Source organism: Enoplosus armatus, chromosome 8 (genome assembly GCF_043641665.1).
Source record: "Enoplosus armatus isolate fEnoArm2 chromosome 8, fEnoArm2.hap1, whole genome shotgun sequence".
In the NCBI taxonomy this organism is placed as follows: domain Eukaryota; kingdom Metazoa; phylum Chordata; class Actinopteri; order Centrarchiformes; family Enoplosidae; genus Enoplosus; species Enoplosus armatus.
The window spans coordinates 22,223,178-22,295,266 of NC_092187.1; the positions used below are offsets into that span (position 1 = coordinate 22,223,178).

The 72,089-nt window shown below is 40.8% G+C and overlaps 1 protein-coding gene across 1 annotated transcript; it reads right to left on the minus strand.

Annotated features, from left to right (window-relative positions):
• Positions 1 to 1,569: 1,569 nt before the first annotated feature.
• syt6a (synaptotagmin VIa) lies at positions 1,570 to 53,411 on the minus strand. Its single transcript, XM_070910050.1, has 7 exons — positions 53,255 to 53,411; positions 12,788 to 13,178; positions 11,090 to 11,651; positions 5,254 to 5,374; positions 4,095 to 4,266; positions 2,932 to 3,082; positions 1,570 to 1,641 (listed from the first exon to the last, which is right to left on the minus strand). Exons 1-7 carry the CDS (start codon positions 53,409 to 53,411, stop codon positions 1,570 to 1,572), a joined length of 1,626 nt encoding a protein of 541 aa, XP_070766151.1.
• Positions 53,412 to 72,089: the final 18,678 nt, after the last annotated feature.

A 72,089-nucleotide genomic window follows, 5' to 3' on the forward strand; every position in this document is an offset into this window, starting at 1 on the left:
TCTTCAAATGTCTTCAAAAATAATCCATTCACCACATGTTGCAGATCAAGCGTCTGGATGGCAAATTCAAACACACGTTCTCCCTGTACAACAGTATGATTAATGACAGGATAAACATCAAGAAAGTTGCATGTTTCTAAGTTCAAAAGACAAATATGTTCACCTTTTTCAGAGTTTTCTCAATCACCACCAACAAGGCTACATATATTCAAAATGCCAGTTATTATTTTTTATCTATACCTATCATTATATCTTTTCTGGTTTTCTGTTTAGAGAAACAAAACATACATACAGTAACCGGCAGACGGCTGTACATGAAACTATACACATCCACCAAAACCAAGAGGAGACAAAGAAGTGCTTTTGAAAAGTGTTTGTGTGACGGACAACATGAGTGAGTTTTCATTTGGAAGAAAGATTTGCAAACATCAAACAGAGAAGGAGGTAAGGGTGTGTAAAGTGTGCTCACAATTTCCCTGTTTACAGAAACCTCCAGAGCTCCCTTCACAAAAAGCTTGTTTCTGTGTTTTTATTGTCTATTTTAAAATATTTTCTTTTTGGGTCAGTTTTTAATTATTGTTGTGTTCAATAAGCTATTTGTGCTTTTGTCAGGTAATTTAATCTTCTACTTCTTGTATCGAAAATTGATCGAAAACATTGTTTTAGAAATGAAATCAATCACATGACACGTGTGAATGCCAATAATCCTGTTGTTCCGTCTTCTTCGCTAAATGAAACTTCTTGTCTTGGCTGCTTGTGAAAACACACTAAAGCAGCAAAGCTGAGAATATTTTTTTTTGTTTCAGCCTCTCCTCAATAAGCTGGGGATCAGCTAATTGCTTATGTTATTGATGAAACTGGAAGTACAGTGACCTCAGCTGGAGCTTCGTAATTAATTTTTGCTATTCACAAACAATAACGACTAATGGAGCGGTTTTACATCTAATAGTTCCAAAATGCTACCGTTCAGTATTGTTTTATGCTAATACAGCACTGTGAAATCCAATGAGAGAGAGCTGTAGAGTTTTGAAATTGCTTCAGATCCTGTTTAAGATTGTCTCTTTTTCTACCCCGACTGAGTCCTCAGCTTCCCTCTTTGAAGCTTTCGCTGCTCTCAGGGAGTGACATCTCGCTGAGTTTCTGTCTCTGCAGCGCGAAGCTGAGTCTTCAGCGTTCGGAAAGTCTCCTGTGAGGACGTCGGGATCCGTTCGCCTCAGCTCGGACAGCTCAATATTAAATGTCTGCAGACTGGATGTCCGGCCAATCTCTTCTTCTGAGGACAACAAGGGCAGCTCTGGGTCATCACAACACCCACGTTTCAAATCAGCGACCCTAAAACTTTAACCCGCTTCACACAACTAACTGATTGACTGTGGTCTTGGATCAGTTCTTGGGAGTGCTCTTGGACTAGACTTGAGGAAGGGAGGGACAGAGAGAGAGAGAGAGAGAGAGAGAGAGAGAGAGGGAGAGACAGTGGGGTTGTGTTTCTCCTCAATCAGACAGACAGGAAGTGGATCAGCAGGAGGGAGGAAACCCCCTTCTGGGCTGCTGGGTCACAGGTGGCTCTGCTCAGGGACTAGCAGGGGGCCTGGGTGAGGGGCAGGAGCCTTGGCTGTCAAAGCTGGCTGTCCTCGCCTTCCACTGCAGGACACACAGACACAAGGAAGTGATTCATAACGCATATGCTGCTTTTTTTCTTGTTTTGTGACCAATGTTTTTTAATTAAATTTTTCCATTTAGTTTGGTGAGGGTATAGGAAAATAACAAAGACTCAATAATTAGTATTTGACAAGATACCTGCATACAATCTCGTCAAAACACAGACAGGATGTTATCGCCATCTCTGTTTTGGGTCTTTGCAATACCGAAATAACAAAAAAAAAAAAAACCTGTAACCACCTACTCCTTATGCCCTATATTTATACCCCTTAGCTGCAGAAAATAAAGAATAAATGAGTCAACAAATAAAATGGATGAGAAAGAAAAAAGATTTAAAGCATTTTCAAACTATCATGTGTTAAAAAAAGACCAATATAAAAAAAAATTTAAAAAGTTAATATTAACGGACTTTGCCTCACTTCTATTTATGTTCTAAATTTTGGAAGCACAATTCCCATAATGCTTTAGGGGATGTAAACATGAAGTATATTGCCATGGATTCAGTCAGTTATCCTGTGGGCTAAAACGGTTCTTTTTAGCCTAGATATCTGTTTACATTTGGACAAATGGACCCCATTAAAAGTGTGCCGAATTAGCTATTAGCATTTCATGTTTGCAAATGTACTTGCAGATGTATAGACAACTATCACTGGATCATTTAATACTGGAGAAAAGTGTATCTTTTTTCTCTATGATTTCTAAACGGATTTACGGACGTTTATTGACCGATGGGAAAGCTACTTAAAGCTACAGTAGGCAATACTATATATTAATTTTGGTTGAAATTTTGCCCATTGCATGTCTATTTGTACAGAGTCGATGTGATTGGCCATTTACGTGCTAGCTAACCCTGATTGGTTGTTTGATTCAGACCTGGTCCAGTTTTTTAAAAGCCTAAATACAAAGGGGCGGGTGCTAACGGAAACTCATTTTTTTAAAGGAGCCCTATTAGACTAAATTAATAATCAATAATATCGCCTCCATGAACTTTTTGTTCTCTTGACAGTGTTGGTAAACTGGCCAAACTACAATAACCTGAGTTCACCTGTCCCTTTAACCTCATGCAGTACATTTGTTACCTCATGCCTCTCCCTCTGAGCCCCCCCCCCTCCCCCGACCTCGCAAACTCTCCACTAAGTTAAAAAGTTTGAAACCTCTGCCCTCAAGCAGCTGTGGGAACTGAGAATTACCAGCTAAGCCCCAGATTCCTAATCCTAAATGACAAACACGTACAGAATAACCCTTTAAAAAAGACTCCAGTCCCGAACTCACCTCCTTCTCAGATTTCTTGGACTCCAGCAGGGGGTGCCAATGTGCAATGGGCTTTCGTGGGTAAGCCAGCATTTCGTTCCAGTGGTCCCTGCCAAGCCCCTCGGCGTGGCATCCAACCCTCATCACACCAATGATCTCATTATGACCTACCCTGTGGGGACACACACGTGCTGCATGAACACATCTGACTTAACCTGACGCGACATCTCAAACTTCAAACTGTTGTTTGTAATTGCAAGAAGGGCATTTTGTAATGAAAGGAGACACACATTTGAATCCGGATGTCCTGCCGATTGATACGGTGAATCTGCAGCTGATTGTCTCTGCGACGCTTGAATTGACTCATCTCTGGAAGACCATCTAAGGAGATCTTTGCTCCCATTAATGTGTGAAGCAGTTTTTTTTACTTAGCAGACCGTGAAGAAAACACAACAGGCAAAGTTTCTAGCTAGAATCTGCTCTTTTTATACTACACGATATGAAAAACAAACACACAGTGTGACCTTTAACATGCATGTTCTCAGTCTGTCAGCTGCCTGCACTGCATCCACTTTGTCCCTTTCCCGTTATAGCTTCACACACTGTAAACATAAAGGTACCGTTGTGCACTACTCTTTTTCTGAAGAACTACAATTCAACTGACTCTAATTTGAAGATGAGGAATAATCTTTTTTCATTAAAGATCCCCTCCAGACATATCAGTAATACTCGGCTTTCGATAATAAAGGTCTGTGGTCTGATATGATATTCAAAAATGAACTAGTTAAAAAGTCTTAAAATTACATCTACTCCTTCTCCCTCATTGAAAAATCCAGAATCTATGAATATGTACTACTACTCCACACAAGATGTCTCCTACTTCAAAGCTACTTGGACCATGATTGGCTCCAAACTAAATCAAACAACACAATGCTCTTAATGTGCACATCTTAAACTCAGATTTCAGCTGAGTGCAGAGAACCCCCCCCCCTCCTCCAGCAGATGAATTTGAAAGCAGACTTCTCAAACTCTGCATGTGCATCATCATTCTGCACAGTGAAGGTCAAACATCCAAGTGACGTAACAACAAGCAAAACACAAGACATTTTATTTATCATCCTGATCTGTCGGTTTCTAACAGGCGTCAGACGTGACGCTAAGTTGGATGTTTGCTTTGTACGTACAAATCGTAGTCCATGACAGAGATGTGCAGGCTGACGTGGTCCATGCTGTCTGGTGGGATGTCAAAGATGATCGCCTCGTTGTAGGTGGGATTCAGCGTGTTCTTTTTTATGCTCGTCTTCTTCTTTTTCAAGCGCCTCCCGTCACATATGAGCGACACTTTGACGTAGGGATCTAATCGGTGAGAGGAAAAGAGAAAAAAAAAAAGTGACTTACACACTTAAAGGGGAACTGCTGATAATTTAATTCCATCTTATTTAGGAAACTGCCAGAGCAATAATTAGCATGAAGATCAGGCTTCTGGGATTATTAAAAGAGAGCAGAGCTTTTACAATGTTTGCCTTGACTGCCAAAACATCTTCAAAGACGTGAAGATAGAGCCATCGATGGCCTATTTCATCACCCAGTGTGTGTGCCTTTTATTTTATTTCTACTTAAGCATGAAAGCAACCCTGGAGGACCTGGCATCAGTAACGTGCATGAAAGCAGATGAGTCAACGCCTTGTGTAAACATGGAGGACAAGGGACCATAGATAGCTTAAACAGCATGACTGAGAAAGCTTCCTGATGAATGCTGATTTCAATCGTCCTCCGTCAGTGGCAAATCTCCTCGTATGGTCCATTATGCCACGTTTTAGTCAGATGTAAGCTGCCCTAAATCTATAAAAGACAAACAAGAGTTCTGCCTTCGCAGCCCAATATGCTTGAAGGCACAATTTGATAGCTACGGGTTTACGATGCACAGATTGAAATAATAGCAGAGAGCTAAACCCCTCAAAACTCCTGGGATTAAAATCGTGAAATGTCATTAAACATGGGAGGAAAAAATGCCACATTCACTCCAAATTACACCTGAACTCTGGCATTTAATGCACAATAAATGTCACATTTGACAAGTGATATCAGCATTGTAGGGAAACAGTGGAACAGCAGTTTATTAGAATAAACAGACCGTCTGCAACTATTTGCTGACAATGTCTTAATATTGCAAGTGTTGAATATTAATAACTGCTGAAATAAACAGAACGCAGCTGTAGAGATGGCTCTCCACTGTTTGTTCACTTAATCTGACACGCTTACAATTGAATATTCAAAGCGGGATCATTCATTTTGAGCCACTGCACCTGTAAGTGAATCACACGACCGCACGCAGCAACACACCTGAGTATCCAGTGATGTCCATGGCCTTGAGGTTCCTGCACTTGATGACAGTAAGTGTGAGTCTGCCTGCGGTGGGCAGGTAACATAGTGAAAACATGATCTCCCCGAGGTCAACACTTTCCTGTGGGAACACACACAAACACGCACAAGCAAAACATCTATTTCAGTTTCACAGTTAACACTGATACTTTGATCCAGACTGATGTAAAATACGTGCAACGTCTCATCTCATCCAAGGTTTGTTTCTGGGATCAATGCAATATTTTATTTATAGTCTGCACAGTCAGTGAAGCAGACAGTGAAGACGAACACACACAAAAAAATATTCAATGCACTACTGGGTCATTTGTTCATCCTTCTTAACCTCTATCATGAATAAAACATGGTTAAGTTCACGGTGGCCTCTTGTTCCCACAAGTAAGTAAGTAATAAGTAATAAAATCAGACTCTCACAATTGAGACAAGTAAACTAGCTAATTCAACCACATATTACACATAATGGTGTACAAAAGAGGTAATATGATGCAAAATAATGCGGCTGCTCTATTTGCATTTTTGGGCTTGAAAAAGAACCGCATTATGAGCTTGTTGTTCGGTAACTGCAGCATTGTTTTTAGATCAGGTGCAGGAGGGATGCAGGCGTATTGTGAGTTGTGTTGAAGGACAAATGGATAATATTTGTTGTGAAGCACAGCGTAGGTTAGAGTATGAGTTGTGTTGTTGTTATTTTGTACCACAGGACAATAAAAATCACAAGGTCGACCTTTTTAAAGAAATATAGTTTGACATTTTGGGAAAATATGCTTTCTTTTAGAGATTTCGAATGACACACTCTCATGTCCGTGCATTAACTGTGGCGGTAGAGCCAGGCGATGATTAGCTTAGCTTAGCAAAGAGAGTGAAAGCAGGGGGAAAACAACTAGCATGACTCTGTCCAATGTGCAATAACCCAGCACCTCTGAAGGCCTGGTAGTGTACATCATTTCATTTTGGTCGCTAACAGGCCAGTAAGTTGACACAGTTTATTAATATTATCATTAAGACGTACAGTATTTGTACCATTGACTCATGTGAAACACAGCTAATAAGCTACGATAGCTCCCTTCATTTTGGACGCTCCGTTCCCTCAAAGGTCAGCACTGTCAAGTCGGCTTGCTGTTGGTCAATGTATGCTGTAGTGGACAAATGTAATGTAATTTCTGTTGGACTTAAACTATGTAAGGAGCCATGCTAGTCTCTCCAGTGTTTATGCTAAGCTAAGCTAATCACCTCCCGGCTCCAGCTCCATAGTTAATGCACAGACATGAGTGTGATATTCTCATCTAACTTTTGGCAAGAAAGTGAATATGTGAAATAGTATAAAGTTGTTAGAAGAAATATGAATCAGAAATAATCCTAATTGAAACAGAAAATTAGTTCTGAGCTTTTTCTTTGTATGCTGACGTATCTGTGGACAGGAGGGAAACTTAACAACTGGGCTTCACTTCAAGTCCTTGAGGTTTATTTAGCTTCCAGTATCTCCTTGAAACAATTTGGTTTAATTCTGAAATCATGGCTGACCTCCCAATCAATCTACGACGTGTTTGCCAGTTGCAGTTTTCATTGCATTATCACAAAACATCAATTCTGAACATGTTTCCAGATGATCATCATCACTCAAGACGGTAAATTAAATTAAACTACAGCTCGGTAACTTCAACATAATGTAGCCCACACACTCAACTGGAGTGAATGAGTCTTAGAAAAAGTTTTTTTTTTAGAGACTTATATCACCAAGAATGTTTTCTATACTCTTAATTACTTTTGAGACAAAACTTTCCAAGCATAACCTGTCCACCCACTAAAATATTAGCTTTCACTTGTGCGGAGACGGTCCTGTGCGAGTCCATACTGAGCTAATGAGTGTCCTGTTATCTGTCTCATGTGAGTTCTTAGCCCCATCCTATAAACAGTATTAAGGTCGCGCAGACCTCTAATCTCTCTGAGCTTGGTGAGAACCCCGCTGATTGGCAAATCTCAACACGCGCTGCAGTCTTAACGTCTCTTCACACATACAGCTGCGATTTGGCTTTCTCTGCTGTGCAAGGGAGGGATTTCGTTTGAAGGGTGTGAAGGTTCAGCCATAATGTGTGAGCACAGCAGAAATGTCAAGTGTTGTAAAAGCATGAAGTGACACTTTGATTGTCCTTGTAGAAACACAGGCTGTTTTGGTGCCAGTCAGTATCATGTGTGCCACATTAATCATTTTGTTTTAGCCACGCTAGCGGCGAGGCTCCAGGGACGGCAATGTCAGTCTGTTGATTGGTCAGTCCACCACAAACTATTTGATGGATTGCCATGAAATTTTGTACAGACATTTACGGTCCTCAGAGGATGAAGCAACTAACTTATCAACAGTTACGCTGTTAGATTGCCTTGAAAACTGGTACATGGGCATTCACATCATCCTCAGCATAAACTGTAATATAGTTGACGATTCCTTGACTCTTCATCTAGAGCCATCATCAGGCCAAAATTACATTCCCATCAGCCTTGTTCTTTATGTTTAGTGCTAATTAACTAATGTTAGCATGCTAAACACGCTAAACTAAGATGTTGATTGTTTGTGGTTTTGAGTGAAATGTTGTCACAACTATTGCATGCATTGACATGAAATTTGGTACAGATATTCAGGTCCCCATCAGGATGAATTGTATTAACTTCGGTGATCTCCTGATTTACCACCTAGCGCCATCATCATCACGCTTTGCCCAAAACTGTACTTTGTATTTAATGCTAATTTGCAAATGTTAGCATGTTAACACGCTAAACCAAGATGATGAACATACTAAACATCAGCATGTTGGCGTTGTCATTGTGAGCATGTTAGCATGTTGATATTAGCATTAGGCTGAGCTGTCAGCATGGCTGTACACTCCTCGTCTGCTTTAAAAATTCACTGTCAAGTCAATTACTTATTAGTCATTTACCACATGATAAATAATCTCCTCCATTCATGCCACTGATTAGCGTGTAAAAACCTTCCCAAAATAGTTTGAGATTGACCGTCCGTGAGGAATAGTCTGAAGTCAATGTAGTAATGCTTGTAAGTTGGTGTTATTGATGAATATCTCTCCTTGATCTATGAACTGAGCAAAGCTGCCGGCTCCTCTCTTCCACCTTTCCTCCCTCTGCTCGATACTGGCTTCTCTTCCACTCATTAAGCCGCACAGTGTCTTTATCTTACCCAGGACTTACATTACACACCACTTAATGTTTGTTTTTGTGTTTCTACTGAACCCCACCATCTGTGCATTCTTTATGTTGCCAATCTTGAATTTAATGTGAGCGAGGGATTTTGTCATAAAATCATTAGGTGGTTCAATAAAGTTTGTGTGCCAAGGAGACGGCCGCCTGCTTTTCTGCCTCCTAAGCAATAACGTTGAGATTATTGAACAAAACCTTGAAGAAGCTCAAGTTCAACAACTGGAGTGTGGAAACTGTCAGATGTAAGGGCTCTGTGGAGGTGATAAAAGTGATGAGGGAGACATGCAACACTTATTTCCTGAAAATGGCCCCTGGACATCATCAACAAGTAACAAAGCCAGCAGGAAAATAATTGCATGAGTAGGCTGTGAGTCACAAATATGCTTTTATGTTTGTGGTGTTAATACCCTGTGACTACAACAAGTCCCTTTATGTATTTTCGTAAGTGACAATTGTTGTTTTTGTAGAATAAAAAACTGAACTATATATCTTAATAATGCATTTGCTGTTTGAAGTATTTCTAGTAATTTCACTCACATTACAGGGCTGTGGACAGGATTTGAATTCCCTTAACGCAGCCTTTACCTCCCTCAGACACTTAAAAGAAGGTCTCAATCTTTTTTTTATTGTTTGGGTGCTACATTTTTAATTCCTGGGTTCACTGTTGAATTATATTTTCTTGATTTATGTTCTCTCCACACTGACAGATTAATACTGGTGCTTTATTTATTTATTGGCCTGAAAGTAGTGAAGATTTGACATTTTGGGCCCTATTTTATTAGCACAAGTACAACACCCAGCGTGAAGTAGTAGGTCTTCGGTGCACGGAAGGCGTCTCTAAGGGCACCTGCATTTGTGCTCCATGTATGTGCAGCAGAGCAAAGTGCAAAAGGGCTACTTGAAGTTGAATTTAGTTCGGAGGGTGTAGTGATTCATAAATACGCCGTCAGCCACTCACATCAGTGGTCTCATCGCTCTGAAACAGCTGGGCCAATCACAGTGAAGCACGACAGCTCAACAAACGAGATTAAGCTCACATTGTCAGATGCCTTCATCCGTTTGGCTAGCTGGTTGTGGGGGGGGGTTTCTCAATGAACTCAGAGACTACCCAGGGCTATTCAGCGCTCATGTGTGGCCGCATTGGTGTGTTGACTTTATTGAGCTGAGACCTGCACCTGTTTGCCTACTTTTGCTGAGAACTGTCATGCCGACTACCTCCAGATTTGTTTCTTTTTAGGACCAACTGCAAACAACAAAACATGGACGAGATGTCTTTGAGGAGCACTTGGGATGGCCGCTGCGGGCCTGTGCTTGAGCTAGCTGCTGATGCCCCAAACAACCCATTGCCAGCCAGCCTTTCAATTTCTTTCCTTTAGTCATGACTATTCTTCTTTCACACATACACTTTATGTTTATTACACTTTATGTTACAAAGTGAGCGTAGCCTAGACACTGATAAAGAGTTGATTGCCAGTCTTTCTCGTAACACAACAGAGTAGCTTTGCGCCAGAAACAGACCTGGTGTCTGAGACGTCTATTCTCACCACAATGTCTAAGACACTAAAATACCAAAAACGTGCTTTTCGCTGCCATATTTGAATGAACCTTACATCTGTGCGCGCTGAGCGACAAAATACCACACAGAAGGGCAAAGTGAATTTCAAGATCAGAAAAATACCAAACTGTCAGAGTGCTGCTTGCACTGGCAATTCTGCTGCCACGAATATATAACCCAGTACTGGAATCAGCCTTTAAAATACCCATTAAATACTGTCAGCTGGTTGCTACAGCTGGGCAGGCACTGCGTTTTTATTAACCTTGTACGTTACAAGTGTTAACTCACACCACACGTTTTAATAGGCCTTTCTGCAACTTCTATTCTCGCACTGTATGGATCAACCAACGTGGAGCTCACACTGCACAAAACTTCCGGTCCCTTCTGTCCAGTGACATCTCCAATAAAGTTTATTCAAAGACGACCCCGTCCCCAACAACTAAAAAGAGAGTAAAGCAGCATTACTTTGTACAGTTATACGATAATATGATAAAAGACAAACATGGAGCCGCAGATGCTTGGAAGATTCAATCTGGCTTGTGTGTTCTGCAGCAAAGTTCAGTTTTATATTACGGTAAAATATTCTAATAATATACAATAATAATATGAAAACAAGCTCACTACAGTTTATATCGGATCTTTTGACAGCAGCCATGGAGGAAATCGGACTGCTCAAACTGCAAGATAGCCGACCACACTCTGATCGTCCGACAGGCACGTTGATCATTCCAGCAATTAATCAGGCGACATGATCAACTGCACGTCATACAACGACTCACATCACATCCTAATGAGTACAGTGTCTTCCCAGCTTAATTCTCCCCCAAGATTTCCATTAGACGTGACCTCAGTCTGCTCAGTGGCCCCTGGTTGAAAATGTGACTTGTATGTATAGATTGTAATGTATACATGATCTCACCAGTCTGTGTGAGACATAGGCCTCATAGATTACTTGTGTCTCTATCCAGTAAGTCATTGATTGATACTGGGTCTAAACAAGAAAAACAAAAACAGAAAAAGCCAATAGATTCTTACACTGGTGGCATATTGGATGTCCCTCCATATGTTCGTCTCCCTGGAGAGGTCTGATGTCTCAAACAAGTTTTCCAGGACCACCTCCCCGATCATATCATGCCGTGAAAACCGGTCAAAGTCAAAGACGCTCATATGGAGCTTCCTGACCGCCAGCTCATCGTAAGGCACAGGAAACTGGAAGCTCTCGGTGAATGTGGGGTTGAGCGTCTTCCGGTGGACGCGGGTCTGGAACTTCTTGCGGTCAGGCAGCAGGTAGACCTTCACGTAAGGGTCAGATGTGCCGCATAAGTCCTTGGCAGGCAGGTCTACTGCCTTGATGATGTTGACTAGGAGGGCCTCGTTTTCGTAGTCGTACTTGAGAGAGAAGTTAATCGAGCCACAGTTTTTGCTGCTGCCGTTCTTGGATGAATCCTCTGATTCCAGCGTCTTCTGTTGGTAGAGCTCTGGCTGGATGCGTCCGATGCTGGTGGGTTTCTCGTCTTTGTCCACCATATAGTCATTTCCCAGGTCAAGACTGCCTACCTGCATCTGCCTGGGCAGGTGTCTTTTGAATGAGTTGTGCCTGCAGGGACAGGAAAGACAGGAAGAAAGTGACAGGGAGTGAATGTCTTGTGGTTTGTGCTAAAGAGTTGTAGTGACGACGAGTAGGGAAGCTCCGGGAGATTTTTAATTCAAGGGCCCAGACACACCGAGCTGACCTCAAAAACTAGCGCTGACAAAGGCCGACGGTGTCACCTCACGTCTTCTGTTAACTCTACAACTGATCAAAGAAACAGCAAATACGTGGCTTGTATTTATATTGTTTTTAAAAATGCATGAAAACAAATGACCCTAGAAAGCCTCCTATCCTCATGCCACTGTCACTCTTGTAACACGCTTGGGATACCGATTAGGAATATGTCTTAATCGATTTGCACCTGACGCTGTTAAGTTGAGCTTTTCTCTGTTTTGCACTGGGATTGTCTGGTCTTTTTACGTGAGGAATGGGAAAATGAAATACAAGGAGGAAAGTCAAGTTGAGATAATATCGCTCTAAAATTATGAAATAACAACAACAACAAAAGCACAGTGACACGCCAGTGAGGACCGAACGAGGACCCCGGGGGTGACTGATGGTTTGCTGTGTCAGGAGCCTGGATGGAAATTGTTGCTGCTTTAGTCCAAGGACGAGTAGATGTGCTTTTAGCTGCATAATAAGCAGAATGGACTCACTCATTAACATGGTGAAAACGTGCTGTTCTGCTCGTATTGCTGCAGCAAATGCTTTTTTCTCCACTCTGTTCCATTAATTCTCATGACGAAGCCATCACATATAATTAGCCTTAGCATAATGACCTGCAAAGAGGTGCCTCTGAGGCAGAGAGCAACACGATCTACAGTATTTATTACAATTAAATTTGTAGGTAGCAAATTGCTTAGATGGAACATTTCTACCGTCATTAGTGATATATTAGGGGTATCTGGTGTCTACTCTCTGACAATACACAACGTGTGGTAGTGAGGCTTTTCCTCACGTTTTCTTCTTTATTTCATGCTGGATTAATGGAGTTACCACATGATGTGGTGTCTTAAACTCCGCCTATGTGTGCAGGCATGCATGCTTGTATGTGCCCCTGAGCGTATTTACACATGAATAACCACATCACACAGTCTTGTTGTAGTCGTAGTTTTACATACACACGCGTGTACATGACTGACCGGGTGGAGGAGGCCGGCTCAGTGGTTTGCCTCTGCATGCGTTGCGTGCGGCGGAGGAAGTGCTCCCTCATGGAGAGCTGCACATCGGTGGGGATGTCGGGGGATGTATGGCTTATCTTCACCGCCGCCTCCAGAAAACCCATCGAGCCCATGGGGTCCTTCACCTTCTCTGTCGCCATGGTGACCGGTGACTGCTGGGGACTGGGCAGGAGGAGAGGCGGCTGGAGCGGGCAGCGCTCTGGGCCACAGGGCGGGGTGAGGGGTGGACTGGGGAAACGGGCCTTAGTTCGCCAAGGCACACAGCACAGCTTCCAGGAGATGAACGTAAGAAGGCCCAGCAGAGCCAGGCCACAGACCACAAACACACCGAGCAGGAGGCCAAAAGTAGCGTCTGGTGGCGAGCCGCGGGGACCAGAAACAGAGGATCACACAATATGGACAAACAGATGGTGATTTCAAGGGTGAGAGGAGAGAGAGTGAGAGAGAAAGACAGTCTATTAGGACATGGTTTTTCAAACGCTCTGGTGCTATATCAGTGGTTTTTATATAAGGCCGAGGACACTGGGAGATGTGCCTCATAAATATTAAAGTAACCTCCATTAGTCTTCAGTTCAGCCAAGGGATAAGCCAGGGGTAAGAAGAGCATATTAATGTAAACAGAATTCAAATGTGAGTGTGGTATGCACTCTTGCACATATACACACAGAATTTTTCTATGACATTAGACTTGCTATATTTGTAAAAGTAATTATAGTGTGACAAATGGTAAAAAAAAATAAAAGAAGCGAACAATACAATCTATTTGAATTTGGAAAAAAAACATGGAACAGAATAAGAGTAGAGCCAGCGTGTCAAACCTTCCTCTTGGATTTCTACCATGAAGCAGATAAAAGGAGCCGGGTACAGTCAAACTCATTTATTTTCCGGTATTTTGAATATGCTTCCTGGGAAACAAGCGGCATACAAAGACCTGAAGACGCACCAAGAATGCTGACAAGCACTTTGCAAGGATTCACAGGGACCGAAGGGAACAAACACAGAAAACATACAGTATGTATCTCTGGATTTTGCCTTTGGGACACTCCCCAGAGTCGCTCCGTTCTTGATTTAAAGTAATTATATTTCACCACCTGACACTTGGAGTTTTCTACACTTTTCAGCCGTGATTGAATTCAATTCTCTAAATTTTGCTGGAGTGCTCTTTCCCGCAAGCCCTGATTACTTGGATTTATCTACAATAACTCACGCTGAGGAGCGTCTCGGTGGCCTCTCAGAGGATCCCTGAACTCCCGTCTCCACATTACACTCCAGAGATAGCAGGAAGCTGCTTCCAGGCACATTCGATTAGCTCTTTTCTAATATTTACCTGGCTAAACCTCTCCTCACTGAGGCAAAGGATGAGCGTCAACAAGCGCTGAAACCTGCAGGTGAGGTTGTTTATTGGGTTAATACGTGTGATCTATTATTCATATGGAAAATCAAATAACTTGCAGCCTTTGACTGTGGTGGAAAAAGTATTTTGAAAGTGAAAGTAGCAATACAATTACAAGTCCTGCATTCAAAACCGTATCAAAATATTAATTATCAGCAAAATGTACTTAAAGTAGTGGAATGTAACTAAGTACCTTGACTGAAGTACTGTACAACTCAAGTACAATTTCAGGTACTTTACTTGAGAATATCCATTTTACATGGTCACTCTATACTACTCTACACTACATTTCTTGTACTTTTTACTACATTTACCTGACAGCTATGGCTGCTAGTTACTTTACAGATAAGATTTAACATTTAAATAATAAAATTAAATAAAAACATACAATGAGCTTCTAAAATACAACTAATTGCTGAGGATTAAACCACAATATCCCCAAAAAAACTAATACAGATTTGTGTCACAGCACTTTGTCTTTTCTTTTTTCCTACAACATTAGTCCTCTCACGACCCCTCAGATTTATCTTGTGACCCTTTGGAGGGGCCTCACCCCCAGGTTGGGAACCACTTGACTCATTTACTGAACTGTATATTAAGTACATAAACTAGCTCCCCCTCGACCAGCTACAACAGTAAAATGATGTTTCCACGCTGATGCATCAGTGTCAGTAACAATCTAATGTCATCTGTAATAATTGACATTATTGAATGTAATATCCTTCACAATGCTTTTATAATGCATAATGTTTTATTTATGCTCAACCACAGACTTTGTGACCTTATCCTGATTTACTTTCCCTCACATACATATAAGGCTGAGAAACAGCATCTTATGAAGGGAAAAACACGCACGAGCTTCAGTGTAGTTCGCAGAGGTCCGCAGGTGTGGAAGGAGATTGATAACACTATAAAAAAAAAAGTCATTATCTCAGTCTGTTTTCAGAAAGCGCTTAAGGCAGCAGTTACTACTAAAATATGTTAAAGGCTGGGGACTTCTAAACTAATTACTCTGAAATCCATTTAATTATACTGTTATTTTCACTTGCCGTATGTCTCTATATCTTACCTATTTAACCAGTGTTCAGACTGATGGAATAAATATCTTGGGAACATTTAGTAGTAGTTTTTTAGGTTCGGGTTAGTTAGCCTTAGGTTGTTACTGTATAATACATGCGCAACGTGTTAGTAAACATATATCATAAATGCTCTGCTTCGTCCCGATTCTCAAGCTTCAGATAGCTTATGAGGATGTCTGATATCAGTCAGAGGGGACATGTTTCTGCCGAACGGGTACTTTTACTTTTGAAACATTTTGCTAATAGTACTTCTGTACTGTATCTGAGCACTTCTTCCACCACTGAGTAAAAGTACTTAGAATGGCTCCTGCCAGTGTCATAATAATGCAACTATATTCTATATAATTATATGTTTTGTGTGTGAAATCATATTCTGCAAAGTAACTATAGCTGCCTGATAAATGTAATGGATTAAAAAGTACAACATTTCCCTCTGAAATGTAGTGAGTGGAGTAGAAGTATAAAGTAGCGTAAACTGGAGATTCTCAGATGGTATTACATTTCATAACTCACTTACATGAAGAGTTGTATGACAAACTACATCTTTTATGTCTAAACTACCGTCAGTCGACCAAAAGGCTATAAAAAGATAACATTTTTCACTTTTTTTTTTTTTTTTCCCACAAATTAAGAGCTTTCACGTTGAAAATACAAACTAAATGGAGTGTCCACTAAGCCGAATTTATAGCTTAGCCAAGTGGTGGACAGGATTTCAAGTCTGGAGGATTTATGCCTGAGGAGGATTTCTCAGCTGTCCACAGCCCTGGCCTCTCCATGTCATCTGAAATTTCACACAGCTCTCCACAAAGCTTCGTCTCGACTAGGCTGTCGCTCGCAGAGTCTTCATCCGCCGTCACAGCAAATTGAAGCAGACCCTGCGCTGTGCAATGCGAACGCCCCCGTGGTGACAATCTTTCGTTAAAAAATGCGTTGACAGGTCAGAAATGTGTATTTGAGTATGCAACTTTGGCTTGTTTTACTTTTTCCACTGGGGCAGCACCCTTCAAAGTGAAGTATCCTCTAAAGCAGGGGTGTTCATTGTAGGGATGGGTATCATTAAGGTTTTAATGGTATTACTACTCTTACCGATACTGCTTATCAATCCAGTACTTTAACGTTACTCTTATTGGTTCTTTCAGAGAAAAAAACAAAACAAATTAAGAACAAAAGTAGAATTTTTGGACAGTTTGGATGATGACCTGACCATTTCAGACTGAATTTATGAACACACCCATATTTATAGCAAAAACACGTATGTATAACTTCGTTAACTCTGTGTGGGCTCTAGGCTGCTAGCATACATAGCATACCTGAGGTGGATGGGGGTATTTTCTTAATTTCTCCAATACCGAGAGCAGAACAGTTAACGCCAGAGCTTATCAACACTACGGTCCTTAATAATTTAGCCCCGCATCCCAAATTCATAGTCTGATGCTGTGAGGTCACCCCAGACAAAATCAAGACAATGCAACATCAGAAAAGTTTATATTAATGGATTTTGTCAATCCTATTATTATTCTTTGTACTTCGATTTGGTACGTACTCCTGCTGTAACTTTTGGAACTAAAGCTCCCATAATGCTTTTGGGTCTGTAAGCAGAAAGTATAATGTTGAATGGATTCAGTGAATTATGCTGAGGGTTTTTTACTCGTTTTACTTGTTTACATTTTGGTGAATTGGCCCCTTTAAAAAGGATGCCGATAAGCTATTAGCAGTTCCTGTTTGCAATCTACCCACAAATGTACAGACGGCTATCACTGGATTACTTTGATACTGAAGAAAACTTTAAAATGTGATGATTCTCAGGCAAGTTCTGGCGTTATAAGAAGCGTCTTTTCTTTTTGTATCATTAAGCGGATTTATGGACGTTTGTTTGCGATGGATATCGAGGTTAATGATAAAGTGTAAGTCACGTTACCTCTAAGACTGTGTGTGTCATGTCTGTGTTCAGATATGACTGAGTCATGACTCTGTGCGTCACAGCACCTGTGTCTTTCACCTCAAGCAGTATCTTTGAACCTCACAGTTTCAAAACCTCTGCGCTGAAATACCACTTAAAAATGTCCATGTGGGCAGACATGATGAGTCGGAGTGCTCTTTTGTTCACGTGACAGCTTTTTTCATTACGTTCTGAACTTGTATAACTTCGTATGACAGATGTCATAACTGATAAAGGCATAAAAAGAAGTAGAAAGTGCATTTTCTTTTCTTTGTTACTTGTGATGGTTTCTATGATACGCACAGCAGCCAGATCTGAATCATGCTTTTGTCACCAGTCTAGTTGGGTGTGATAAGGTTAATGAGAGAACTCCAGCACTGCAATACATACCAGTGCAGTCTACCATAATGACTGCAAAAATAGAAGTGTTGACGTTGAAATGCTGCTAATTTCTCAGCCTTACCTTCTAGCGGTGAGAAGACGAGACATGCTGAATGCAAAGAGCTAATGATGCAGTGATAGTGAGGCCGAGAGAGAGAGCCCGGCATGAGAAACAGAGAGCGATGGAGAAGCCATTGTTCTTCCTCTCCAGACAGATGGGTAATGGAGCAGAGCTCGGTGAACATATTACTCCCTCCGGACACAACCTCCCCTGACAGCGTGAGACTAGACTGACCTCAGGGTTTAGCACACTATTAATGATCACACCCACGCCATGGAAGAGTGGACTATCACTATCCTGCAGTCAATCAAAAGGGTCTTTTCGGATCCTTTCATGCTGAAAACACCTTTCACAATCAATACTTCCAAGGCTGAATCCATCTCGCTGCAAAGCTCCTTCAGGTGGGTTTTAGGGCAGGTGCAAAGGGCAAGGAAGAGAGGCACTGCTGCGTGAAAGACGTGTATTTCATTTTTAAAAAAACTTTCAGGTATAGACCTCTGAGCTGGGTGACTTGAATGCGGTGGCAGCTCCGGCGCTCTAAAACCGTTGTGGCATGCTTACCCTTTTCTCACAAGCCGAACCACATCGAGCTCTGCAGCGAGCAACCGGTGGCCGCTCTCCCCGCTGCCACTTCTCATGTTTCAGTGCGATCTTTGTTTGATTCAGTCATGAAGTCGAACGGCGAGTTCCTTATTCACGCTCCAAGTCCCAATAAAACCGGGCCTGTCTGGATATTATCAGGTGTTTCAGAGGATGCACAAATTTAATCAAGGTTTGTTTTCAAGTGGAGTCAGAGAGCAAAGTGAAGCCTGAGGGCTTTTCTCTTTCTCTTTTTTTTTTTTTCATCAAGTGCTTTCAAACCCAACCTGGTTTCCATAGTAACCCAGTCATTAGAGAGAATATGCACTCTCTCTGTTTGCTGTTATGAATTGACTCATCTTCAGCAGGAAAAGTCCACTGATCATAACACACGCAGGTCATAGAGACGTCAGAATGCTGTTTGCGGTGATTAAATTATTTAACACAAGCTGCAGTCTGCAGTGTGATGCAGTGTGACACACTATAGGCTTTCGTACACTAACGTGATGGCAGTGTTTTTATTGTCATATAAGGGACTGTGTGGAAATTATTAGGGGAGAGGGTCTTTTTGCTGAAGGGAGGGCTTTTTTAGGGAGTAAGGGATTACTCAGCCAAGCTTGTGTTGAATAGATAAAATATATTTTCCAAACTCATCGTTCATTCCTCATCCTCAGATCCTTTTCTCTTGTAAAAGTAAAGAACACTGTTTGACAATACAAACATTAAAGCATACCAGCATAACCACTGAGTTCTTTCTCAAAGCATGTTGCTACACATCCAAACCATCAACGGGTTATGTCAGAACAAATTACATTTTAATTACATTTTTTACTTATAGTACTGTACTGTAACACTTGGGTCAACTCGCTCTACCCATGCGGCTCCTTCATTTCTTGTCTTCTACATGAACAATCAACTGGTGAATATGCAGATTTTTTGCCCTGGTGTTGTAGCTTTGGCCTCAGTCAATTGCGCATATTTAAGACCCTTATACAGATTTATAACAAACTTAGTTTGAGTTTTAAAATCAGCTGCTAACAGTCGTCTTTTGAGCTGACAAAATCCACGCTCATCGGCTGCTTTTATATACTTTTCTTTACAGAAATTACAGTGAATTTCAATTTTTTTGTGCTTTGTCTCTTTCAGTTATTCTTTTGACATGTTGTAGCAGTGCAAGAGGAAAGATCCAAAGAAAATATTAATAACTCTTGGCACGACCTTGCCTTTTTAAAAAGTGAAACATGAGATTCAGCACCTCAGTATTTCCCATACAGTCTCTAACGACCCTCAGTGATCAATAGAGGTAAGATGACCGCTGTGTCGTGTGCAGTTCGCCTCATTTACCTAAAGGCCAGTGTCTCAGGATGGTGGTGAGTGCTGCTGCTGTCTGAGCCCTGTGGCCCACAATTACTCATGTTCTCTGCCTGTCACTCATGACATCTGAAGTTTCCGCAGGAAAAAGAGGAGAGCTGCAAAAAAAAACTGTGTGAATGTGGGTGAGAGAGAAAGTTAGAAGTTTAGTCTCTTGAGATTTCATTTTTATTCCTTTTGACAGATTAAAATGTTTTGAAAAATTAATGGTTCTTTACGGTTGCCAATCGCCCTCCAACATCCACTGGACTGACACTGTTTTTTTTCTTACAACACATTGTGCATCGTGGGTATAGCAAATTCAAAAGTAATTTCAGCCCAAATATTAAGAGGATCATGTGCATTTGACTTGCTGGTGGTTACAATTTCCAGAGAAAATGAAACTGGTTCAGGAAAAGTACACTATAAACGACGAGCAATGACGTTTCATGAAATTGGAAAAGAGCTTCGACTTGCACAACTGATTTCAGCACAAAATAGGCGTGCCAGTTTACTATAGTCTACTTAAATTGTAAATGTTTCCTGAACACACTTGTTTCAAAGCTGTCAGTAGTGGCTTTCCTGTCTTCTTTCCCTAAGGGGGGAAATAATACCCTCTAATCTTGATGTGGGTACCTCAGCCATTTTTGGATTTCTGTATCCCATGGTGTCTTTTTCAGAGCAATCAGAAAATCCCTTAATCCCCCAGATCCTCAAATCCTAAAGCCCCACAACATCCGAAGAGGAGTTTAGACCCCAGCAGATCAGCCGGCGGTGTGAAGACAAATTTGAGGCCATGGAGAGAAACATTATACTTTCAAACTACATTGAGGTGGGAAAACATGTTATTTTTATGGGGAAATTCTCCACATTAGGCTCAAAAGAGCATGTCTTAGTAATTATCCTTACTTAAAACATTGAGACACTTATTAGTCATTATTGATTGCTTTAATTTCGAGTTCATCTGTGTGTAGAAATAGGGAATGTAAACAAGTTTTAATGATTGCAGTGGTGCGTAAACACTCAGAGAAGAAGGGATAGATAACAATGTTTCTTCCAGCTCACTAAAAGTTGTATTTTATTACAGAGCAAACTTCCACTCAGAGTACACAGCTGTGTCGGTCATAAAGGTAAAAGAGACAGGACCTTTAAAGACACAATAGATAACGTTTTTCCATTATGTGTACTCGGCAGCCTTAAGCGAAAAAACTGAATATTGGGTACTACGTCAAATGCAACAGTATTTGGGGGAAGCACCTTCTCTGCAATATCCACTTAAAACCAATTGCCCCTGTTTGTCAGCTCAATCATTCAGTCTGGTTGACAGTTCCAACCTTCAAGGCCGAGACATACTGTCAAGTTGAAATATGTTCAAATATTTTAGAGCAGGGTGGTGTTTTTTTTCTGTCAAAGTTTTGCCAAAATGTGTGACAAAGACGTCCAGGAAACTGTCAGGGTGGCAATGTTCAAACTCTGCGACAGCTGAGGGGATGCAGGCAATCTATGCACAGATTCTGACGCTGAAATGCAAATGAATAAAAGAAGAAAATCAACTTTAATCATCCCCATAATTTAAAATAAAGATGAGCCAGACCTCTATGAATGATGAATGGTGAATCTATGATTCCTGAACAGATAGTAACAGCTCCAAAATGTGTTTAAGGAACAAAGTCTTTGTTAATTCAAATTCATGAGATTATTGATAATATGTCGGCGTTTGTCCTTTTAATGGAAATACGCTTATTTGCTTTCTGGTGGAGAAGATCGATACCATATTTACACCGTATAAATATATCTAACTGTATGCCAGAAAGCGGTGAACTATTCTTTTAAAGTTGAGATTAAATTACAAATTCCCTTTTAACCCTTTTAGATCACATCCCTGGTCATATTGCGCATCTATCTAACAATATATGCCCAAAACATTTACAATCTATTGCTTTGTATTCTTATATCAAAATCCAATCACGTTTTCTTCCTGTAAAACAAAATATGACGTGCGCTTAGCTTGAGTTTGAACCAACCAATTTCAACCAATAATATCATGACATCAATCTTCCACTTTTGGCGCTACAGAGCTAACATTCATTAGTTAGCTAGCTAGCAACAGCATGGTTCGTCGGTTCTGACACGCCCACTTTTCAGCGCTAAAATCAAATTCCTGCCAACGTTACGTCCCGCCTGCCGATCCTGTTTCACTTGGAAATACGTCACGATACGGGCGTTAGATACTCTCAAAATGCCGTTTCGTCTCGACTTGCCGGGGACGCATGTGCAGAAAAGTTACTGCCACAATGTCAATTAAGCATATATATGGACATTTCTACTATTTTGCTGTAAAACGAATTCAAAACTCAAATTACTGTTTAGAGGTATATGTGGCACCTGTCCTCATGTTTCCACAACATCTGTACGCTGTGGCTCGCTGCCAGCTGGTAACGCTAACTCAGACTACATGAAATTAGCGCTTGAGTTTAGTGAGAAATTACATGTCTGTGTCCCAAACAATCAACAGGCAGCACAGGTTAAGAGCACTAAAGCCCCCCTCGCCTTATTTAAATCCAGGGCTCTGACCTGATCAATTAGCTTATTCTGCACTCTGAGCTAACAGGGAGGTTTCCTTCTGGGCATGTTTAACATTTTCTACCCATTACTTCTGCGATTCCTGCAGTTTATGACACAAAAACACGTGATGATCTCCTCTAAACCTCTGCCATTATGTTTTAAATATTTCCATCCATTTTCTGGCTGTTTACAAAGTGATCTACAGTGCAGGAATATTCAAAGTATTCAAAGCATTGGAGTATTTACTCTTAATGTCAGTCATTATACAGTTTTCAACTAACAGCAACTGAATGTGATGATCATCAATCAGACTGATTTATATTGCTGTTTTTTTCGTCACCCAAAAGGCGCCTACTCTGTGCCTTGTGTTCCCACTGTCTCACTGCGTAATGACTTGAGTTTACTAATGGACTTCAGAGGGTTCAAACAATGTGCCAGCGCTCACACTCAATAATCCACCCAGGAGAGACTCTCAGAAAGCTGTTATCTCCTCCACAAGTGTGAAGTTAATCAAAGTGCAGTCTCTCTTCTCCTCCACGTCTTTTAATCCTCCAGACGGTTCAAAAACTGTTGTCATCCATCCAGGAAAGTTAAAATATGAAGCTCATCACTAAATTCAATATATTTCGGCCTGGGCACATTTTCCGCAGTGTCAAATGTGATTCGAATGCCGTGTTCTGCAGCCAATCAGAAGCCACGAGGGAGCCTCCCGCCGGGGCTGCGATTGTCGAGTTCAGTCCAGTATTAGCATCTGGTCCTATCACACAATTAACCTGCTTGTTGACCAGGAGCCCCTATCTCTGTCGCACAGCTTTCAGCATGCCAGGTTGCCTTTACTCGTGGGGGCTGTTTGCAGAGAGCAAATAGATTACGGAGCTTCACAGGCCTGTTCAAGAGAAAATCAACATTCAGGAATAAGAAGAGTTTGAGTGGCCGATGTTCATGCTGTTGCATTTCTGTGGCAATTTACATCATTAATGAAAGATATAATGCAAAGTCAATCCATTACTCATTAGCACATTGTGACTGTCCTGAGGCAAACCTCAAATGAACATTGATTTACAACATTATGGCACTAAATTAAACTATCTATCCAAAGTTTTTTTAAAAAGTAGTAACATTCAACAGGATTTTCACACTTAAAAATCAAACATTTTCAGCTGCTTCTGATGGATAAAAATGTGATTTGTTGCAGAACGTGTGTAACTATGTTTAGAATTATGATTAAACAGAAAGACAAACATTCAGATTTCTCATGAAGTTACTCTCTACTTGTAAGTACGGCTGCAATTTATATGAAGTATAAATCATACAAAGTACTGAGCGTTTCAGGCTGCGCCGAGCAAGATTCTTGTGTAAAAACACCCCATCATGGCTCGGTTCTCTTTCCCATGAGATGCTGTGAATGTATCTTGTTTACCCAAATAAAAAAGCATCAGCTATGTGACTGGTGGGAAATCTTCTTCTCCAGCCTCCATCCAAGTAACAAAATGAAACTTGCACATTTATAAACTCCTCAACAGCAGTGAGAGAACCTCTGTTCAGACATGTTTTGCCTCAGTCGTCTTATTAAACAATGACATAAAACAACACAGATAAACAAGGTTGGTTAAATGATAACTCAGGTGATATTCTACATTTTTCTTATTGTCAGCAAACACCACAGAAAGACCAACAAACAGTAATGAACTGGTTCTGTTAACAAGTATTATCTGTGTATCTTATCCCTCTTTGCCGTACAGCTCCACTGTTGCACTGGGTGACATGTTCCTTCATTACAAATTTCGTTTATTGTCAGTCACACCCACAAACACCATCCTGCTGCCAGGCATACGCACTAGAGCACCAAATGTGGATTCATCCGCTGCTGAAAATAGTCCCAAACAAATACTTTATTTACTCCTGTTTTAGTAGCTTTTGCTAAACGCTACAGTGCCCAGCTGTTTTAAGAAGTTGCTGAGCATTTTTCAAAACTGAGACTATATGTATTTAGGTACTACAAATTAAACTATAAGAATCTATAATCTTTAAAACGTGACCTGTTTTTAAAGATTTACATCTTCAGTAGGAACCAGAAGTCAGAAAGTACTGAGACACAGGCTAACACGTGTAGTCGTTTTGTGGGATTTCATGGGATTTGTTGACAAATACAGAATCTTTCCTGCCTTATCTTTTAAAATACAGCACAGAACGTGTTCTGTGCAATTTATGTAATCCATGTTATAAGAAGCATTAAGGAACGGAAAGAGACATGTGCTCACACAATATTTGGCACCTGGTTCGCTGGAGACGTTGTGCCATTTAGTTTGTTCTGGCAAACCAGTTTCACATTGGTTTCATTAATAGTCTTGTGTGTTAAACCCAATCATGACATCTCAAGACAAACCACAGATTTTTGGATTTTTTTTAACACAATACCAACGATCTCTTGCTTTCACACGGCAACCACAATATGGTTTGGAAAAGACTGTGGTTAAGGTTGAGTAACAACAGTTAGCTGCATGGAAGCCGAACATGCTGCCATTGGGTAATAATTTGCTGTTAGGCCCCTACTGTGGTAAATTTATTAAACACCACTTAATTTATAAAAATGTACCATGTGAGCACACTGCCTCTCTACATGACAAGGCCACAAACTGAGCTAATACTACAGCGTCTTCCTTTGTTGTTCTTGTACTTTAGAAAAATGAATTGACGCAGGTCTGGGGCTTTTGGGGCAGTTACCAAAGTTGGTTATCCATCCACCATCACGTCCTCCACATCCTTACAGTCCACCTTGCTACATAAAGGACACACTTCCTCCTGTGATGGCACTGAACACTGGCATTGGATGTAAATTGTGAGATGCAGAAATGTACCATATGGATTCCAATAGGGATACTGGGAGCTCATTCAGGCTACACCCAACCTGGTCAGCTTCATCCTTCCCTCAGGCATTACATTTGGTTTGGACATTACCCAGAGCAGTGACACATAGAGACCCCTCTCCATAGGTCAGGTGTTATGAGCCCCCGACCTTGAGTCATTGCCCTCATTCAGCCGAGTCAGAAAGGTAACATGCCATTCCCCAGCCACCTGACATGTGGTTCATCTGCATCCTGCCTGATCCATCATCCTCCACAGCCTTGTCTCACTATCATTCTGTAGCTAATGAATTTCTACCGCACAGAGAGCTATAAATATGATATCCAATATGACGTCGTATGATTTGTTTTATGTGAGATGTGGAGGAGAAGAATATCATAAACCAGCTGGGGTTAGAACCTCTATAACGCAAGAACTCATGAGACCAGCGGAGCAGCTGGACTGCATGATGCTATCAAATAATAAAGACTGATAATTTACGACATTACAAGGGTGGAGAACCTTTATCGATCTTGCGTGGCGCTCTACGGATGTTTTAATTTCCAGAGGTATCACAATAAAACTAACAGGATGCAATCTGGCCCCTGTAAAAATAGCTTAAGCTCATTTTCAGTCTCAGTAATTTTCATCACCGTGGATTTTAAATGGATGTGCTACATCCATTTCTGAGAGAACTTTTAAGCGCCTGGTACGGCACGATGAAAGCTTTTGCTCCACTCAAAATGATTTTTCTGAAATATTGCATTGTTAATCATGACAAATAAATATGACTAGCAGCCACCCTTGTCATGTGTATAGAGAGGATGTGAGTGATGTGGAGGGAGTGGGAAGACGCTATAGCTTCTTAATGTCTCTGATTAGGTTTAGGAAAGAATATGTGGGAGAAACATAATTGAAATGGAAATATGTTTTGGCGCATTCTTAAGAGCCTATTAAAATGTTAGATTGTTTACCAGAGGCTGTGAGGGCAATGGATATTTAATAGTTTGTTTAAAAGACAGAGTGAGGCAATAAATATGAAAACATTACATAATACTAATATGTTTTGTTGTTGTTGATAGTAGAAGTAGGGTTTTAAAGGAAGAGAGCCAGACAAGCTGTTTCTTCCTGTTTCCCCTCTATGTTAAGCTAAGCTAACAGCTTAGCAGCTGTAGCTTCTTATATCCTGTGCAGACATGAGAGCTCGAGTTTGTTTGACATTTTGAGAAATACACTCGTTCGCTTTCTGGCCAAGAGTTCGATAAGAACATTGATACCACTCACATGTCAGCATAAAGACTGGAAGCAGAGGGAAACAGCTAGCCTAGCTCTGTCCAAAGGTAACAAAATCTACCTCCCAGCAACTCTCATGTTATGTCTGTAGATAAATAGATAGATTTCGGTGTAAAAACAACAATTTGTGTTTTTTTATGGAAGATTATGGGCTGGACTATTTCTTGGCCGGGACCAGTAACTTCCTGCAGTTTCCGCTGATTGTCTGGCAACCAGTCCATTGCCAAGAAATAGTCATAGCACATCAACCCCGATAAAACTACAAATTGTCATCTTCACACAGCAAGATGTAACGTGTCAATTAGTCTTTTACCTTTGGACAGAGCAAGGCTAGCTGTTTCCCCCTGCCTCCAGTCTTTATGCTAAGCTAAGCTAACTGGCAGCTGGCTGTAGCTTTATTTTCACCGTGTGATATCGATCTTCCCGGCTAGAAAGTAAATAAGTGTATTTCCCAAAATGTCCAACTGCTCCTTTAACAGGTAACCTCTGTGATATTTGTCTTCATCAGGCTTCATATTTACATTTCTCACATCCACCCCAAGTTTAGTTTTCAAGGACACGTCACATCTTGCTCTGTAAACCCCTCATACAGTAAAAAATGCAGCCACATCAGATATCTTTTGGGAGGGGCGGCAGGACCTTGGTTTGACCTGACCTTCGGCCTTGGGGCCCTGAATGATGGCAGCAAACAACAAGTCAGCATGAGGAAATGATGCATCCATCACTGACTCTGTTGAATCAACCGAGGCCTGACATTTGGGACCCACGTGCTCAGAAGCCAGTCGCCTGATGATGCATTATAGCTCAGCTGATAACAAGAAAAATGGCAAGCACAAAGCGTTTCATCACGAGGGGAGCGTTATCTGACAAGAAGGGGCCCCAGCACTGCTCAGCAGTTTACCTGTAAGGGTTTAGCAGCTCTATAGCCACGTCGACTTGATCCATCAGATCTTGATAAATGATTATTGATCGTGCGGTGCAGGTGCAGCTCAGAAGCTCTCTACATTGTGTAATGCAGTGGTGTAAAGTATATTATTGTTTAAACTGAAACACCTCCAAGAGTAATACTCTACACATACAGAGAAGCAATTAATTAGTCATTGATTGATATTGTTTCTCATATTTTCTGCGAGGGCTCTTCATATGTTTCATTTAGCTCCCAAACAAAAAGCCATTAAAGCACTTTTCTCTCCTGTAAAACAGTCTGGGATGCCACCTCCAACACAGAAACTGTCCTTATCGACTTTTTGGGTTGAACCTAAATTTATACTCTTCTATATACCTGACAAAAACAGAGTGAAAGAGTGCCTTTAGGGTGTTTGTGCTGTTATATCTGCTGTTGGTGTTTGGGAAGAGATCACAGTGTTCAACAACAACAACATCAGGTTGTGAGGAAAGCTTTGGTACACAGCTGCAACCTGAGTTACAGTAAGAAGCCTGAACCTTAATGAAATAAAGGCTTTTAAGCTCGCCACCGCTCATGACTGCCATGGATTATTTATTAGATAGAAAGTGTAATTATGGAGCAATTTCCTCAATAATTTGTTGAGAAGCTATATAAAAATGTTGTAATAGCGATGGGGTTCGGTGGCATTTTTTAGAATATGGATCCAGTTCTGAATCCCTTATCAAACCTTTTAGGTAGTTTGTTTGGTCGGACATGAAGACATCTTTAGAGCTGAAATCAAGAAGTCTGAGGTCAATTAGTCGATCGGAACATAATCAGCAACTATTTCTATAATCACTTATGTAATTTTTCAAGTGAAAATGCCAAATATTGTCTAGTTCCAGCTTCTCAACTGTGAAGATTTGCTGCTTGTCTTTGCATATGTCAGTGATTCCCAACCTGGGGGTCGCGACCCCTCCTATGGGTCACTGGATACATCTGAGGGGTTCATGAGATGCATGATGGGATATGTTAAGAATAAAAAAGCAAAGTTCTCTCTCACAAAGTTGGATTCTTATCTCCAATCTTTGCTTTTTAGTGAAAAACCAGAATAGTTTTTGGGCCTCAAAAATATATTGACATGAGACAATATGACAAGTTTAGAGCTCAAAATGTGTTATTTATAAACTTGTGTAAACTTATTGAGTCCTGACACCTGTGATGAGGGGCCACGCTGCTTTATTTAATGGGGTAACAAGGAGACACGATTGGGAAACACTGTCTTATATGATAGTGGACTGAAAATCTTAAGGCTTTGTAGTTTTGGTCGGACAAAACAAGCAATTTGATGGATTCATCTTGGACGACAGGAAGTCTTAATAAACGATCAATAATATCAATCATACCTAAAGGGTGTAGAGCTTTCACCACGTTTTGTCTCAGCTCTGTGACATTCATTTACTTTGTCCTGACTCGTTTGGCTCCTCACTGGGGGGCTGTAGCCAAAGAAGCTCAAATTAAAAACAACACAGTGGAAATAATATTGCTTCTACTTTCCTTCATTCAGCAAATATTAACTAAATGAGTCCCAGATTATCGAAAGGTAGAATGGTTGTTGCACTGCTGTTTGAGGCGGAGCACTCGTCCTCCTCAAGTCATCAAAACTGTTCTTTCTTTCACGTCATGGACAGCAGATACATTTTTGAACAAAGGACTTGTTGTTCCAACCCTTTGTGGTGAATATCCTTTGGTGAAGTGTAACCACACTGTGGAACTGGTCTAACTTGGCCAGTTAGAGTTAAGGCGGTCGGCCATGTTCACTCAGTCTGTCTTGTTAACTGTGACGCTGAGTTAGCACGTTTGAATCTGTCTTGTTTCTTTGTAGTTTCCTGTTCTACCAGACAGAGGCAGAACATCTGAGAGAGACTGTCAATTAAAGATTTGATAAGGGAGCCGTTGGCCTCGGAGCTTAACAAATCAGGGTGTTTTACCAACTTGGAACCGGATCCAAAATAGAACCGGCTATCAGAACCCATCCCTACTTGCTAAACAACCATTTGCATTTCGGTAGCAGCTTTTCTTTGCAGAGCTTCTCTAACAATTCAGAGATGCAACATTCGACCACCTCATAAGCACAGGACTCTCCCCTCCTCTCTGGTACTTAACTTAACGTGAGCTTCTTGTGCTTCCACTTCCAACAAGTGCAATCATTGTCAGTAAAGCATGTCCTCTTGTTTACAAGAGAAATATCGTCTCCCCTCACGGACAGCTGGTGCTGGGGTATTGATCCAGGCCACAGGGCTGTCAAAATTCAGCTCAATTTTATATATGCATAAAATACATACATACATATATGTATGTATGTATTGAAACAAATTGTGCCTGGAAGGGGCCGTCGGAGAGCTTTATCTCATCCATCCTGCAGCCATGCATTACCAGCTGTGTGCTTTACCAGAATTATCCCACCGCTGCGCACTATTGTTCACACACTAAGCTCCCGCACAGGGACATTTTACAGTCTAGCCTCAGTGAGTGACATTTTAACAAGAAGTCATAAAACATGTCACCGGATAGAGGACCGAAGACAAATGCCAGAATCCCTGAATCTACTCACAAAGAAGCGCAAGCGGCCCCCGCGGCTATCCTGATCACACACAATCATGTCAATGCCGCTCACTACACACACACACACACACACACACACACACTCACATGCATGCATGCACTCGGTCACATGCACTTTGTAACCATGTAAGTCTGCACACATCCAGAGCAGAGCCACCACACACACACACACACACACACACACACACAAATACACAGCCTGCCAGGAAGGGCCAACGGGGTCCAGTCAAGGCAGGAGCCAGCAGAAAACTGATAAGGCTGGCTGGATTTGTTTAATTCAGCTTTCTCCCAAAGCTGCTGCTGCCAGAGGGGGAGGAAAAAAATGTGACTGCACTGTAGGAACAGGTGAAAGGAGGCAGGGGATCCATTGAACCGCAGAGATAAACATAAACACTGACAGGATTAACGCTCAGCTCGACATAACAGGTTGTACGATTTTGTAGCAGACATTTCCAGCGATACTTTGCTTTTGCTTACGATCACATCTGAAGTACTTCAAATCCTGAGCGACAACGTGGCCGACAATGATCAGAATAACACAATTTCCTCACACTCAGGCATGACATGAGGCGCAGGGTATCCTGCTGTATCTCTCCCCCTATTAGCCCCACAGCTCTGGCGCTTCATCAAAGTGTCATGATGCACGTTGATCAAACCCAACAAGAGCGAGGAGGAGGAGAAAAAAAATATAAGTGACATAAGCATGTGCAAACAGAAAACACGCACATATACACACAAAGCAGTGACCTGACTTAACATTTTACGCTATGCAGCTGAGTGTGAGCTCTTCACCTCTGCCATACAGGTGGAGTATGGAACACGAGGCATTAGTTCAGTTGTTCAATAATTGATAAAAGCTGTGGAAAGGACAAGTCAATATCTCGCCAGGAACAGACAGCAGTATAATGGGCAGAGGTGTGTAAGATAGAGGCGGAAAGTGCAGCTGCAGACATTCACTCTAATCAAATATTAACATGGTGCTTCATAAATGATGGAGAGGAGTATGATATAGTCAGGAAAGGCTGTCAAAAAAAAAAGTACTTTTACATCAGCATGTATTATTCAAAAGTGAATACACACTGTTAGTCAAAGACGACCAATTGAGAGGTTACGACAGTATTAATGACTGATTAAACAAACAGAAAGCCACTGCTGCTCTGCATCTGTCTCTGCATCTGAGAGCGAAGAGCCGAGTCTCTCACCCTCTCGCATCCCCACAACAAACTGACAACCTGACAACCTGCAACACAACACCTCAGCGGCGGTGAAATCAAGCCAGAGAAATCAATCGTCAAAAGCAGAACAAAGAAGTCAAAAAAAAAGAAAAAGAAAAAGACGCTCAAAGCATCCGATTTGAACCACTGATTCAATCTGCTGTGACAGCTATGTACTCACCAGTGACAGTGTCTCTCACTTTTCCTTTCTTGATCCCTCACTCTCCCCCTCTCTCTCACTTCTCCCTCCCTCTGTTTCTCTTTTTTCTCTCTCCTCTTCTTTCTTTCTTTTTTTTCTTTTTCCTTCTCCCCCTCACTCTCTCCTCCCGATCCTCTCCCTTGCTTGCTCCTGAACAGAATGAGCCTCCACTGCACTCAGGAACCCTGTTTCTATGGCAGTGTGAGCGAGCAAGCAAGTCAGCAGGATACTGTAGTGCAAATGTCTAGGGGCAGATCCCTCACTCAGCCCAGCGAACAGTCAAACAAGCTCAATAGCCTCTCACTTCAATCTTGTTGTGCTAAAACACCCGCAAGCCACTTCAGCCTCTGTTGCGGAAAGCATTGTTGAGACTAAACACGCAGTGAAAGAGCAAAACAAAAGAGAAACCCACTAAGGAAATATTTCTCTGCTCCCTAAAAACACGGGCAATGCAGCAAAAGAAACATGCATAAGTTTAGGAGCATGAATAAACATGAGGGCATCCTCATAAATATCAAAGCTTTTCTTTGAATAGATGTCCAGATAACACATTCAAAGAGTTGTTTTATTTATTTATTTATTTATTTATTTATTTTTTACATAGAATGAGATTAGGCAAATGCGTCATGAGGGATCAAAAGGGAGTCTTTTTTTTTTTTTGATGAGCAACACATGCAAGCTTTGGCTTTGTTCGGTGTCAAGAGAGCGTTTGCGGTAAGCTGCTGTGATGAACACATGTACGTCCACACACTGCTTCAAGAGACACACACCATTGATTTAATAAGCATGGGAGAAATTGCACCCCAGCCTGCAGCTCTGGCCGTGGTCATGCGACATATTGCAGCACAATCAGTACAATCTTCAACAGAGAGATAGAGAGAGAGAGGGAGAGAGAGAGGGAGGGGTAGAGGGAGAAAGTGCAACCCCCCAGTCTTCCCTCTATCTACATTAGCATCAGTTCCTCAACAGGCTGTGGTCCGCAGAGGACGCTTCTGTGACCAGGGGCTCCGACTGCGGGAGCACCTTGAAATCAATTGGATGCGCTACACTGGCAAAATAAATAGAAATTAATTGCGTTTGAAGCGCTGCACACATGTATGAAATGGTGCAGTTGGCAAGCGTTCAAAATTGCGATCCTAGAAAGTGTGTTCTGGATAAGAAGAACAGCGCAGCTCTACCAGGGGAAAGGGTTTCTAACTGTTACAGTAGCTAATGCATTATGTATCTCTCCGACATACTCCTGCAGAATGTTTTAAAACTCTGATGTGTTGGCTTGTCCTTGATGCATATTTTATCTTGTAAGTAATCAGGAAACCTCCAAAGGTTTCGAGTCAAGTGTACCGAAACCACGTATGTTCACGACAAAGCCGTCCAGCAGCCGTGGTAATTATGACAAGAGGAAAGAAGGAGGTCAGGTGATGTTATTGTAGAGCGACACAGGGACGAGGTTGGGGTTGGGTCATGGCAGTTTGTTTCCATTTCCAACGAAGAAATCATTTTAACCCAAACCACAATGTTTCCCTGAAGTTAATCGATCACAGCGACACTTCTACATTCAATTCTAGAGGGAATTTGGATTTTGTTGGAGGTTTCGTGCATCATTTTCGGTGCATTTGCAGTGTTCACACAGATATTTTTGATCCTTGTGCTGTGGAAGGAGTGAACAACTGGTGTTAATGAAATAACTCCTTGGTGTCAGAGATCAGCTCCAGTTAGAATCTCCAGTCTGTCTGGGTCCGTCTGTCTGATACCAACACTGGATAAAATCAGCAATTTCACCACGAACAGCTTCAACACACTGCACACCCTGCTAAGAAGCTTAATGTGATGACTTGACTTGCAGGACATCCCTTTCATTTCTTTAACAATTAAAATCAAATCAAGCAAGTGTAAGCTGAACAACCCCCCCAAAAAATCTAATATCAAAGAAACAGATGCACCAGTAATCCAGTGGTGCTGTAGTCGAATCACATCATTCCTGTGATGTAGCTGCTACAAGCAGCATACACAACAATATCCTTTAAACATTAACAATGCATGACAGATTGATTTATAAGAAGCGAACAGCATGACAATCGGCTGACAGCGGCTGGACAGGCTCTTGATGGGGCATTGATGGGTGTAAGCGGAGGGATAGTGATGCTTCAGCTAAAGGTAGACTGCTGAGGCGTGTTAGCCAAAGAAATGCCAGTATGTAGCTAAGCACGATACGCAAGGCCCGGGTCTGTCAGGTTGAAGAAAACCATGATTTATCGTAAAGGATGAGGGTGAAACAATGAACAAACATGACATCTCAGACATAAGCAGCCTAATTTGACTAAATGTGGACAGATTGTGCATTGTAACAGTGAGTTTGGAGCACAGTAAAGGCCAAACTTAACTTTGACCATCCAATGCTGTTGAGTCCAGATGATAAAAACACAAAACTTACTACACATTCCCACCTATCCTTGCAAATCATATTAATCTTGCTAATTACAGCCGGATAACTAAAGCTCAAATATTCAAACTCATCTTAAAGGATGTTTAATTGATTTATTTTTTTGGCCACGTGGAAATATTGTGACCATATAAAGTTAATCAAAGTAAAGTCAAGGCTAACATGTTAGCAAACAATTACTTATTTACACATCTAGCAGATACAGAGCAACATTAGCATTCATTTGGAGTCACTTTTCCGGCCAGGTTGATGAGAGAAACAGTAAAGCACCTTCGAGCTGAGGGGAACTGCCGTGATTAACATTCATATAATAGAACAACAAACACAACAAAACAGAGTAACTTAGCACAATCTGAAAACCTTGCTTTTGCTAACCTTTGCTGCAGTGATGTACAGATGTACTCCAGGACTCCGTGACATCACTGTTGGGAGTGGTCAGAGGTGACAAATGCTTGAAACTTTCGACCAGAGGGGGCAGCAAAACACTGCTTTTCAGGTTACTCTTTAAACAGACATGCAGAAAACTACAGAATAATGGTGACCAACTAAACTTGATTTCCTTGCTGGGAATGATTTACCTACGGGTTTATAAGTCACACTTCTAATATCTTCTCTTACCAACAAGGTTGCAAGAAAATTGTATTTAGCAGACTTTGACTTGTGTCTACGTGGGGCGAAAGGTCTGAGTTTGGGTTGGCTCCCACCATTGTGAGTATACACCGTCTGCTTTTCTAATACTCTAAGAGGTGGATGTCAGGACAATGTCAGCACCAACATTAGTCCCCGAGCTTCCTGATTATAAATGCAAAGGACTACAGCAGGGTCTGCCCCAGCCGACTGCAAGAAATTGCCTAAGGCAAACATGAAGAGATGAGGGAGGGAGTTCCTGATGCAGCCCAGAGTAATGAGGTTGATGTCTCCCCCCAGCAGTTCTGCAATTCTCCATTATGGTCATTTAGTCGAGGCACCGATTCAGCAGGCGTTTGTTCACGACTACACCTGGAGAAAGCATGTGAGGTGAACCAATAGAAGCATGAGAGGAGGCATGCACTTCCTCCTTTTCCTTCTCCTCACATAACTGAATGCAAGAGCAAGCTGCAGACCTCAGGAGCAGCTAAAGCACCACCTCAGTGAGCAGAAAAAAATGTATTCTTTGTCTCGGCTAGTTTTGGCATGGCGCTTGTTCGACAGAAGAGAGCGCAGCGTGGTAAATAAATAAAAGCACAGTCATAACAGAGTTAAATAGCTGAGAAACAGCAGCAACCACAAACACAAAGGAAAGTCAGCCACCAGGTGGTTCGCAAACCTGAGGACACTGTGCAACCAACAAGATGTAACTTCAAACCAGCAGACAGAATTTACCTCTGGATATCTGGATATCTGGATAAAGCTATTCCCTCCGGAGAGGAAACCCGAGCATCTGTAGCTGACTAACACAAGTGGATTAACACTGATTACGGGGCACTCGGGGTTGATGTCTACCCAAGGGGCCAGACAGAGAAATAGCTGCATGCTACATAGTGCAAGATACGCTACACTCCAACAGTCTTGAATGGAGGAAGGAGAAAACATTTTACTGAGGTGAGGCTCTCGCTACAATCCGAGAGACCTAGAATCAGCGGTGGTAAGTATTGAAGTACATTTACTCAAGTACTGTACTTGAGGTACTTTACTTGAATATTTCCATTTTCTGAAATATTGTACTGTTATCTAACAGCTGTAGTTACTGGTTACTTTACAGATTAGGATTCAACAAAACCATGCAAGTTTATAAAATACAACACATTGTTAAATATTAAACCAGTGGATCTTTTTCAGCTTGTGACCACTGATAAAAAGCAGTGTCTAGTCACGGTCCTTTGACATGTGTCGGACATTTACGAGTTGTTAGCTGTTCCACTAGACATGAGACATGTCCCCTCCAAACGTCTGAGATGGTGTCATTTAAATAACAGTTTGTGGCCAAAAAATACCAAAATAGACAAAATGATCCAAGTACTCAAGTATAGGATCTACTTCTTCCACCACTGCCATTACCAAAGGTTTATTTCATTTATTTCACAAGTGCTCTGCAGACGACAACATCCCTTTACCTGAAGCACCACAGTCAGATAAGATCACAAAAACCCTGTCACAACCCTGAGCAGCTTCAAGAGGGGGCTGAGAGAGAGACTTTGAAAAATAAAAAGCCCAACTACTTTATAACTAATTTGTCATTGCGTAGAAAACTCAGCGGTGTCTCCTACATCGATTTTATTCTGAAGTCTTGTTTTTGTGGCTGACTTAAAGGAGAAACCTGCCTCACAAAGCTGAGTGTCATCAGGGCAGTAAAGTCTTCACTGCGTGCTGACGGACAGAGTGGATGCTCAGCTCTAATGCACCACAGAAAGTCCACACTCGTGAATAACTGCACGTGAAAGCAGATCAAACATGTTACACACGTTATTGACAGAAGATCAAATCAACCGCACTGACCAGATGGCAAGACATCAGATTTTAATTGACATTATGTTTTTCTTATATAATTCATTACAGCATTGGAAACCTTTATGTTGACCTTCGTTTTTCAAAACCGAACTTGTCTTGCTTCGGGGGTAGCTCAGGTCTCTTTTTCCCCGAATAACCCATCTTTGATCATTACTGCCATGATGTTTCTTAGGATGTTTCCAGCGTGTCCCTTGACACTCTTTCTAGGTCAGCGCTCGACTCCAAACCTGCTCTAACATCTCCCTGCAAAGTACACTCTGTCCACTTTTAGGAAACAAAATGTGTTATAATGCTCAATCTTATTTTCAACGTTTAATTTCAGTTTGTTTTAGTTGGACTCCATCCATCTACTTTTATACAAAAATGTTTAACACAGTTGTAGCCACTAATCATCCAACAACAACGTTTTTAGAACAATTAAAATCTGGTTTTAAATCCTTTATTTTACAGAATCACAAAATGGGCTTTCATTTTTATGTTATTTTTCGACCTGCAGGCCAGTGGTTCCTGACCTGGGGGTCCCGACCCCCATCATGGGTCGCCAAAGCTCCTCTTGATTTAAAGGGTGTAAGAATTTGTGTGCATTTAATTCATTTCTGTGGCGAAGACGACACAATTTAAGGGTTGTTTTAGAAGTTTATATCTTTATTTATTTATTATAAAGCCCGGCTGCTTGGACTATTAAAAATGTATGCATGATAGTGAAATAAAATGAAAGAATTGTGTTTCTAAAAATATAAAATCCTTTGATACATTGCAATATCCACAGGAGATAGTCTATTCAGAAATGTAGACAAATTGCTTCCTGCAGGTATTAACTTATTAACTATTTGGTTTAATTGTACAGTTAATTGTTCTGTGCTGTTATTGTTTTTTATTTATTGTATTTCAAAAGAAGTAGGCTACTTCTCACCCTTTTTTGAAATTTTATGTTGGTGGGGGGTGGGTTCTCAGGAACAGAGGATCCGTTTTCTGCTGCCATGCCGGTTTAATTTCAGGTTTTCACTCAGCGCAGCTCCTTACCTCTTGCAGAAGGACATGCAGTAGCCTAAATATCCTCGTGGGGAAAGCTCTTGTGGCTCATCCACTCCTTATCGTTCTCTTCATCGTGGAAAATGTCAGAGTGCCATGACACAGTGTGCTTTTAAAGGGAAGGAGAAAGAAGCGTTCTGATTTGTCCCACCACACCTTCCTAAAACTGAGCTTTTTACCACAAAATTATTTTTAAAAATCATTGAGCACTTCAGGTGTGCTGCTCGATTTTTTCTTCTTCATTTGGACGTAAATATAGCACCGCTTGTCAGATTTTGACAGAACTTGAAGGAGCAGTTCTTTGTACTGTAGGGTTATCTGCGTTTACTTGTCTTTAAATCTCAAATGTATTGGTTTATGGCACATCTGGGTAAACACTTAACTCTTTTAGGATGGTTGACATGGTCCCTTGCTGTCAGTGAATGTGGAGAAAGCGACGGTCTGAATACATACATAACTTCAAAGAAAAATCCAACAGGGTCAATCCTCAGCAGGGATGCATTCAGCACAATTCATCTTTCTAATGAACCATACATCAGGAGCCTCCCTGTCCTCTTAGGCCTCAACAACACATTGGATCTGCTCATGGCCAGTGGCCCAGCGAGAAAATCTAAGTAGAGTTCAAAGGGAAATGAGCTCAGGCTGGAGGACTGTGTTCCTCAAGGACTGATGCTTCGAGAATAAAAATCAAAATCAAAATCCACTCAGGTATTCGCCTGAGGAGATTTAACACAGCCCCCTGAAATCCTCCCCTGCATCAGCAAGGCAGATCTGGAACTGGAAGTTCACTTGGAGAGGATGGGGAGAAGGTTTAAGGAAGCGAGGCTGGACTCAAGAGCTGCAGGCATGAGAGCTTGTTCGGGGAACGGAGGGCGTCTCGTGCTGCTTTAATGAACGAACAGAAAAGGCTTCAGGCTCTATTCTCTTTCTCTCGAGTATCACATCAACTCTGTTGTATTTATAACTTTGTCAAAATACACCATCGTATGAGTCTGCACAACATGCAAATAAATAAGTGTTAGCATTTCTAGGTCTTCTCGTGATGGTTTCCAACTACAAGGCTTCTTGATAGCAGAGTTATAAACAAAGATACATTAAGAGATGACATTTCTGTGATTTTACGTGACAATTTCTGTGACTGCGACGGTGTCGCTGCTCGTGACCTTATTCAGGTTTGTTCACACTAATCTATTTTTACACGTGTGGTAAAGACAAAGTCTTGCTTACAGGACTCGTTTGATCATGTCAGTTCCAGCTTGCTAAAGGCTGTCGCTGTGTGTACGTGCTGAAGGAAGTGATTGGGTAATGAAAAATAACTAAATGAACAGCGATTGTTCAGTCATAGCAACCACTGCTGGCCTGTGAAGCTTTTACATGGCAAATATTGAGAGTTGGGACGGTGGTGTCTTTTTTTATTTTATTTTAGCCTTTCCAAAACCAAAAAAGCCTCGTTCACATGTAGTCTTTATTGGATTGGGGGAAGTTTATTCTCCTGAAAGAAGCCTTTCCTTTTGTAATGTTAAAAATGAAACGTACTGTTTGAAGAGTTTGAATTATGTTGAAATCAAATAAGAGTCTGGTTTTACATTTTTTCCTAATCATACTTACAACACTGGGACTAACCAGTTCTACAGTACACTGCAATACAAGAACAATTTCCTTGTTTCCATATCCTCCACATGGATCATCAGCTGGTTAGGGTGCTGACTTCATGGGACTCTGTTACAGGGTTTATGTTTTAAATCAGCTGGGAACATTAAAATATCAGCCGGAGACAGCATTTTCAACCTATACCACAGTGTAGAAATACTCGGGGGGGACCGGTCTTAGGGAGTGGTCAGCTAAGTTTAAAACTCAAGGATAGAGACTATCCTTGAGCTCAGAAGCTCTTTGCTGAGCCGCAGAGGGACGTATCAGTTCCTGATCAAGTCAGGCAGAGGCCGGATATTACAGCCCTTCTCCTTCTAGTGTTTTGAGCAGTCCAGGGAGGGTGTTTCCATTTCCTCTCTCAGACTGACCTGCCCCACTCTGAATGCAGGGCAGCTCTCCAACACTGACATATTTTCTCTCTTCGGTCTTGGCCAAATGCCACAGGCGCTGAGGCTATAAGAACACCTTCATATTGAATGTATTCTACCCTGGATTGTATAGGATGTTGGAGACTCATTGGCATGTAGAACCTGTTGGTATGCAGAGTCCACTCACCACAGTGGGTGTTTTTAGAGTGAAGTGGGTCCACAGTTTGTTTACGTGAAGAGTATCCTTGAAAGAGGATTCAGTCATTTCAGATATATAATACAACAGAAGGAAAAAGAAAAACGTTGTCAAACCACTTAGATAAAAACCTGCTTCAAGCGGCACTGAGGGCAGTCCATGTGGCTCGTGGCTGCAAAAGAACTCAGAGGCAACTATTTAAAGCTGAACATTAATTTTTTATATTAACAACGAGTCGAATTAATGCACGCATAATTCAAGCGGTGACTTTCAGCTCATTGTTGTGGTTTTACAGCCTATAACTTTACTGCTTTGGTTCACGCTCTCCGCTCTCATCCACCGCCTCTCCAGCTGTTTTCAGCAACTGTACACTTCCTTCCCAACACCAAACAGCGGACAGACAACGTTAGCAACTAGCTGGTGAACGTAGTTCCCTCAGGAGTTGGTGAAGAGCCACACAGAGTGAAAAGGAGAGTGAATATATTTGTCAGAAGACCAGAAACACGACAAATGAATGCTAATATTCCTCCGTGTCTGCTGGATGTGTATATGTGCGACTGCCTAACAAACGTGATAAGGTGATAACATGTCAGTGTTTTGTTTACACTTGTGTTGCGCAGCCCCCAAGCGTTAACACTGCTTTAAAAAAGCAGAACTCAAACTTTATTAATAGTATGTCAGTAAACTGCTCACAGGACAGTTGTTTTTACCAACAAGGACAGGCTGTGATTTTTATACATACATTTTGCCAAGAAAACCACAGTTGTAATGTAATGTAAGAGAAGAAGTAACTGATTTGGCCACTTGGGGGCAGCAGAAAAAGTTGACGTATCATCACTTTTTAAATTGATTTGGCGAACTTGTTAGCAGACAGTATTTACACGTCCAGCAGATATGTAGCGACATTATTATTCATTTGGAGTCGTGTTTCTGGCCACCTGTTGAAGTCAAATGTTAACTCTGTTTTTGGTCTCTACCAACTCCTGAAGGAAACATTTGGCTCTTTAGCTGCTAAATGCTCCACTACACTCACCAGCTAGTTAGCTAACTGTGTCTATCTGCTGTTTGGTGCTAAGCAGGTAGTGTACAGTGGGTTTTTAGAGCTTTTTCATTTAACCATAACAGTAAAGTTGTGGCCAGATGGCTGAACAATGAGCTGAAACTCCCTATAAAGCTCTGTAAAGCTGAGGGGAGCTGAGGGTGATAATTCTCTGCAGATTCGTCACTAAGAGCAACCTCTTTCACGTTGGCATTTGAGGCTGTTATTATGAAAATATCAATTATAGCCACTTTAATCATAGAGTGGATGTATTTTAGTTGTTATACGCTTAAACATCAAACAAGCAAATGTAAGAAATGAACCAAAATGTCACGTTGAATAAAAATAACCTTATTTCTATTCTTTTCAGTATAGCTGCAGTGTCATCTTTCATCAGTCGAAAGGTAAACGCTGGTCATCATAATATTATAATGAAGGACTGTAAGTGGACTGCTGACTAGAGTCTCAGTGACAAACCCTCAGGAGTGTGTGCCATTTCTGCTGCAATGAAGTGATTATGGTATGCTAATACATGGATATGTAATGGATCCAACACTGTAAAGGGTGGTTTATGCCCGAGGCTCCAAACCTCGACTATTCCCCCCAGGCCTTAGCGTAACATTTTGAAAGACGTATCCGTGGTTTGTCGCAGTCTTATGCAGGGGAAACATCCTGAGCATGTTTCTGTCAGAGGTAAAAATGTGATAATGATGCTCATCACTCGCTTCTCTTCTCTGTCTTCGTCCAAACCTGGCTCATCGAATGCATTAGTGACTGTTTGGTCAGGGACAGCCAGTGACAGGTGATTATTTTCCACACTGATGGCACAGACCGCTGCTTCGCTGTCATGTCACACGCGTGCATTGCATTCCCGGCATACCCACGCGACTCTGTTCTTAATTACACGCTTGGCTGGGGATTAGCTTGTCAAAGAGGGGGCTATGATCTACCAGGGGATGAATTACCGTCTGTGAAACTTATTTACATAGAGAGATTTCCATAAGTGACCCCCGGGTCATTACTGATAGCTTGTAAATTAGGGTGGCTCATTCCTGTCCCTCTCCCAACATATTTCACCTGTTGTAATGTTAATGCCACACGGTTATGCCTAATTGTCGTGTAAGTGAAAATGATTAATATTAAAATCATAATGTACCTAGTGTGCAGATCAGCTATTTACTAGACGTGTAAACCATTAAAAGTCTACAGTATAATGCTGATCTGTAACACTTTAGTTAACAGGTTTGTTATGTTATGTTGCAACGAATCCCTGATAATTGAAAGTTTCCTGGAAATAACTTTGTAATGTGGTTTTAATTATGGGGGAATAGTGAAAGCTTATTATTATTACACTTATTCTAGTTTGTTTTAAAGAAGTTGGTATTTCCCTGAAAGAACTGCTCCATTTAACCCAAGTAAACATTATTTTATTCATTATGCATTAATTATTGGGAACTTCAGTCTTCATACATGCTGAATTGGCTGTTTGTATTCTTTTTGTTTAATGTTCAGCCGAAGTTAATTACAAGTGTACCCGGTGAACACGGCCTCTATTTTCTCTATAATTAGTACCGAATCACACGGTTGAATGCTAAAATATAATGTAACAGTAGTACAAGAATGGAAGAGTTATCAAGGCAGTGAACACACTCAGTAAGATTAGCATTAGCCACCATAAGCTACTGGTCGCACCAGACCAGGAAAGGTTGCATAAAAACTCTGAGCATATAGAGTTGTGTTTTCTCAATCCTCAGTGTTACTTTACATAGAAACACAGGACTGGGCTGTTATTTTGGCGGACTGCTATAAACACTTGGCCGCTGTGGTACGGAGAAGAAGCCAGTCACAGTCGTGGCGAATTCACAACGCTTCGTCGCAAACGAAACGCGTCGCCATAGCTGCAGAATTCCTCCAAAGTCGACCCAGAAATCCTGCAAATTCAAAAAACTGTCTTGATGGCACAATCTTTAGCTCCCGTCTGCCATTTAGCGCTGCATATGACAGAATTTCAAACAGCGATGGGATGATTCTTGCCAAAGTGCACCATGGGAGTCGTAGTTAACGTCTCCCCCGGGAAGTTTTATATACAGTCTTGTACCTTTAGCTTTTTTTTATCAAAGAATATAAGACATATATAATGTTTTCTAACATCTTTTGTACTGGTGATTCAACCAGAAGAGTTTCATGGCGATCCAAAACGCAAAAGTGCTCCAACTGTGAGTCACGTAACGTTGTCTATGGGGAAAATGAATTGGACTTTTGGGGCGCCCAAAATAGCTCCTTCCACTTCACAACTGTGCTGAGTTTGGAAGGGTTGCGTTTCATTGCTTATCATTTCTACTTTTCATTTGCCTGCGAAAGAATGTGTTACTACCTCTCTCTAAAGTTGCTCTTTAACTGGCTGATTAACACAAAGTTTCTCCTAATCTCTGCTTGTTTTAAAGATTTATCCCAGCTTACTTTCTATACATCCAGCAGAAACTTGAAATGTAACTCACAAGTTTGGCTCTCACCTGCTTACAATTATTTATACGTTTCAGAAAAGTTCCACTTCTGCTATTTGCATTTCCTAACATTTCTTTGTCACATTGTTTTCTTGGCAGAAATTCCCCCTCCGCCTCAGAATAGGGTTAGGGTGAATAGAGTGAATTTCAAGTAATTTTTTTTCAGGGAACACAATCTATATCTGGATATTTATTACCGCATCAAACAGATGAATGAAATATGCAAATTTAATGGATGCATCTGTTGATGAATAATGGAACATGGTCCCCAGAGTGTGTGTGTATGAGGTGATTATAACTACTTATTGCCTGGCACTACGTCAAAAATTCATATATAGGGAGCTTTTTTCTGTAAGATTTGGAGATTTGTCCTCTTTTCTCCTCTGATCTCCTGTGCCACAGTCTGGTTTTGTTCCACTGATGTAATATTAGAGATAAAAATGCAACAGGGTTACCTTTTCACATCTCCAATGTTTCACGGTGAAACAGTGGAGCAATTTTCCACTGGTGGACAAGCTGTAAGGTCATTCCATCAATTCTTGTCAGCTTAGGTAACATCGTTTCAGGCGGGGCAGTGCCTGCTAATAAAATCAGAGGATGAAATGTCACAACAAACCTCAAATTGCACCTCTATTTTCCGGTTCTGTGCAAAAATCTAACGCCACCTATAGTTTTAATGAAACATGATCACCCCGTTGTTCAAAAGCCTCGTGTTCTGCCATTTGTATGACCCCACGAACACACATTGACATGCTCACAAATTTAGTTCACACACGGAGACACACTTTTGTTTGCCTCCCAGTCTTTTGTCATGAGGTTGTTATTCAATTTGCCCCCCCCCCCACCCTGCCCCATCTCCCTGATTGTACTTCTTGTGGGTCATGTTTCCTCAGGGGATTGTTAATGGCAGTATAAGTGAAAACACAAAATATAGGAAGCAGCAGAGATTCCAGGAAATGGGAATGATACAGTCGGAACTGATGGAGGGCCTAAGGCACCATATGTTCTAGGTGCACTGTGACTAACGCATTTTCTACAAGCTCACGAACACTGGATTTATAGGCAGACACAAAAAGAGTTTTGTCCACAACCTAAAAAACACATTCTACACATTGAATAATGAACTACTTTATCAACACATATATAAATTGGTGCTCTTCCCCTTTGGCCGAACCTTAAAATAAATGAAGAAAAACATCTTCAATCACTGTCATAACACATGGCGGCAGGATTCAGTACACTGTTGGCATCATCGCGTAAAACAATGCAGTGTCGCGTTCATAGTACACCCTTGGTTTGCCCCTTAAGCATTAGCATTTGTATTTAATTTAGCCTTTCATGCGTGCAACGTCTCTATCTAATTAGTGAATAGTTTTAATATAGTACACCACCTCCTCATTATCTTGCCATAGCCTGTGGTTACTTACAGTTTTAGTAGAGTTAAAAAAACCCTCACATCCTTCGCCCAGAGGCAACAGACGAAACACCTCACACCCTTCTGTTGACGGGACCTCTTACGGTCAAGCACGACACGTGTGTTATTTTCACACACACGGATTTTGTCATGTGAGTTAAATTAAATAGAAAATGAAAATGCATTTTTATTATGTCCTTTATACCCTGATCCAACAAAGAGGTTGTTGGGTAAAACCAAAAGAAGATTACTTCTTGTTGGAGGCGGCTGACATAATGAAAAGGCTTCATGAAACCGGCGCTTGTATTGTTAAGAGAATCGTGACAATTCAGGGTCATTACGACAAAAAGTGTTTATTGTGTTTCTCTTCGATTGTGCTTCTGCATAGACCATGTACAGTCTGAGGTTTGCAGCAATATGTAGTATTATTATGCACCATGGAATCGCATGTGTATTACAGGGAAATAAATAATCCATTCATTCAAATATACTTTACAGTTTCAACTGTTTTGACCAACGAGCCCTGACATTTACTTTACATTAGTGTACAGTTGAAAAAGCCCACAGCAGACAAAATGGAAACACTTCTCAGCATAATACAGCCCCACAAACTGCAGCTGTGAGCACTGACACATCGTCACCTCATGAACTTGACATGGTGAACGTATCAGCAGGCAGTTTCATATTTACACGTCTCCAGGAGCAGACATGGAACAACCATTTCTGATGGTGCACCTTGACTGCGTGTTCTGGAAATAAAAATACTCTGCATAGCCTCTTGGAAGCAAAGAAACTAAAGGCCTAATTTAACTTTGATCAGTTAATGCACATTGAATTTACCCACCCATCCTTGCAAATCACATTAATTGGACTAATTACAGCGTTATAATTAAAGGTAAAACATTTAAGCCGAGATTTAGAGCAGTGTTAATTGATTTTTTTTGGCCACTTGGGGGTAGTGGAGGAACCTGTGAACACAACACTGACATATTATTACTATAAAGTTGTTTTAGCAAACAATTACCTAATTACACACCCAGCAGATACGGAGTAACATTAGCATTCATTCAGTCATGTGGCCGTCTGATGAATCCAAGTACCATATTCACTTTTCCTTTAGCTCACTAAACTCCTTACAGGAAATATCATTCTCACTATCTTTCTCTTTAGCTGCTAAATGCTCCACTATGTTTGCTGGCTAGTTGCTAACTGAAACACTTGGTGCTGGGCTGTAACGTAGAGTGATTTTATCAGAGCTTTTTTGCTGAAAACAGCTGCTTTCTGAGACCAAAAACAAGGTTATTGGAAGCAGAAACCGTGAATCAAAACAGTAAAGTTGCGAGCTGGAAAACCAAAACAATTAGCTTAAAGACGCTAAAACTCTCCGTAGATCTGAGCAGAACTGCTTTGGGAGTCGGGTGATATTTCTCTGTGGATACATCACTACCAGCGACCAATCAAATGACTGTGTGTACTGTGGAAGGTAGTACACACAGTCATTTGATCCATTGTTGACATGAAAATGTGAATTAATGCAGCTTTAAATGTATTCAAACCAAATCAGTGCCAATTTCAGGATTACAAATATACACAGTAAATCATATCTGGTAAGTAGATGGGGCCTCACACATCTGCGCTCAACCTTGTGCAGGTGTTAGAATTCATTTTTAATTTAAAGAATAAATTGATCAATAAGTGTGTCGCTATTGAGGTGCTGCCTTCAAAAATGAGTGCAGGTCCAGCACTGCCTCCAGTTATGAGTGTGACCCTGGACTTTAGGAGTTTACACATATTCTCACCTCTGACCAATAAAACTTGTATGTTAATTAGTAAATAAGTGAATAAAAAAATCCTGCATTAAAATTTTTACTAAAGTAAAAGTATTATCAGCAGAAATATACTAAAAGAATCAAAAGTAAGAATACTCATGCAGCAAAGCTTCCTGTCTGTGTTATTATGTATGTTATATTGTTTGATTATAATAGCTGATCCATAACTTTGAAGCTAATTCAACTACCGTTTGCTAGTAACTGGAGCTGTCAGATAAATGTAGTGGAGTACTCAGTACCATATGTCCCTCTGGAATGAAGTGTAGTCGAAGTATAAAGCAGCAGAAAATGGAAATAAGTACAAATGTCAACTGAAGTAAATGTACATTCCACCACTGTCTCTGGTCTCCTGACCCCGTCGATTGTGATGGAATATATTTAACACAAGCCAAGCACAATCTTGGTTTCCGAAGAGACAACTACGAACAATGCAATGCAAAATGCCCTAACCCATAAATCAAAAAACCTCCTGGGATAATAATATAATTTTCTGTCCTATAAATTAGAAATCACATTAGCGCTGAAGCAATTAGTCGATCATTTGGTTTGTCGGTTGGCAGAAAATTAATCTGCAACTATTTTGATAAACATGCCAAACATTTATTAGGTCCACCCTCTCAAATGTGAAGATTTGATGTTTTGATGATAGTAAACTGAATATTTCTTTGGTTTTGGACTGTTATGTGCTTGAATAAGAAAAGCAATTTGAATATATCACATTTGGCTCTGGGAAATTAAACTGGGCATTTGTCATTTTACAGACGAAATGATTAATCGAGAAAATATTCGTCAGATTAATGAAAGCAATCGTTAGTCGCAGCCCTCAACTGCATAACACTACGCTCCTCTGGCTGTAAGACAACGGAAATGTTACTCAACAATGTCCAGCTTGCAGGTCCAAGCTTGCGTTAGTTATATCTTTGCAGGAACAATACAATACTTTTAGTGTTCCACCATTTAGTGATATTACCCTGTAAGACTCCGCATTAATTTGCGTGATGAAGTGCAAAGGCTCCACGTCTGCTTCTACGCCATCAACCCTGCGAGCGTGACAGGAGTGTCGGCCCCAGAGGCCTGAAGCCTTCACCGTGACAGACAGCTCAACAGCCATTATGACAAAACAGCAACATGAACCGAACCAGCCAGTGAGACTCTGAGACAGGAAGAGGTGCAGGGGGGCTTCGTTAGAAAAGAGGGGACTGAGAAGAACCTGACGTCAGTGACGTGAGGGAGTCAAATGAGGCAAAACAAAAAACTAAGGACCACTTTCTTGTCTCCTTCTCCAAAAGTTAGACCATCCCAAATTACAGCACAGCAATCTGCAATTGACCTTTCAGCAAACACCGCCCATGAGCAGCGATTCGTAAATCATAGCCTAGCAACCGTAACTAGGCAAGGCAGGCCTGTAAAGCTTTGGACATGAGCAAAAGTGTAATAAAGGAGCTGATGCGCTCTAACGTGAGCTGCAAACGTTAGCATGTCCGGCTAACTAGCTTACTACCTCCAGTATTTTATACTTTGTGGGTTTACAGGCTGTGTACATGCGCCGTGTAGTCTTTTCCCAGTGTGCGGGAGCTGGTCCTGGATGCTACTATACGTCAGAGTTTAGGCTAAAGTCTTTATTGGATTTGGTTTACTCTCTTTGTGTCTTTATTTCCATGTCTTTCTACATGGATCATCAACTGGTGAGGATGTTGACTTTTTAGCCTCAGTCATGTATGTTGGCATCAGTGCATATTTAATAGCCTTTTACAGAGTTCATGTTTCAAAACAAGTCAGCAAACAGCTGTTTATTTACACATCCAGCTGTTATGGAGCAACATTATCAACGGAGTCGTGTTTCTGGCCACCTGGTGAATGTGAGTCCAATAAATGCAAGTTTTGCTCTCTACCAACCACTGAGGGAAATATCTGTCTCTTTAGCTCCACTATATGTCCACCAGCTAGTTGCTAGCTCTTTCTGTGTACTGTCTGGTGCTGAGCAGGTAGTGTATGGTGGGTTTTCAGAGCTTCGCGGCCCAAAAAATGATGACAACAAAAAAACAACAGTTGTCAAATAAGCCGGCAAAATTGACGAACGCTGGCTAAAAATGAGAAGCCAGTTTTTGTCCACCTCTGTCTGAAATCAAGGACCCATTGTTCATCCCTCCGCCCCCGCTGACATTGTAAATTATCATAATATGTTCTGTACGTGAACAGAAAACTGGACATGCGACAGCACAGCGACACTATTTGGGGGGTGGGGGCCTAGTGAATGGTCATTTGTTGTATTTCAGTACCAAATTGTGGTATAATGTTATGCTCCAGTGGGGCAGAAGGCAAAAAAATGTCTCATGCTCTGTTGTGTTCCTCCTCATCCTGTGAGGCTCTCACCGCTCTGCTCGCTTGGGGCCTGATTCTTTAATCAATAAACCAATGTTACCGCTCAATAGCACAGCAGAGGCCTTGCCCAGTGCGCTGGCCTGGGCAACACACAGCGGGTTTCTGCATTACTCATCCTCCTAACACTTTTGTCACTAATGGCAGTGATGCACTTTGTAGGAGAGGACCACGCAGAGAGCACTGTCCTGTGAAAACACAAGGTACAACATAGTGAGTGTGGCATCGTCTGCGCTACCGAGTCCAGGAAGAAGGAGCTTTTATTATTTATTCATGGAGATGGATTCGCATTCATGATATAGTTCCACAGCTGGGGAGCAGATAACATCACTAAAAATTAGCACCTTCGGGGACGTCCCAGTTGCCATTGAGCTTCAGAGACAGAGAGATGAAGGCGTTCCCGTTTGTAATGTTGATCACAGACTGCTCACAGAAGAGCTGATTGGTATTCAAGCCCCCCCCCCCCCCCTCCACTGAACTGGCTCACTGACCTTACTGTGCCTCGTGGGTTTAATTTTAAACACACTCTCACGTTAGATAATCGTACATCTCCCCACTCGTGTTAAGGTGCAAAGGAAGGATAAAGGCCGGATTAATAGACCCGACTACATAAAACTTAAAAATGCTGTATCTGGGATCTATGTCCCTGCCCACCTTGCTTGAGTGAATGCTATAAAAAAAAAAAATAAAGGTACAATTATTCCAATGATCACAGCAGTAATGACGCCGGGCCTTTGAGGACTGGCGTTTGGTCTTTTTACGACAGCTGAGACAGACACTTTTCCGCGCGTTATCTTCCACAACAGGAGCAGACCGTGTCTCCAGCGTCCTTTTGTGGTCCACAGTGAAATGTTGTATCAATAAAATGCAGAGACAGTAGACAGTGGGTATGAATTATTGAAAGGCACAGTGGTTCGGCTGAGGTTCTAATCTCCACAGTGCAGTTAATTTGATGTTCCTGTTTTTCTGTTTTTGGATTCAACCTGCAATGCACCATCCGTCCCTGCAAATACCACGGACAGAGAGCAGCAGACCAGTGGGAACTAAATGAATGATCCGCTGACGCTAATGTCCTCTGCCAGCCAAGGTCTTGTTTAATAAACCTCAAGATGAGATGGGCGTGCGAGAAATAATATGATCAAAAATAAGCCTCGTCAATTCAAGCCCACACACCTGAAGCTGCAGCTGATAATGAAAGTGGAATTCATAATGAGGGTGAGCGTTGTGTGTGTGTGTGTGTTTGGAGGAGGGAGGAGGATGTAAGTGCATCCCGCCATTCAGGAGCTACACAGGCTTTAAGGGGTATGTTTTGTAACCTGCATCAGCGCTCTGGAGTGAATATCAATATCTAAGGCAGGCAGTTGATCGGTGGGAAATGTTCGCTCTGCAGAGTGTGAGGCGACGACCTTAGCTCTCATTTATCTCGCTGAAAAAGTCTTGTGTTGGCGTTCACACGCACAGCAGGTGGGTCCGGCGCGGTGGCATGCCAAGCCTTGATTGGAATACAATCAGCCGGCTCAAGATTCAACAAATTGGTCGATAAAGACAATCGGTTATTATCTCCCAGCCGCATCAGGGCCGGGGAATTAAAGTCCCAGGCTTTCTAATTAGTCGTTCTTATTTTGTCATAATCGATTTGAAACTGCCGAGGGTATACTCAGTCAACAGCGGGTTGGAGGCAGATTGGCTCTGGTAAAATGACTCTGCTGCTGCGAGCCTGATAGCTGCAGATATATTCAAACAGCTGTACGTTTGCGAACCTATTGTGCTCTTTCACACTGTCACAAAGGAGGAAATGGGGAAAATTAAAGCAACAACAGTTTATATTCTCAATCTCCCAACCAAGAAAAATGAAAGTCACAAACTTAAAGAAAGCACATGCTGTATATTTCGGAGCAACAATTTGTTGATAGTACAAACACCCACTGCAACACCCCATTGACCAATATTTAACAGGAAATCTGAAAGAGTCTTAGCAGTACAAATAGAAACACTGTGAGAATGTGTTGTGGTAAACAAATAACACACTTTGCAATTTTAAGAAAATTTAACGAAATTGGAATTGGAATATGAACTATAGTGGTACTGTGGCTGTTTGTTTTTTGGTTTGTTTTTCTAATAGTTTTAGTTTTAGCTCACATTGTTAAGCAGTCCGCTCTGTTTCAATATTAAACATTTGGGTGGATCCACCGTGCTGTTAATTTTGTATTTAACACACAAAGTGGAAGCTAGCAAGCTAAGCTAACTAGCTTTCACTCTGAAAGGTTTGTTTCCCTACAGTCTCTCCTTTTTACTCCGGAGCTTCATGAATTGTTGTGTCATAAATGTAGAGATAATTTATGAAGTAGATTCATAAGGCTCGGGGGATACGCACACATTTTTCACTTTCAACTTGTGCAGATGCATTGTTGCATAAATCTGTGCTGCCCTGGGCAAATTCGCGTCTTTCCATATATCTGTAAAATTCGCTTTGTCGTGTGTTTGCAGACACAGTTAGTCTAATTTAGTCTAATTTATTATTTTTTGTTAGTTTATGTTATTTGTATAACGCTCTGCATTATACAAAAGAGGGGGTTCCAGCTAGCATTATCTGTCTCTCTCTCATTGGTTCAGTTGAGGTGATGGCAAATGACCAGGCTGTCAAAACACAACAAGAAGTAGTCCTGTAACCTCAGCACTCTATAAGTTACCCAGTGATACAAATCCCAACAGGAAGTAAGGTATGGATGAGTCACAGAGTAACAAACAGCTGTCCTGTTCTGTGGTTTGAGCACTCTGCTTAGCAACAGCTAATTATATAGCTATATTTTATCTAATATTGTCATTTATTGAATATTTCTGTTTTCAGTGGCCTTTGGGAAACACAATTTATGTTAGAATACAGATAACAAACCCCAGGAACATATTTCCGATGACGACTGATGAAAGAAATGCTGAATGAGAGATTGTATTGAGTTACAGAAGCTAGTGGATCAGAGGTGAACACAAACGTGACGTCAGGACTTCGACGGTATTACGAACTCTTTCTAAATACGTCCACAAATCAAAACAAACAAGAAGGATATGATTTGGTAGAACAATGTATCATCACAAATGGATATGGAAATGCATTACAGCAGTATGCTAATGATATAACTTTTGGTTAGTGTGATTTGACGCCATATTTCGGTCTGTAGAAAATCTGTTTGTCAAACAATGCCGTTTGCCGTAACCACTGTGGGATCTATGCATTTTATAAAAGAAAATATATACAAGGAGACATTTCATACAACCCCCAACCTACACATCCTCCAATATTATAGGAAGCAGCTTGTCTTTAGCTTCCATGTGGCAGAAATAATTTGCATCAATGGCTACATAACATGCAATGGCATTTAATGTCCCCACAGCTCAGTAGTGGATGCCAGTGGCACTGTGATGTACGTTCAATTCCTCCGCTGAGAATGATGTGAGGTGACAGCGGATTTGGTCAGGATTGGTGTGACATGCACTCTGTGAACGGGGACCCATCCTTGAAAAAGCAGCCACAAATGATATTTTCATCTTTCCTGTGCACCTGCTGACAAAGCTAAAGCCCAGTTTCTCTGTCAAACAGAGGACCGGAAATCAGTGTTCATGGACTTACAAGAAACTCATTGGTTGGAAGGAGAAATATAAAATTAGATGGATTAGCAAACGATTGAAATCACATGCCCTGGTATTCTTACTGCATTGGTATTCTAAATCCAGTTTTCCAGATAGAAATGATGCATTTTCAAATTATACGCTGAGACATTTTCATGTTTAAAATCAGCTATCTAAACGTCTTTACACTGTGAGAGCTCAGGGAAGCCTGTTTTTCTAAATCCATAAAGCTGTAATTCTTCACACACCCTTTGGTCATATCTCGTACGGTGTCAATTTATGAGTTTCCTCTGCCTCTCCACAATTCAGCCAATATTTGCCGGAGTGAACGGCACATTTTCACGACTAGAAAAACACAAAGTCTGCCAGAGCCCATCGTAGAGCGGCTCCTTTTTAACAATAGATTTGAAGAGAGGGATTATTATTCCTTTAAAGGAGGTGAAGCCCGCTACAAGTGCCAAAGCAACAGCTGCACAAGGCTGCAACAGATGTGTAAATCATCCCTCATGAATAAGTCAAAAATCCAATTCAGGGTAACTTTGCGGAGAGGATTAAACACACAACATGATTCATGTTCATGTGTTCACGTTTGTTTTTCACACAGGCATAGCAACATACATTTTCTGAAAAGGTTCCTCATCTCTTGTCTTTGTAAGCCTGAGCGGTCAGGACAGCATCAGCTGGCATTAGTCAGCCTTAAGGCTTATCTATTAACGGTATAGAAGCTCTGCTCTCTGGAGCAAACTGGGGAGTCAATGTGAGTTTGTTTCACACACCTATTGCTCCCTGTTGTCCCGGGGTCACAAAAACTCATTAAGGATGTATTAATGGCTCAGTCGATGCTCGGTCTGAGCAACCATCTGTGACCGTACATGTGGTAAACAAAAGGAATATGAAGTAAAACCACATGTTAAATGTCAAAAAAAAGAAGAAGCGTGTAGCTACCTCTTTAAAATTAGCTCTCTTCTGAGGTAAAACTGAGCATGGAGGCACAAAGCACATCAGGAAACCTACTTCCTTTCACCCAATATAGATCAGGAGTTAATTATAGTCCTTACCCTGTTCTTTGTGGTCAGAGCTCTGGCTGGACAACAGGAAGAGGTAATCCTGACAGGTGTCCTGATCCAACAGTGTGCTGTTGTGAAGGCAAAGGTCAACAATTAGGGTCACAGCTTTCTGACAGACCATGTCATACTCCTCTCGGTCAGAACTCATGCTCCCAGTAGCATCCTCAGCCGTTGTGTGCTCATCCAAGGGGACTAACACACCCACACACACACGCAGCAGCCGAGCATGCAGAAGATAAACGCAACTTGTCTCCGTCCTCGGCTGATTCTTCTCCTTCTTCCACAGTCACACAGAGTGTATGTGCATGTTTGCTTGTGTGTTTGTTTTTGCTTCAGTTTGTGTGTGTGTGTGTGTGTGTTGATGTGTGCAAGCAGGGCCAAGATTGTTAAGTGCATGAACGTGGTGTATGTGCTTCTATGACATAAGTGTGTGTGTGTTTGTGTGTGTGCAATAAAGTGTGAGGACTTAATGAATCACACTTGTCCCCAGGTGATATAAGGGCAGAATTACTGCATCACATATACGCTAAAGAAGCAAGTCAAGTGAACCACAACAATCATGAGCAATACTCAAAACGCCAACCAGTGCCGGAGTCTAACAACCCCCCACCCTTGTTCACCTCCCATCTCTTCATCGCTCCGTTTCCATGTCCACATTGATCTGACTGTAACGCCACCGCCCCTCCTTCTCTTGAGTGTGCACAGACTAAAAAAACATAACGACCACTGGGCTTGTTTTTCTCAGGTTGGACTAACACGGCTTTTCCCTGCAGGTCAGAGCGTCTCCTGTGATAAATTTTCCCCCGAGCTGAACCACCTGTGACTGCCAGGTCTCACCGCTCCCACCGACAATCCCCCCATCGCTCCGATTGTGATCCCTGACTGTTTACAACCTGTAATGATGTGGGTTTAACTGTGTGTCTGTGTGAGAAAGACAGAACCAGGGAGAGGGAGAGAGACCAATTTCTGAGGCTGCATACAACGTGAACAAATGGTCACTTAGAAATGCTGATATGTGTTTATTGTCTAACTTTGCAGATGTGTTGAACTGTTTGTAGATGTAAATAAGTGGGAATTGGGATGATAAATTGTTTTAATGTATCTGTTGGGACGCTGTAGCTAATGACGCCCAATGAAAGCAAACACATCTCTAGTAGCTGAGCCCTGTGCTATTTTTTTCCCCATGAACCTCTGAGAATTCAATTCAAATTAATTTCTCATATCTGATCATTCGAATAAGTGAACATTCACATGTGTTTATTTTCAAATCAAGGCTGTGAAGATGGGCAAAAAAAGAAAAAAAAACCCAGGCGAGGGTACCTAATTAACTTGACTTTTCTGCCAAATTACATTGAACTATATGTGAACTTGCTTGGCCTCATCCCTTAATTATGTTCTTACCAACTTAACCATTAATGAAAGTAATTCAATAAACCATGTGACGAATAAGGCATCAGAAAAATGATTTCATGCCTGTCCAATTATAAAGTGATACTGAGTTTAACCAGCTCTTGGTTCCTTCTTTAATCGAGTTAAACCACAGTTAGACGCCGTCCATGTCGGTGGGTTATTGTTCTGAGATAGCTTCTAATTGAGAGCCTATCTTGTCCCACAAAGGTTGGATCTAGGGTCTACTGCGCTTCCTGCCACTGAAGATTGGATCTACTCTTCTTGGGCAACCCTGATTAACAGGCTAATAACAAATTGTTTCTAGCTGCAGGTTTTCAAAAGAGTCAATTACTTCTCTGCGTCTGCTGCAGCTGATACTGACTCGACCCCCTTCACTTGCCCCACGGTCTCGTCAGTGCTCGCGGGTTCGCTGCTACCTGTATTCGCATTCACAAGCAAGCGCTTAGACATCAAAACAAAGGGACTCAGTGATTCCCTCCAGTGCTGCTAACACTACTAATGTAACAGCTTTAACAATGGAAGAAAATCGACCAGGGATGAAGTTCATTGTTAACTTATATTCCATCATGTTGAGGCAGCTGGGAAATAACCTGCCTTAAAAACAAAAGATAATGTACCATTACCAAGAAAAGCCTCCAACTTCTTCCCTCGTTTCCACATCACTAATAATTTATACGCTACAGTTTGAGGTAAACTTAACAACACAATACATACATATGAGTATATGGTGGATAAAATACACTGTAGTAGGGTGGAAGTCTGCAGAATAATACAAACAGAGGCAATAATATTAACTGAGGCAACAGCAGTAGCATCATATCAAAGAAATATTATCAACACTGATAGTTAAATGTGTTCAAATGACCAGCCTCCATAAATTAAACAGAATAAAACATTGATTAAACGGCTCGGATTTAACTGCGCAGTACATTTTACCCTCTTTGTTAATTATTCATGAAGCGCAGTTAGAAAGAACACAAAATAGTGTGTCTCGCACAAACGTGCTTCCATCTCTAAATAATTTAGACCTCCGCAGCTACAAAAGTGCTTTAAGTGTGTGAATTAATGCGATAATCAAGACAACCGCTGAGAGAGCTTGTTTTAGATAGTAACTCTAACAGATTAAGCGCCTCTCTGTCTGCTGTCGTCAGGGCCTCCTCCTATAAGATTCAAATAAAGGAGGAGGGCTGGGATGGTCACAATGATAATTTCATAGGAGGTGCGGGCATATTTTTCACAGCAAATGAGGGGGTTGTGGCACACGAGGTCCTCGGTTTGATATGCAAATCAACTTCATCTGTGGCAAATCTTTCTGTGGTGACAGCCCGGTGGCTGCAGATGTTGAACTTGATTCATTGTGGCAAATGCATGACAAAGGGTTGGCTCACTCAAAGCTATGCTAATCAACATCAGCACTTCCAAACCGCTCCTGAGGGCCGCGGTGGCAGGATTTCTACAGTATATAGTCAGTGTGTATCGGTGTATCCTAGTGTGTATGTGTGCGTTTCATCATTGTCACGACGTGTTAATCAAAGACTCCCTACTCAGCTGCGGGGCAACGGGAAAAATATTTCTATTTTGACTCATAGTTAAGCTCATTAGTAACAGTCTTAAATTGTGTAAGCAGGATTTGATGGGTGGTGCTCTAAAGCTACAATACAGCAGATGAAGCGATGATCTGTGAACAAATAGATCTGCCAATGAATATTACACAAGAGCCTGTAGGATTTACAGTGAAATACACACATGCTATTTCCGCTAGGCCCCCAAAAGAGGCTTAAAATACTTGCGGAGCCCTATCGCAATGTTTTTCAATAAGGCTGAGCACACAACACGGTGATGAACGAGAATGACATTATCCGTAATGTGGATAGGGATCAGCATAATTATTCTGTGTCCAGGTGAAATGTGCACCGAGCGGCATCTCATCCAAAACATGTCCTGAATGTCACTGAGATGAGGTGTTTAATTGAGCTCCTGTCAGCTCGGTCCAGAAGAGTGATGGAGTCCGGAGGAGTCGATTCTCAGCGCCCGCCGTCATACATATCAATCCCAAGTCATGAAAATGCTATCAACTTTTTTCCTATTAGATATTCTCAGATCAACACAATGCAAACCCTCAAAAAAAAAGCCCAGAATTGGGATGGAGCACTGTCCAACTTATGACTTTAAAAGACCTTTTTAGTTCCACTTGGAGTTCAGTGACTGTTTGACAATCATACTTGCCAAAAAGTATGATGGAAAACCAGCAGTGGTGATATGCCCGATAATTATGTACTATTATATCACTTTTTTTGTAATTCCCAGTAATATAAAACAATGACTCCTAATGATATAATTAATTAGATTAACGCAACATGGACCTGGATAACAAGCAGAAAATAGATTACCCAATTGCCCATTATGAGCCGTGGTGGAAGAAATACTCAGATATTTTACGTAAGTAGCACAGTGTCGAAATACTATGTAAGTAAAAGTCCTGCATTCAAAATTTTATTTAAGTTCAAAAGTATTGCTATCAAAAGTTTACTGTTGCAGCTGATAAAGGTTAATTTCTTACTATATATACTGTGCGGGTAGCTTGTAAATTTTACCAATGAATCACTAAGTCTTATCTGTATCCATCATAATACACCCTGATTTATTTGTTGATTAGATTTTGTATTATTAATCTCAATCCGCAAAGTAACTAGTACCTGAAGATGTCACAAACATCTGAAAAGTAACCAGAAGCTACAGTTGTCAAATAAATGTAGTGGAGAGAAAAGTACAATATTTACCTCTGGCATTTAGGGGAGTGGAAGTATAAAGTAGCACACAAAGAAATACTCAAGTATAAAGTACTTAAAAACTCTATTCAAGGACAGTATATGAGTATATGTACTCAGTTACTTTCCACCAGTGGCTACAGCATTGGCTTGCTCACCAAACAGCTGTGAACTAGAGACAAAATATCTCCCTGGTGTCACGTCTTTCTGCCTGTTTGTAAGGTGACCACCCTGCCAAAAAGTCTGTGTAGTCCTTTCACATTAAAAACAAACATACTCTCACAGGTTGATGAGAGTAACTACAGGAGCACTTCTGCGGTGTGCGCAGTAGATTCGTGTTGCCGAGTGCTACTCTTCAGATCTGAAAGCAAATGAAGGCGGAGAGGATCAATGACGTCTTTGATCTATTCTCTCCGAGAGACGCAGAAGAAAGGGTCTGCTTTGAAAGTTGGAACCTAAAAGACAGTGAGGTGTAAGGAGCATTTTAGAGTTGAATGTTTTTAATGCATTATGTAAGCCGTTTTAAGTTAAATGTACTGTACAAAAACTGCTGGCAAAACTGTCTTGTAGATATTTACTTTGAGTGTCACAACATGAATAATATTTTAGACAGTATTAACAATTTATTAGCTCCATCACAAGATGTGCTGATAGCGTTATTGCATACCAGCCTTAGCTGTGTAATTCATAAATAAACATCAGATTAAATTATTCACAATCTGTCTGTGTACAGACATTCATGGTGCCAAGAGGATGAATCCTCATGACTTTGGTGATCACCTACTTTACCTATAGTGCCACCACCACGTTGACATTTTGGGTTTTGAGTGAAATGTCCCAAGAACTATTGGATGGATTGCCATTAAATTAGGTAAAGACATTCATGGTGCCCAGAGGATGAATCCCCATGACTTTGGTGAGCCCCTGACTTTTGATCTAGACCAGCAGGTGATCATAGTATTCATTTACCCAGTGAAATATCTCCACATCTACTTGATCGATTGGCACAGAATTTTGTTGAAACATTCATGGTTCCCAGACGATGTATCCTGATGACTTTAGTGATCCTCTGACTTGTCCTTTAGCGCCATGAGGTTGAAATGTATGGTTTTAAGTGGAATGTCTCAACAGCTGGTGATAGATTTTTATGGAATTTGGACAGTCGTGCTCCCCTAAGGATGTACTGTAATAACTTGATCCCTTTACTTTTCCTCGAGCGCCATCATCAGACCACTACTCTGGTTTATGACCAAATATCTGCAAAACTAATGACATTCCCATCAGCCTCAGCTGTACTTTGCGCTCAGTGCTAATTAGCAAATGTTAGCATGCTAGCACGCTAAACTAATTCTGTAAACAAGGTAAAACATTACACCTGCTAAACATTGTCTACTAGCGTGGCTGTAGACTTGTTTTACAGTTGTAATACGATGACCCTATTGCTGTTTGTCAATAGTTTGCACTGGACTGAGATGGGACTACAGGATAACTCACAATGTTTGTGGAATTTCAGAAAGATATTTTAGCTATATGTCATCTTGTCACTCATGCTTGTTCAGGTTTACCCTTCTAGCCTGAGGTTTTGGAGATGCTGCTGCTGTTTCTGTTCTGTGCTGTTCTGGCAACCGCAGTGTGTTTACAAGCCACAGTCAGCCAAAAGCTACTCAGTATGGAAGAAATCGCTGAATCCTCATCGTGAATCATTAATGCTTGCAGGTGAGTGTCTGGTCAACCATCGAGTGGTGAGTTGGATCAGATGGGGAGGCTGCCAGACAGATTCTGTGAAAAAATGTAGCTGGTGAGTTCCTGGTGGAGGACTCTGTTGAATTACTTCAACTCTTTAATGGATGCATTGATGGCTGAGTGGATAGATTAACTAAAGGACAGAGGATTACGCATATCTTATTCTTTTAGTGGCGTGGCTCTCGGGCAGGCAATGTTGATCTGTTGGTCGGACGGTTGGTTGACCACTTTCATCCAGACTGAAATATCTCAACAACTATTTGATGGATTGCTATGAAATTTTGTACAGACATTCGTGGTCCCCAGAGAATGGAGATTACTGATTTTAGTTATCCCCTGACCTTTTCCGCTAGTGCAACCATGAGGCTGAGATTTTTGTTTTTTAGCGACATTTCTTGACAACTATTTGATGGATTGCCATGAAATTTGGTATCCATGTTGCCCAGCGGATGCATCCTAATCATGATCCCCTGAGTCTTCCCCCAGTGCCACAAGCAGGCCACCAACTTTTCACTTATCCAGTTGTATTGATTGACACAATTATTCTTACAGACATTTATGGTTCCTACATAATGTATCCAATGGATTTTGGGGATATCGCCTGACTTTCTTCTAGCGCCACCATGACGTTCACATTTGTGATTTTGAGGGAGATGTCTGGACAAGAATTGGATGGATTGCCATGAAATTTGGTAAAGATATTCATGTCCCCCACGGGATGAATTGTAATAACTTCAGTGATCCCTTAACTTCTCCTAGCACCAACTGTTAGCATGCTATGGCTAGACATCAGCATGTTAGCATTGTGAGCATTTTAGCATGCATTCAACTCAAAGCCATTGAAAATTACAGAGGATCCATAGTGTATAGTTACATCAGTAGATATAAATTCTTTTTGTCTTTTTCATCAAACATCTGGCTTCAATAAATTGCAACTTTTCCATAAACTAAATATGACATTATTGTCCTGTATGTCTGTATATCCTGTCATGTTGTACTGTATGCTGGGTATTAGCCTGGTTTCAGTAGAAATACTCCAGTTTACCTATCTTAAGTACAATATGACTGATTACATCCAAAAATCTTCCTAATAAAGCCTTGTTTACTGTAGATATGGAGGCTTCTTCTTCCTCATGAACCCCATAAGCTAACCCCAAGGACCATGGCTATTTATTTATGGTCTTATAGGTGTAAGGGTTAGTGATTAGTTAGTAATTTAAGACATTTATAGCCTTGTACTGAGCCCGGAGATGACAGAGTAAATGAGCTTGTTTTCATTCCACAGGAGGAAATGTGATCTAGTCACCACGGCAACTGAACCCAGGGATGCACACAGGCTTAAGAAATTAAAGTCAAGAGGTGACATGAGCAAAAGGAAAACTTCAATATTGGATCAACAATGTGTCAGAAACATGAAGTATAACTGTCACATACTTCAGGCATCTCACAAAATGCATTATTTAATTGAATTATACACTTATGAACTGTAAGTTTGAAAATACAGTGATGTCTTTAGTGAAGTTCTCTCTCCTACAAAATGTCTGATTCAACAAATTGTGTTTAAGTGAGCGAATCAAATAGCTCGTGGATCCTATCAAGCATATACTAAAGTGCTATAAGAACCATTTAGAGATCCAGCAGCACTCTGAGTAATAAAAAGACAATATACCTGTGCTAAATGTGGGCAAAGCAAAAAAGCAAATCAGTTTGTGTTTCGTAGGTGCTCCCACCCCAGAGATCTTACTATCCCTTTCTACCTGATATATTCTCCCTAACCTCAGCTTCCTCGAGCATGAAATCATTCGGGCAGAATGATAGGATGTTTGGCTGTGCAGCAGTAGCGTGAGATTTGTTTCTGTGCAGATAAACACCGCCTTGACTGTTGTCTCTGCAACTGAGAACACTTTATATTTCAATTTCAAAGTGTGCAAGGCAGAAAATAATCACACAAGAAGCAAACAGGTTCAGCAACTCGCCTAACTGCCTTGGATATCTTAGTTGTCAGTCTTAAAGATACGGATTTTTGTTTTGATACCGCTCTGCCATCACAAACACTCTCAAATTATACATTTTTCTGTGTGTTTAAAAGAATAGTCTCAAAATCACAACTCACAGGGAAGAAACAAGGATAGAAACACTCATACTAAGAAAGGTCATCAGGGATAAAACTTAAAACAGGTTGATGTTGACAGTTGACAGTTTTTGAAATCTGTGTGATTTTAACAAAGTTAAACAATGATTACTTTGTGAGCGCAGAAAACATTTACATCAAAATGTACGGGGTACTTATGTAACTGTAACCGTATATATGTAAATTTGTTTCGTCCATATGCATAAAATTCACCAACGCTCTTCTAAAATGCTGTAATCTCTGCTGTCCAAAAATATTGTTTGCTCAGTCCTGCATTTGTTGAAAGCAGTGACTCTGACTTCAATCCCCCTGAGTTTCCACCTTCACTGATGGCAAAGCCAGTGGTTCAGAGCCAAACAGCTAGCATCGCCCGGGGAGGCTGCAGCAGAAGCCGAGGAGAGTGACAGAATCAGGGCTGTGAATGAGTGATAGGAACATAACACTGATCAACACTTTAAACCACTAGCTTACTGTACTGCTTCTCTAAGTTGCATGCTGGTAATCTTCTACTCCATACTGTCCACACTGCTGACAGTTGACTGCGGGTTTTTTTATATGACGGAGGATGGGGGTGTGGAGTACGTTACAGATCCTTCACTGATTTTTTTTTGGGGGGGGGGGGGGGGGGGTGAAGTGGAGAGACCTACTGGAAAAAGGAAAAAATAAATAAAATGGGACCTGGATCTATAGATAATAAGAGAATTAAGTGATAGTACATGTAGCCGCAGCCCCCATGGACTCACCTCTTTTGTAAAGCCGAGACATTTAACCAGCAGTGGTCTTGGGCTTGTGGGAAATGGTGTTCGTTAAAGGCAGGTCAAATAGAAATATTGCATAAACAATGATATTAGATTGTTTTTTTAATATAAATCACCATCCTTATCTAAACACCACACACCATACGGTTGATAATGGTTCATTCCAAGTCTGAATTTTTAGTTATTTGCATTTTTACAAATGTGGGATTTTGAATGAGGTTTTCTTACTTCTGGAATAAAACCCGAAGGTTCTGGTTTCAGTTGGACTCTCTAATGGGGTCACCCCCGACTGCCTCTGCACAGTGGTGTAGCTTCCCTGTTAAGTAGCTGGCAAGCCAAAGGACCCCTTCAGCATAAAAGGTTCTATATTCTGTACAAATCTAATATTGATGATTTGATTCAGGATTTTTGAACCCTGTTTAACCTTTTATGAGAGAATTTTTGTGCAGGATTATTGTGTTCAAGCAGCAATCCAGCAGGCCACCCTTAGCAGACAGTGCTCATTGTTCCCTAATAATCAGTTCAGGTCGTCTTCTGCCCACCAACACTCAGTAATCTCCATCCATAATAACACAGCTGCCTCAGAGATGTGGCAGGAGGCAGGAGCCCCCAAATCTAAGCGCCTTTGGTGAGAAGGAGGCAAAGCCGCTCTTCGAAAACAGCCTGCAAGGAGCATAAGGCTCTGCAGCCCTCCCAGGGTTTAATGTCTTATTATTTTCCACAGACAGTACCAAAATGAACAGTTTTGTCAGCAGGGACGCTGCTGTGTTGGTGTCACTTCTTCTGTACACACAGCGAGAGAGGTAGCAGGCTGAGAAATGAGGGGAAAGCTGTTCATTTAGTTGGCGTCTTACATCTGAAGATTATTGGGGAGGGTGCTGGTGAGAGATCAGTCATGTTCTGTAGAATAAAATAAGGCTGAGGGCTGGAATACACAAACGTAAAGCCAAATATAGAATTATCCAATTATTTCTTTCAGTCACTGTCACAGTCCTGAAGTGTCACCACATCTGTGGCACTGTTCCATTTAAAACACTTTGACTTATTGAATTTATGTTTAACACGCTGTTGGATTAGGGCAGCTTGTTCATTTTAACTAGATGAATCATACGAGTCCTGCAGACCAGACTGACTGCATGTAATGAGCATTATTGGGATGAAGAATTCATTTCTTTATATTCATTTTAGAGAGCTTTTTTTCCCTTTAATTTCTTGGTCTCCTGAAAGAGCATGACATCTTTGAGGACAGCTGACTGACTGCTTAAAGTGGACTCTGGGTGTACAAAATAATTATGTAAGGCATGATGACTAATGCATACTCCAACACTCTCATACTTAAAGTCTTGCATGGTCGCAGTGGTAATGAAAATCAGTTTTTACACATAAGAGGGTAGTTAACATCCCTGCTATTTTGTTTGACTGTGTCACTCTGTGCTTTGTAGCCCTGGGCCATCTAGCACTCATGCATAGATTGTGTGACAGCATGATTAATTGTGTTGCATTCGGGGGGGAAACTAAACTAGCAGATGGATATGTGAGGAGTCCTCGGCAGTGGGGAGAAGTAACTGTTTATAACTTGTGTGGAAGAGGAGGCTGGTATATTGATAAATGAAACCACAGAAACATTTCGCTGATGTCTTAGAAAAACGCTGTCTAGGAATCTCCAAACAATATATTTTTCAGAAGGATAAATGACTTCTAATCTTCCATTTAGGCACTTTGATGGCCTCTGTAATGGCAGCATAAACTATCACGGTCACATTCAATTTGAAAGACTGAGAAGGGACGTCAGGCAATTTAACTGCAAATGCAGAGAGAATAGAGAAGATTTAGCAAAGTCCAACTATATTTCTCTTAGTGTGCACTCAGCAAATGCAGATGTGCCAACAGAGGTAATATCCACAAGTAGTGTCCCACTCATCAGTAGCATATGATTGGATTAGACTGCAGATTATCATGTGTGAGTGTGAGCGCCAGGCAAGCAGATAACAGTGCCTTCAGAAATTATTAATCACAATAAACCAGTGAATGCATCAGCAATAAAAAGAAGGAAAAAATGCCTTACATATAAGATAAACTATAATATGCAACCGCAAGCACAGCACAACCAAGACTGATGATTGGGTGTAGGAAATGTGTGTGTTTACGAGTTCCTGAGACATACAGAGCAATTCATGGTAACCAAACACAAAAAGAAACCCATTTCATCTGCATTTCAATCCCATCACCGACAGCTGACAGGGTTTCGTGATTACGCTGCGCAATTTTGTTTTCTTCTGCAATTCACCGGGCAGAATTGCTCAACAGCCAGAAAGATGACATCCGATAATGATCGAGACTCTCAGATGACTGACCACGAATGTGATGTTATACTTTTCCAATTTTGTTGTAATCTCACCAGGGCATGTGAACGCTGGCTGGATGAAAAGGGAGAGTGCTTTAAGAACGCGGCCTTCATGTGTAATTTGGCATTAACCGTGTATTACATGTGAGTCATGGAAATAATAGCCACGACAACGTTTGACAGGGGATTTTCAGTCCGTGCTGGGATTCTAATGCACACACACACACACACACACACACACACAGTGATGCCTGATTGAAAGATGCTCTTTATGACATGGTTGACAGCACTTGAACAGTGTAGCTGTGGCTCCTGCAACGTGGAACAACAAATAAAATGTGGCTTGTGTGGATCACCTTCGAGCACAGGGGAGCCCATTACGCTGCCCTACCACATCTCCATCACTACATGATAAACATTACGGCAGCTGCAAGACATTAAATCGTAAACACAAATTCTGTGGTGTTGGAGAAATGTTGAAAAACACGCCGTGAATTGAGTTATACATGTCAGAGGTTGCGATGGGGGAGCCATCAAGCAACATTTAAACAAAAAATTGAGGTTTTGATTTCGCCTTGGGGGAAGTCCAAGGAACGTAATTTAGCTGTTGTTCTAAGATACACCTCTTTCTCCACATGAAACAACCTAATTATGATGAGATTATGTGGATAAATAAATGGATGGTGGGGTCCCAGTATAATAACATCTTAAACTACCAGTGCTGAACACAAACATTCAGTATCTTAGCTGAAATAAATCTGCTCTCAGGTGTATTTTGCAAGCGCTGTAGACAATCATAAATAACTATGCAAGTAAAAATAATAAATAATAATACAATTTTGAATGCATGAATAACTTAAAAAGAATGCATATATAAAAAGTTTTTAAACCTGTATTTATCCAGAGTAGGCTTTGCTGACCAAGCCTCTCAGTGTGATAAAGTTAAGTACAATAAAGATGAGTTTGTCCAATATTTCATGCCGCTACCGCATGTTTTGCTTTTTCTGCCAACACCCACATCCACAAATAATACACCTAGTTATTCAACAAGGCCAGGGTGCCTTATCATCGAGCCCTTCACAGCTGTCACCCAATGGAGCGGCACCACTGTGCAACAATACATTTGGAACTCAATTAACCAAAGCACATCTTGACCTTTGATATCGTAACACAACATAAGAGGGTAGTTATTGTCATGTGTTATATAACTGTGTCCAGATACAACATGCACAACTGCATATGCAAGTCTTTGTTTCCTAACAGACTCAAGGATTCAAACTTCTGCAACATCGCAGTTTTCTGCCTTCATCAGCAACCCTGTGTTTGTCACATGTCTGCCTTTTTGTACATTCTCTCTGTTTCTCAAACCACCTCTATGTCTCTATTGATCAAACTTCTTTGTCAGGGGTTTCTTTCACTTTCTGTCTCCAGGGAGATGTATTGACATTCAAAGCTGCAGTCTGTCATATCAATAATTTACACAGCGACTGCGCTGCACCCTTAAACATATAACAGAGCATGACAACAGCAAGTTTTAATAAAGCATCAATGTTAAAGATGTAACCACCGTCCAATCAATTTACGCCGTGAGAGGGTTTTATAAACTGAATATTTGTATGCTTTCATGCCCATGGTGAGAAATAATATGGAAATGAGTTGATTGATTGAGTGATGTCTGATGAATTATGCTCTTTAAAATCAGCTTCATACAGTGCAGTGCTCGGAGGCGACTGCATTTATTGTTCCATTTAAATTATTTATATCAATCCACTTTTTCCCTAATGTGTAAATTCATTCAACAGTTAACTGAATAAAGAGAAAGAATACATGCCAGTCATATTAATAAAAAGACCAAATATTTGTCAGGGCAAATGAGGTACATCAAACAGTTTGATTAATGATTGATATTTAATACTGTGTCTGGGTCATGTAAATGACCAGACATGAAAATAAAACCACTTATTCATTCTTTCATTCATTCATTCTCCTGTGGTGGACATTGGAAGTCTTTGTTGCTGTATATTCAAGCACAGCTGTACCTTTGTTATATCTATTGTTCGCAAATGTCAATGACTTTCCACCACTTCACTCCAAACTAAAATATCTCAACAACAATCAGATACCGTTTTTCAGAGAAACACTGTTGTTGAGTGCATCTCATCACTTACGTTGCTCCACACATAAATTAACGAGTAAAAAGCACTTTAAAATGACAAAAGCAGAACAGAGATGTGTTCTGTATCTAGCTGCATACTGTTAGCCGGTTGTCCCAGCTGTTCATAACATCAATCTCAGTCTAGTTATAACGCAAGTGTTGACTAAGTGTAATTTACATATCACTAAATCAAAACACAAATCACATAATCAAGTCCTTGCGTGGATATTAGTTTTACACCTACTAACTGCAAGGTGTTCTGTGGCTAACGCACTGAAGAGTGAAAGAGGTAATATGAAATATGGCTGACACATATGACCAGTGTAATAATGATGTAAGCTTCGGAGATTTTAAATTATTGCCTCAAATCACAAAACATTGTCAGTAATTTAAGACTTTGTAATCGAGTAACATCAGTTACGTTAGCGTAATCAAATGTTTGCCACTCTAAACTGCATAAATTCTAACTCTGAATGTGTTTCACCATGCCTGTACATATAGATAATGTACATACCTACATTTACAATAGGATGTTACACTATTAAAATAAGTATCCTGTGCGTTTTATGGCACAACCCAGTTTGAAACGAGCTCGTAGTTACTTAGAACTTTACATACAAACATATTGTTAAATAATGGATTTACGAGTAGTTGGTGCAACCCAATCCTGAAGTACGGCATTAAATTAAAAGCCTTTACACACAGCAGAGTCTACAGTCATAGCTGGCCTGATGTAAACAGGCCGTGTCATAGCCTTGCCACTACAAAAAATACAATCCCTCTAAATTTATCATTTTACAGAAGTTTTGTTTACAGACAGCACAAAACACTATGCTGCCAAGATCATGTTTTTTCCATTATATTCCATATTCCAGAGGTATTTGTCAACAGATTTAAGTGTGGCCAAAACATAAAAACTATAGGATGTCTCCATCTAGTGACTGAACCTGGTGTAAACATCCATTTTTCTTTCCAACATGCCTTGTGTTCATCTCTCACTTGGCTGTTGTTGGAGCACGGATCACTCAAAGGAGTGGTTAAATCTTGGGCTGACAGTATATTATTTTTCCAAGTTTTTCTTTTTTACAATATTTGTAGCCAATAAGGTGGGATAAGAATGTCTCTGTTGTGACTGCAGGTTCACTGCTCTGGTGAATTAATTTCTGTTTTATTTTCTTCACATTAAAGCCACTATAATCAATATTTTTATAATAACAAATTATCAAATGACTATATGTCTATGAAAAGTGTCGCTCGTAGTGGCGAACCCACAGATAATTATCATCATCTCTGCTGTTGTACAGAGCATTATAGCGTCTTTCAGCTCGTTGTTTTGGTTTTATTTGCCAGTTTACTCTTTTGGTTCAGTCTCACCGCTTTCATCAGGCAGCTGTTTTCAGAAAAAAAGCTCTAAAAACCCACTGTACACTACCTGCCCAGCACCACATGACAGACAGTCAAATTTAGCAACTAGCTTGTGAACATATTGGAATATTTAGCAGCTAAAGAGACAGATATTTCCCCCAGGAGTTGCCAAAAACATGACTTAAAATGAATGTGAATGTTGCTCTGCTGACGTGTAAATAAGCAATTGTTAGCTAACATGCTTGTAAGACTTTAGAAGATGATAATAATATGTCAGTGTTGTTTTACAGCTTGTTTCCACTGCCCCCAAGTGGCCTAAAAAATTAGTTAATGCAGGTTTAAATTTAAGGAATAGTTCAACATTTTGGGAAATACACTTATTCGCTTTCTTAGCAAGAATTAGATGGCAATACCACTGTCATATCCTCCTCGAAATAGTCTGGCACTTATCCCCTCGAAAAACCACAACTTGTCAACTGGTTTTTTGTACTGATTAACGAGATATAACGTGTTTATTAGTGAGCTTTAGAAATGGTAGTAGGTGGATTTTGTCACCTTTGAACAGAGCCAAGCTAGTTGTTTCCCCCTGTTTCAAGTCTTTATGCTAAGCTAAGCTAATTGTCTGCTGGCTGCAGCTTCATCATTATCCTACAAATATGACTGTGGTATCAAACTTCTCCTCTAACTCTCGGCAAGAAAGCAAATATGTATTTCTAAAAATGTCAGACTATGTCTTTAAAACTACATGTCTTACAAGTGTATGTTTTGGCTAAACGCTCAAGTACATCCCTGTTCCCTGTGAGGAAGATAACCAAGTGTCATATTCAAAATTTAATTGCTAAATCTCAGTCAAGTGATAGAAACTGTTAGAAGACCTTCTGTGAGTACAATGTCACTGCGACCCTTATGGAAGACGTCCGTCAGCAGTTCCCACATCGACACTGCCTGAGGGACACAATGAGGCCAGAGAAAGTTCATCAGCAGGTCACTCTTAATTGCGCTGCAAAGGGTATATTTCGCTCTTTGTTTTACATTCCAGGCCATCATCTCTTTCCTGCCTCCTCATTATGCCCCCTCTGAGGGATGAACGGCAGAGGTAGAGCTACATGTGTCCTCCCTGGACTGAATTTTAAGCAGTTTATTGAATTAAACATTGCGATGGCCTTAGTGTTCCCTGTCAGTGCTCTGCTGGTTGAAATCTGTGCAAAGCGGCTGAGGACACCTGATGGATGACTTAATTAATTAATTTGGGAATCATTATCAATTTCATATCTGTATTTTGTGTCAGTTTTGTTTAGGCAGAGACAAATTATTTACACATACTGTATATATATTTGAAATGCTTATTATAGCAAGGCTATAAAAAGGCTTATTTGCACAAAGATTAGGTTGTGAATTCTCCTTTAAGCAAATATTTATTTCCCAAATGTGGGCAGTGGGAGAAGGAAAATGTTGATGATGTCTGATTTTAGGTTTAATTAGAAGATGAGAGAGAATGGCTAACCCTCCAAGGCATGGAGGAGGACTGGTGGGATTTCATAATTTCAAGCTCAGAGTTTTGAAATATGCAGTTGTGTCACTGATTGTACAGCACAGTTTGCAAACACAGCACTGTTCAAAAGATTACTTGAATGAACTTTTAAAGCCCTCATGCAATAGAAGTTTATGAGAGTCTAAGAAGATATTAATAAGGAAAGCTTGGTATATCAGCACATGAGTGGGATTCAGCTGTCATTAATTAAACTTTTTACACTTTTTACTCCATCTGACCTGGTTTTATTTCATTCACCTCTGTTTCAAACAGGTTATTCCCTATTTCACATATTCCCTCCTAAACTGTAGACAACTAAAATATCTCTGAAACAAGTCATTTAACACAAACATCACCATGTTTCTCACCAAGTCCTGCCATGCTCTCAGCAAACCTTGAATTCATTCAGTTATTGTCTTGTCTCATGATGTTTTACAGAAAAAGAAATTTCAAACATAAGCTTTCAGTCAAATGTCAAAATTCTAAATAAAACCTATTTGATGGATTTTAAGTCTTTCTAACAATTTCCCCAGAAAAACTGATATTAATTAAAACTCACACATTGGATGATTAAAAACCCCCGAAGAAGCTTGTCACCTAGTAATCACAACGTTTAGAAATCATTTAACGAAGCAATGCTTCAGCTCGATGGGCGGCCGGTGGTTGATGCCGACCTTGAAGCTTCTCTTGACCTTGAAACCAGTTGAGCAGTGATTATAGGGCTGTTATAATTAGTTATAATCAACTTATCAACGTTAGCAGAGATCTGTCTATGATCTATGAGTTTTAAATACTGCATTCAAGTACTCCTTCTAAGCATCTGCATGCAACTAAAGACATGCAGAGGAGTTTATTTTGTGTGTTTCTGGTCTGAAATTAAATAATAAACTATTTGTAAATACTTTCCCCAACTTTTTAATCTACTGTTCTATTTGTATTTGTTTGGCTGCCAAACAACAACAAAAAACTTAAACAGATAGTGAAATTACGACAATACAATTCCCAATACAAACAGCAGTGGTGGAAGGCTATTCAGATCCTTTACTTTATTAGTACTAATACCACACTGAAAATAATCCACTACATGTAAAATTCCTGCATTCTAAACCTTACTCAAGTAAAAGTATGAAGTATTATCAGCAAGATGTCATTAAAGTATCAAAAGTAAAAGTACTCATTATGCAGAGAATGTGTTACTATTACTACTACTATATATGATGTTTTAGTATTAATATTACTGCTGCATTCATCTGTACAACATTTGCCTCTGAATTTTATTGTATAATTGTGGAGTAGAAGTATATGGTTGCTCAAAATGGAAATACTCAAGTAAAGTACAAGTACCTCCAATTTGTACTTAAGTACAGTGGGTACTTGGGTAAATGTACGTGGTTACATGTCACCACTGTCTAACAGCCTACATCTATTTTACAACCAGTCGTGCATAGTTCAAGTGCGGGATTGTCTGCGTGTTCAGTGGGGAGAATTACGACAGCACGTGAAGGCAACATCTCTTACAGTACAGGGTATCATGGCGCAGACGAGGCCAAACAGATCCGCGGCGTCAAACTTTAATTTCTGCTCGATTTGCAAGCTGTTGACGCGATATGCTGTGTAAGATTGTTAACATCCGGTGAAGACAAACACTGGTAAGTTGACTGAAACTGAGTTGGCCTGTTTTTGAAGGTCGTTATTTCCTCCAAGCGGAGGAAAGAGCAGTAACGTATGCGTTATGTCCGTTTGGAAAATAACGTTACGAGCGTCGTCTAAACATGACATTACTTTTATGTTCTTCGGCGGCGAAAGGGAGTGCCTTTAAAATAATGGTTTATTATAATATGTCATATATAATAAAGCATGAAATGTGATAATTAATTACCCTCATAGCACTTAATCGGGTGTTTTGAAATGAAGTCGTGACATTACGCGTAAAGTTGATTAAGCTAGCTAGACAGAAGTTGCTAAACAATTTTCCCCGTGCCGTGTTGCTGTTGTGTAATTAGCATAATAAGTATTAGCTTTTAATGACACTTAATCTGTGCGCGTTGCTTTGGGCCTAGCATTGTATATGAGCTATGATATAGCATTAGCTGCTACATTTGAATATTATCATCGGCCAAACATGGCTTTGGAAAGAGATGAGTGACATTTTTTCCCAAAGTAGTTTAGCACTCAGGCCTCGCTGTGCTCTGCATGTATGGCTGCATGGCCTGAAAGATGCAAATATTTATTACAACTCCTGTGAAATAAACTGTAACTCTTGTTAGAGGAGCAGGAGTTACAGGAACGCAGGGGAAGATGGAAATTATCCCTGGAGACTTAATATGAAACAAGCCTCCTGGGTGGCACTACAATTTATTCTGCCCTGCATTCCTAATACAAGACTTGATTAATAATTTGCTGCTTTAATCACTTGGCAGTAGCCAGGCTGTAAACTCAGTCACGAAAAGTTTTGCTTGAGCTGGTATCGGTTCACTGACTTGGTCAAGGACACTTCAGCAGGGCACAGTAGTGGCTGTTTTACTTAAGTAAAAATAGAAATACAACAGTATAAAAATATTCTATCATAAGTAAAAGTCCTGCATACAAATTTTACTTAAGTGAAAGTACATGACATTATA

Bases quoted from the DNA above. Each gene is read 5' to 3' on its own strand.
- syt6a (XM_070910050.1), bottom strand. From the start codon at position 53,411: ATGAGTTCTGACCGAGAGGAGTATGACATGGTCTGTCAGAAAGCTGTG. The intron at 11,652-12,787 runs GTCAGTCATGTA...CTGTCCCTGCAG, and splicing joins GAGCCGGCCTCCTCCACCCG to GCACAACTCATTCAAAAGAC. The intron at 1,642-2,931 runs GTGAGTTCGGGA...TGTGTCCTGCAG, and splicing joins CCAAGAAATCTGAGAAGGAG to TGGAAGGCGAGGACAGCCAG.